This window comes from Marmota marmota, unplaced genomic scaffold, assembly GCF_001458135.2.
Source record: "Marmota marmota marmota unplaced genomic scaffold, marMar, whole genome shotgun sequence".
Lineage (NCBI taxonomy): Eukaryota > Metazoa > Chordata > Mammalia > Rodentia > Sciuridae > Marmota > Marmota marmota.
This window is the reverse complement of record NW_026000026.1, coordinates 56,291,515-56,363,603: the sequence shown is the minus strand read 5'-3', so window position 1 is coordinate 56,363,603 and position 72,089 is coordinate 56,291,515.

Sequence of the window (72,089 nt, the reverse complement as noted above, 5' to 3'; positions counted from 1 at the left end):
GAATAACAGTACCTCTGCTTGTCACTAACAATGATACCAAACATCTGCTTGTCACTAACAATGATACCAAACATAAAGTCCATACTTTCAAGCTTGACTATGGGGAAGTTCTGAATAACCAAAGCTATGGAGTCATGTGACAGGCTAGACATTCCAAAGGACTGTACACCCTCAGTATTCAGGTAAAAAAATAAAATAAAATTGAGGTGGTTCCCTAAGCCAGTGTGTCAGAATCATGAAGCACAGAAGGTAGGTGTCAATTGCATTTGCATCCCTAGATTCCAGCTCAAAGCTTGATCCTGAATGATTGTTCCATGCATGAAAATAGTACACTTATTGGGGACTATAGACCACAGATATTTTGTGATGTTTACACAACTAGGAGGAGAAAAAAAGAAAGTCAAAAGAATAGAAGCATGTTCGATCTAGATATTTATTATGCATTGCATGAGGTTTAAACTAAAGTTTAAATGATCAAAGACATGGAGGTTGGGAAGCTGTACCTTGTTGTATTTAACCTACCAGTGAGCAGATACACTTTCCTTGTCTTTTCTCAGATTGTCATATTTCTGTTTCAGAGCTAAGAAGTCATATTATATAAATATATGAATGGCTTATTGAGGATTTTGCCCTAAAATTAATGAGAGATTAATGTAGATATTTTCAAAGGACTTATTGATGAGGATGCAGAAGAAAATGGAACACAGCAGTTAGTAGGACCCCGTACCATATCATTGTGTTGGTGAAGAGTGGAAAGGCAGATCTCTATTGCACTAGAGTATTTTTAAAACATAAATAAAGATGATTTATATGTATATAGCACTACACTTTCATGGTGTAGTTCTAAGAATTTAAGGGTATGATAAGAGAGGTATGAGAAGGACACCACCTAAAACAACATGAGTCTTTATTAATCATAACTTGGCATTTACTGGCAACTCATTTCCTCTCACAGGCCAGATTACAAAGGTTTTACTTTGTGTATACACATGTCTGTAGGCTAATTAGTTGGGGGTTTTTATGCCAGTTACGTAAAGCAGTTCTCATTATTATACACCTACTTCTCACCCTTTTCCCTATTCTTAGCAATAAATTTGTTTTCTATTCATGTTATTTATCCCCACCTTCATTTCTAATCTCTCTTAAATAAACAGTATTTTCATGTCTAATAAAGCCAAATTAAAGTTTCTCAGTTTTTCATCTTTGATTCATCTAAACTTACTACTCATTAAGAGTGATAAAAACAAACAAACAAACAAAAGCATTTCTAAAGAGATTTCTATTTCTCTTTTTAAATTTCTACTGCATAGTCAGAACAAGTAAATTACTAATAAACTAAGGTGATCTCTCAAACTAAAACTAAATAGTTTTAGACCTTTAAGAAAAGCAGAAAAAGGAAACCTACCTATGATTAAAATATTTTAAGAAATAAAGATTTTTTGCTATATTTTCACCAACAAATTCTTCAATTGAGTAGCTATGGTGAGAAGGAGAAATTGTAGTGTTCTCAGACCAAATAAAACAGAATAATCTACAAACACTAGGGTTAGGAATAAGATTTGTTTGTGGGAAAAAGTGCAAGTATGTTATCAATTAGAACCATAACATAGTTTCCCCCCCACTGTTGGAAAGGAAGATTATTTTTGGTCTGTAACATTTAGTTTTATGGTGTTTCTCCCCTTAGCTTTAGAGTTTGAATAATATCAAAAGAAAATCTTTCTGACTTCCCACAATTCACAGGAGGCTTGCTTGCATTTCTGCAGTTCTGCTCATGTCCCCACTTCAATTTTTTTTTTTTTTTATTAGTCTGCATCTCTCTCTGGGGAGCAGAGGATGCCTCTTTATCCCTTGCAGATCTGGCCTTCACATGGTAATGAAACCCATGGAGGAATTCAGGAAAAATCATGAAAACAGAAAAAGCCAGGTTAACTGATACTCCAACTGCTAAATATCAATGATGTCATCTCCTCAAGAAACATGTGCATATGTGCTTTCTCCAAGAAATCCTACTGAAAGTTCCTATTCTCCTCCTCCCTGATATATTTTCACATTCTCTCAAACAAAAGAACACTATCAAGACATACTGTATGTACCTAAATCATTCTCTAAGCACCATAGGACATTTAAAGAAAGGGTTTAAAATTCACTCAAACATCTGTTTGGACAGAGAGGTAACAACAAATTGTGAAATTTCTCAGCAAAATCAGTTTTCTGGGAGTGACTTGGAAAGTCAAGAGAGATTCTTTTTTTTTTCTTTTCTTTCTTTCTTTTTTTTTCTGTTGCAGCTGCTCAAACACTGGATAGAAATTATGACATTGGAACAATTTCTTTGCTTTATGGCCATGATGCAACGCAGTGGTTTCAAACTTTTTACCAAGGACAAACCAATCCTGAAAATAGGTCTGTTTTCCACTAGTTCTTTAGAAAAGAAAATGTTTAGCTTTCCCCAGTCTGTCAATCTGTGTAAGAAAATGCCACCAGGATACCTTTTATAAGAATCTGGACTCAGAAACAGCTGTACAAATCATAAAATGAGGTTTTCCCCCTTTTAATCTGACTAGCATTCAAGTCAACAGGAATTTTCTGAGACAAATTACAAAGCAGACTCACATTGAAACCTGACCTGGAAGAGAGAGGTACACAAGTATGACAACCTGTTTAGAGCTGGGTATTCTGATCATTGACACTGGAAAACTGCGGAGAAATTATTTGTGATCCTACAAACAAAGCTCTCCTAGAGCTATTTGCCTGCAGATAGAAAAGCAAATCAATGCAGAAGCCCAGAGCATCTAGAAAAGAGAGATGATATGGAGGATATTATTCTTTCATGAACTAATATTCTTTCCTTGTCAGTTTTAAATGAAAAAAAGGACTTAAATCCCCAAATGGGAAGCTAAATAAAGGCTTCATAGTGCAGAGTAATAACAAGTGAATTGCTGAAACCAATTTCAACCCCACAGTGACAGAGAACAGTAAATCATTTCCTTCCCCCTTGTACCTTCTCCTCTCTGCCAAAAAAATAAAAAATAAATTGTTCTTAGGCCTCACCCATTAAAATGTAATTTTATCTTTTTCCACATCTGCCTCTGTTGCTGTTAAGAGTCTAGCTTCTTCTTTTCCCCCAGTCAGAATGAGGACATTGTTATTATTTACTTATTTTTAATAAATAACTATTTTATTTATTTTTTAAATTTTACTTTATTGTCGTGGGGAATATAAAAGATGAAATCTACTCTCTTAGCGTTATTTATTTTTTAAGTAAACTTTCATTTTTAATTCACACGTAATTGTACATATTTATTGAGAAAGATGTGAGATTCAGTACATGTACACAATGTATAATGATCATAACAGGGAAACTGGCATGTATCAAATCAGGTATTTATCATTTCTTTCTGTTGATAACATTCCATCTTTTCTACTAGCTATTTTGAAATATTCAAATTAACTGTTACCAATAGTTATTCTACTGGGCTATGGAAGTTATTCCTCCTATCTAACTGTGGCCCTGCACCTGTTAACAATTCTCTTTCCATCCTTCCTCCCTCTCTACCTTTTTAGATTCTGGCATTCACTCTTATATTCTTTACTTCTTTGTGTTTTACATTTCAGCTTCCACGAATAAGTGAGAAAACATGTTATTTGTCTTTCTGTGTCTGATATATTTCACTTAACAATATTCTCAAAGGTCAATCTATGTTGCTGCAAATGATAGAACTTCAATTTTATGGCTCAATACTATTCTGTTGTGTTATGTATTTATATCATATTTTCTTTATCTATTCACCTGTTGATGTAAGTTGATTCCATGTCTTGGCCATTGTGAATGGTGCTGCCATTAACATGTAAATGCATGTCTCTTTGATATCCTGATTTCAATTCTTTGTGTGTATAATTAGGAGTAGGATAATATGGTAATTCTTTTTTTCAATGTGTCTTGTTAATATTTATTAACTTTGATTACTAAGAGTATTCATCATTCCCTACATTGAACTACACAAACAAAGTCACAAAGGGGTACTTATCATTATCAATTCTCAAATAAGTCAGGAATAAAATTTAACAACCAAAATAAATGACAATAGCCAATGGCATGAATTCTTAAGGTATTATATTTTCTAAAAAATTATTTATTTATTCTAATTTGTTAGATATGACAACAGAATGCGTTTCAATTTGTAGTATACATATGAAGCACCATTTTTCATGTCTCTGGTTGTACACAAAGTCACAATATTTGTGTCTTCATACATGTACCTAGGGTAATGATGTCCATCTCATTCCAACATTTTTTCTATTCCCATGCCCCCTTCCTCCTCTTTCTTCCCCTTTACCCTCCTTTCCTCCCATTCTCTCCCTCATCCCCATTATGGATAAGCATCCACATATCAGAGAAAACATTCTGCCTTTGGTTTTGGGGGATTGGCTCGCTTCACTTAGCATTATATTCTCCAACTCCATCCATTTACCTGTAAATGCCTTATTTTATTCTCTTTTAATGCTGAGTAATGTTTCATTGTGCATATATACCACATTTTCTTTGTCCATTCATCTACTAAAGGGCATCTAGGTTGGTTCCACAGTTTAGCTATTGTGAATTGAGCTGCTGTAAACATTGATGTGGCTGTGTCCCTGTAGTATGATGTTTTTAGTGCTTTGGGTAGAAACTGAGGAGTGGGATAGCTGGGTCAAATGGTGGTTCCATTCCAAGTTTTCCAAGGAATCTCCATACTGCTTTCCTTACTGGTTGCACCAATTTGCAGTACCACAAGCAATGTACGAGTGTGCCTTTTCCCCCACATTTTTGCCAACACTTACTGTTGTTTGTATTCTTAATAGCTGCCATTCTGACTGGAGTGAGACGAAATGATAGAGTAGTTTTGATTCGCATTTTTCTAATTGCTAGAGATGTTGAACATTTTTTCATGTATTTGTTGATTGATTGTATATCCTCTTCTGAGAAGTGTCTGTTGAGTTCCTTGGCCTATTTATTGATTGGGTTATTTGGTTTTTTGGTGTTAAGTTTTTTGAGTTCTTTATATATCCTAAAGATTAGTGCTCTATCTGGTGTGTGTGTGGTAAAATATTGCTCCCATCCTGTAGGCTCTTTCTTTACTTCATTGTTTTTTTTTTTTCTTTCGCTGAGAAGAAGGTTTTCAGTTTGAATCCATCCCATTATTGATTCTTATTTTTATTTCTTGTGCCTATAGGAGTCTTGTTAAGGAAGTCAGGGACTAATCCAACATGATGAAGATTTGAGCCTACTTTTTCTTCTATTAGGTGCAGGGTCTCTGGTCTAATTCCTAGGTCCTTGATCCACTTTGGGTTTTCTGCATGGTAAGAGATAAGGGCTTAATTTCATTTTGGTGCATAGGGATTTCCAGTTCTCCCAGCATCATTTGTTGAAGAGGCTATCTTTTCTCCAATATATGTTTTTGGTAACTTTGTCTAGTATGAGATAACTGTATTTATGCAGGTTTGTCTCTGTGTCCTCTATTCTGTACTATTAGTCTACAAGTCTATTTTGGTGCCAATACCATGTGGGTTTTTTTTTCTATTGCTCTGTAGTATATTTTAAGGTCTGGTATACTGATGCTACCTGCTTCACTCTTCTTGCTAAGGATTGCTTTGGCTCTTCGACGTCTCTAATTTTTCCAGATGAATTTCATGATTGCCTTTTCTATTTTTATAAGGAATGTCATTGGGATTTTGGAATTGCATTAAATCTCTATAGTGCTTTTGGTTGTATGGTCATTTTGACAATATTAATTCCACCTATTCAAGAACAAGAGAGATCTTTCCATTTTCTAAGGTCTTCTTTAATTTTCTTTCTTTCTTTCTTTCTTTCTTTCTTTCTTTCTTTCTTTCTTCTTTCTTTTTGTGTTCTATAGTTTTCATTGTAGAGATCATAATGGAATGGAATTAGAAATAATATAGTAATTCTACTTTCAGTTTTTTGAGAAAACTCCATACTGTTTTCCATAATGACTGAAGAAATTTACATTCCCATAGTGAATGAGAGTTCCTCCTTCTCTGCACCCCCACCAATATTTTTTGTCTTTTTGATAATAGCCATTTTATATATTTATTTTCACACATTTTTGTTGGTGCATTTTAGTTGTACATACTGATGTGATTTGTTATTATGTATATGTACATATGAACGGTACACAATATAACAATATAATTTGGCCAATATCACTCTTCAGCACTTCCCATTCCCTTCTCATCTCCCACCCTTTGGTCCCTTTCCTCTACTGATTTTCTTTTGGTTTTCATGAGATCTGCCCCCAATTTTCTTTCCCTCTGGCTTCCATATATGAAAGAAAATACATAAGCCTTAAACTAATGTCGCTTGACATATTGGTCTCTAGTTCAATTATTTTTTGGGGGGGCGGGTACCAGAGATTGAACTCAGGGACACTCAACCACTGATCCACACCTCCAACCCTATTTAGAGACAAGGTCTCACTGAGTTTCTTAGCACCTCACTTTTGCTGAGGCTGGCTTTGAACTTGTGATCCTCCTGTCTCAGGCTCCTGAGCCACTGGGATTATAGGTGTGTGCCACCACAGCCAGCTTCAATCCATTTTCTTGCAAATCTATTTTTCTTTATGGCTGAAGAAAACTTCATTGTGTGTATATACTACATTTTCTTTATCCATTTATTCATTCATGGCCACCTAGGCTGGTTCCATAGTCTGGCTATTGTGAATTGTGCTTCTATAAACATGGGTATGCATGGGTATATATCATTGTAGTAAGATAACTTTAATTCTTCAGAATAAATACTGAAGAGTAGTATAGCTGGGTCATATGGTGGTTCTAATTCTAGTTTTTTGAGGAGTATTTATATTGATTTCCATTTTGGTTGTACTAATTTACACATATAAAGACTCACTTCCATCATTTTGTTATATTTTCCTGGTTGTTTTATATATCCTGGTTCTTTCTTATTCTCTTTTTGTTCATTTTTGTGGTTTTCTGTATTGACAGAGCTTAATCCTCTTTCTCTTTTGTACAACTGCTTTACTATTGTTTTTCATATCCTTCCATGTTTCATGCTGGTACTCACAGACATTTTGTTCCTAGGGTAGGACTCCCTTAAGCATTTTTTATAGAGCCTGTCTGGTGGTGACGAATTCCTCAGTTTTTGCTTATCTTGGAAAACATTTATTTTTCTCTCATTTCTAAAGAATAGATTTTCTATGTATAGTATTCTTGGTAGATTTTGCTTTTATAACCTTGAAAACATTTTCCATTCTCTCCTCTCCTATAAAGTTTCTGATGAGAAGTCTACTATTATAGAAATTACATTATAAATAATGTGACTTCTTTCTCGTTTTTAGAATTCTCTCTGTCTTGTATTTTTAATAGTTTGACCACAACATATACCTTGGAGAGGATCTGCTTTGCTCAAATATTTGAGTGAACCTTTTTTTATGGATCCTTCAAGCTTCCTAGATACGAATGTTTGTGTCTTCTTTCTCAGGGTTAGAAAGTTTTCAGCAATTACTTCATTGAATATGTTCCATATGTCTTTTTCTTTTCTCTTCCTCATCTGAAACACACATAATGTGAATGTTTGCTTACTTAGTAGCATCCCATAAGTCTCAAAGGCTTTCTTCAGTCTTTTGTCAGTCTGGGTTTTTTCCAAAGACCTGTCTTCAAGCTCAGAAATTCTTTCTTTTTTCTGCCTGATCCATTCTTCTTTTAAGGCTCTTCAGTATTTTTTTTAATTTCATTTATTGAGTTCTTCAGCTTCAAGGTTCATTTTCATTCTTTTTTATGATCAGTATCTCTGCTAAATTTATCTTTTATATTGTGAATTGTTTTTCTAATTTAACTTAATTGTTCATTAATATTCTTTTATATTCCATTAGGCTTTCTTAAAATCATCATCTCGAATGTTTTTTTTTTTTCCTGGGAAAAGTGCTGATCTCCTTTACTTTGAGTTTCATTGTTAGAGTTATTGTGCTCCTCTCAAGACCTCATGTTACATTGTTTTTTTCATACTTCTTATGTCCCTACATTGGTATTTGTACATAGAGTATATAAAGTGATTTCAATTTCATAGGGTGGTTTTAAAAGTAAAAGATTTTTTGTGTGTGCGTCTGTGAGTGTGATATTGTGTAGGGTGGTGATTACACAAGCTGTGTTAGCTTTGGTTCTAGGTAGGCACTTTAGAATCCATGTAACTTTTTCAGTTGTAATTTTTTATATATTTTTAAAATTTTTTTAGGTGTAGTTGGACACAATACCTTTATTTTATTTATTCATTTTTATTTGTGTTGAGGATTGAACCCAGTGCCTCACGTGTGCTAGGCGAGTGCTCTACTGGTGAGCTACAACCCCAGCACTCACTTGTAATTTATTATGGCAATTTCTGTAGGTACTTCAATGTCCTAGGCTGCAGGGGATATGGGGTTGCACCATCAGCTGGTATGCAAATCTCTTAGAAGAATCTAGTTTGCTAGAAGCAATGTATGCATGCATCCTGTTGGAAGTCACCCTGGCTCCAAAGACTAACTTCCCAATCCCCCAAGAAGGGCCATCCAATGGTGAGCCCTGCTGACTCACATGATCCTTACCCACCAATCAGACTAGCCCTGCTGGCTCACATGATCCTTACCTACCAATCAGACTAGCCCTGCTGGCTCACATGATCCTTACCCAACAATCAGAAAGCACCCCAGCCAACTGTCAAACCATTCAACCATTAAACTGTCATAACTGTCAAACCACCCCCGGCTCTATAAATATGCAGAGCTCTTCCTCAATAAATGGGCATTTTCTCCGATGACGAGCCTTGTTCATTCTTTCACATCCTACCATGAATGTGGGTGCTGATCAATTTCAGCATGTTAGGAAGACCTATGCCTACCCTGCTGGGCCCACATATGTGCAGTTCAATGTTCCTGATTACAGGATGGGTGTTTGTTCATGTCTGAGGGCCAAACAGGGGTCAGATCATATAAGTTTCTTAGACAAGAAATCTATCAGTGATACATGGTTGACATTGTTGAGCCTTTGGGTGCAATCTACTCAGAACATGTTTCTGTGTTACTTTTCAGGGCCTCATAAACTATACTTCTGAGATTGAGTTGCTTAGCTGCTTCATATGGGAAGGGTTACCTGACTGTTTTATGGGGCCTCTATAAGCCAAGGTACTTAGAGCAGATTGTCTGACTACTTCCCAATGCCAATGGTGGGTGGGAAGGGACACTTGACTGCTTTTCAGGGAGGTGACCTCAGCTGGATATGTTGCTTGGGGCTGGTTAATCTGTGGCTTATTGTGTTGGTATTGGGCAGGTGGGACTAAAAACTGATTATGATACTCTAGGAAGGTTGGAGGGACCACCAAGTTTTTTCTAGAGGTCTTCTCAGGTTGAGCCACCCAATGTCTTACTGCTCAGGAGCTTCCCATAGTTGCGGGCAGATGGGCAGGGCCACCTGGATTATTTCAAGGCTAGATCCCCTGAGCTGCAGGAGGCAATTGCCTGATAGTTTTAACTCCTGGTGGGTAGGTCTCAAAATGATACCCTGAAGCAGGAGCCTGAATGGGAGAGGATAAAACTTGAACTGGAGTTTTTATCTTGGGAAATGCAGTGGCATAAAACCTGAAACTTCCCCAAACTTGGTTCAGAGCCTTTAAGGGTCATAGATTTCTTCACCAGAAAATGTTTCAGGTGTCTGTGGCATGAATAAGGACTACCAGAAGCCTCTAACTTACACTTTTCCCACCAAACACAGTCCTTATTTCAGAGTTGCTATAAAAAATGGGATGGTTGATGCTGTCTGCTTGCTTCCTTTCTATGTAAAGTCATTGCATAACTCCATGTTCAATATCTCTGACATACCCTACCACATTGTGCCACTCTGCCTCAGATGATCTAGTAAAATAGTTATTTTTTTTTTTACTTATTTAGGTCTTCTGCTATGAATGAAGTGTGCCAGGAACCTCTAGTCAGCCCTCTTACTTACTCATGTTAGCACTTATTTAAGGGTATAATACACTATGTAGAATATACATGCAGTATTCTGTAGCAGATCTCTACAGTATATTCATCTTGTTAAGCTGAAACTATGCTTATTATATCTGCAGAGGGGAGAACAAATGCTGTTCTAGTAACAATAATTCTGCTGTGTTTCATAGGCTGTCCTTGAACTACTGGGATCAAGCAATCCTTTTGTCTCTACCTCTCATGTGGCTAGGATGACAGGTATGGACTACCATGCCTAACTCCACATGAGTTCTGGGAGCTCTGTTTCAAAGTTATTGGATATTGTAGAGTGTGCTTAGGGCAGCTCCTTTCCCAGTGAGAAAGAATATAGGTCAGAGAATAAGATCGACATATCATTCTGGGGGACAGGCTTTTCTTTTTTTCTTTTTGACCATTTTGACATGTGCACCATTTTTATTGAATTGTCAAAATTGTTACTGTATTTCAAATTCATAATGCATTATTTCTATAGCCAATATATTTTTAAAGACTAACTCAAAGATTTTACTCTTTTCTATTGGTCTTCTTTTCAATTTGAAGCAAAGACTAGGGTATTTAGTAACAAAGAGTGAAATGCTTTTAGTTGAAAACATCCCCACACTGGACGAAATATGTAAAGACAATGGTTTTCAAGCTGATGAACACTCAACAAAGGACAGTAATATCTAAAAGTGGAAATGCATGAGTTGAAACTGATAAATTCTGCATCATATTATCTAAAGAATTTCCAGGACATTGGGGCAAAAGAGAAGAACTCAAGTACCAAATTCTAAGAGAACACTACAAGGAAAGAGTTGAGTGCACATCCCTCGAATCTGTAGAGGCCCTTTTTAGGAAAACCAGTACAGAACTGAAAACAGTACATATGCGAGAAAATTTCTTACAATTGGAAAGAATCACTGAAAGGCTTAGAGAAAGATACATGAAGTTTACGAAGTATCAGGAATAAACCCTGGGGGACAGGCTTTTTTACTTAAATTGCTACACTATGTTCTGAGCACCTTACCTACTGCCCAACACAGGGATTTTGCAAAACTGAAGCTAGTTTGCTTTGTGGGTAGATCTCTGAGAAGAATAACAATAGAATCCTGTCACAAAAATGATCATAATTCTATTTTCCATACTGTTTATGTATCTAAAGGGCTCCATATGACTTTGCAGAGCAGTAAGTTCTGGAGGAAAGAGGTTTTGTGGCAATCACTCAAGACATAACTAAGGGATTGCAGAGGTAACCCAGCATTTGGCCAGTAGAAGACAAGGCAGGACAGTTCAGATAACTAAACTCAGAGCTGTTAGAAAACTAAGAAAGTGTTGATGGGAGAAGACTAAAGTCGTTAGGATGAGAAGAATCGACAGTCTCTGTTAGGAAGGTGAGTAAAGGAAGATCACCAACTTTCCCCTCTCCCCATCTTCACTTTAGATAACTAAGTAGCATTCTATAGTAATCAGCATTTAATGAGCACCAACTGCAGGGGCACAGGTCCAGGTTCTAATGAAACAAAGGCAATCAAGATATGGTTCCTAAAGACACCACACATAAAATCTTCCTCATTGTAGTACTGCGTATTTGGCTTTGAATCTATCATCAGTTGAATAGTGGGTAGAGTGAGATTTCAAAATCTAAATTTTGGAGGTACTCAGTATGTGTCAACAGCTCTACTAAGAATTTTAAATTTGTTTCCCAGTTGTTATCTACCACTAGAACTGTGTTAAGTATCATCTACCAACATTCCACCCACATGAACCAGAATCTGAGTAAAGAAGATATTCTCCCAAAGTCCCTATTAAATGGCAAACCTGAGACTTAGATGCTTTCAAGATTCAAAGCCAATGGCCTGTTAACATGTAAGTTCTGGGGTTCTTCATTTAGGCAGTTTATGTGACTAATACATTTGAACCACCTATGGTTAATAACTTCCTCCTACCCCTGTTGCTCCAGAACCACATTATGCAGAAATGGAAACACAAGGGAAATGGTCATGAAGTGTGGGTCTTTCTCATTAACAAAAATGTTCAGATTGGATGCACACTCATTTGAAATGTATAATTGTATTTTTTCTCTTGCATCCCACAGGATATGTGGCTCTGAATATCTGGCAGCCAGGGAGATTGCAGCTGCTGAGAACATTACACAGCGCTGTGGGAGCCTGCAGTGCACCACAGGTATTATACTTTCTGATTATGGCAAAGATTAGGCTCACAGCTTCTTCATATGTTAGATAGTATTAACAAAGTTAGCATGAATAAAGAGTATACATAAAAGTAATAATTTAACCTGCTGCCAGTTTCCTGTAATTATTGAAGAAAAAAGCCATAATTGTATCACAGATTTCAATTCTATTATGTTTCCATTTCTCTTTATTTTACCCATTTGCCATAGAAATTAATTTATATATTAGAAATCAATAAACATAGAAGTTAAAAACTTTCAAAATTCCAAGAACAAAGTAAATTGATCACAGATGATTAACATTATTAATCAATGCTTTTTTTTTTACTTTCTATAATCTGTAACTGAAAATAGGTACAAAATGAAATGAGTATAGTTACCCCTCTATATCCAGAGAAGATTGGTTCCAGGAGCTACCCACGGATACTAAAATCCATGGATGCTCAACTCCCTTTTGTAAAATGATGTAGTATTCATATATAATATAGCACATTTCTTCATATACTTTAAGTCATTTTCAAGTCATTTATAATGCCTAATACAATGTAAATGCTATTATGTAGTTATTACACTATTTTACTTATTTTGATGACTATCATTCCTCTGTGAGATGTATTGTTTAAGGAACAATGACACAGAAAAATATCAGCACATGTTCAGTAGAGATACAAATTTTTTCAAATACTTTTTGAAACATGTTTGGTTGAAGCACATATGAGAAACCTTGAGGATGAGAAAGATTGATGATATTTTATGTTCTCAAGGCCTATTTCAAACTATTGTAAAATATGTTATTACATACTACCCTCCTATTAGGGTTATACAAATATTCACTTGATGCATAGTTAAATATTTATTCTTAGAGAAAGGTTTAATGGATAGCCACCAAGAAGCAACTGGTAATAGACATAGCATTTCATTCAGATGGAATTGTAAGTCACCCAGCAGAGGACTGGACTTCAGCATTAGCTCTTGAAAACATTAACAGAGGTAATAAGAGAGTCCTGAAAATACAGGAAAGTATATTGGTTTACTGAACAATTATTTACTAATCATTTACTACGGAAGTAATGTATCCTGAGAAGAAAGAAAACCAACTCAGCAAGATTTATTTTTAGATTATTCAAAGATTATCAACAAAATCAGTGTGGCTAGAGTAAAATGTGCTGGATACAGTGGACATAGATGAAGTCATATTGCATAGACATGGCAAATCATGCTTAGATGCCATGGTAAGGGCACTGAGCTTTATTCTAACTGAAATGGGAAGCCAGTAGAGGGAATTTATTGGAGATACTGCTTGAGTTCAGAATCCAATATGAGATTTTCTGCTTCTTTACTAAAGAATATAATTTATTTAAGTCTATTAATGGCATATTTAAAAGAAATATTTTTGAGCAAGGAAAGGGTGGAGGGCTGGCTGGAAGGATGCTGGACCAAAAATCAGAAAAGTCTTTTATGATGACCAAGGTTGAAGGAACAGAGGTGAAAACCATGTAATCAAAGAGAAGTGGGGAGATATGGTACTATAGCATAACTCATGGATGGGGGAAGGCATGAACTTGAGATTGTAGATGAGTCTGACACCAATAACACCAGATATTAGCAGCAACTTCATAGGATCCAGATGAATTTCTCTACGTAACTGGGTATGAGGTGCCATTACTAGTCATGTCTTACATATTGCTTACATAGTAGGGAGTCAAAGTTTTGTTGAAGTTCTGGCAAATCATTAAATAGTATCATTTATTTGATGGTATTATCAACTATAATTTTATTTTCTTTTAAAAAATTTTGCATTTCTAAATTGAGGAAATTAAATTTAGACGGTTTAAGTCAAAATATGTAAGAGTCAAATCAGTTGCTAAACTCAATATTCTGTCTCTCAAACCAGTGACATTTTCACTAATTTAAACTCTTCAAAATATACCACTTGCATAATTTCAGATCACTTGAATAGAATTTAACATATATTTCATATATTTTAGGAATCACAGAGATAAAATGTTAATTTGAACCTTAAATATGCAATTTTCTTGTTCAAATGTAGTACTAATTGGATAGAAGGTATCTGTTGACAGTAGGATTCTTTTGCTAATGAACCTGCTATTTAGTTGAGTGATAAGAGCTTGGGGCTCTCAGTGAGGCTTCATTTCTAATATGCACAAAGGCAGCTGAAAGCAAAATCTGTGAAAGGACTGATATTTAAAATTGAGTTATGGTTAAAAATACAGGATTTTTTTCTATTTCTTTCTATAGAATGAAGAACTTAAAGATAAATGCTAAAATTTTGGTTTAACCTCAGGCCTTGCTTATGTGCACTTTTTAAAATAACATTTTTATATATAAAAACATACAAGCAACTTGTCACTATTAAATGTCTTGGCAAAAATTCTAAGATTGTCTTCTGTGAAATAAAAATAATCAGGCAGATAAGAGGAGTGAAATGCTTGTTTTTTTTAAAAAAATGAGGAGCTGGGGGTTGTGACTCAGTGGTAGAACACTCGCCCTGCATGTGCGAGGCCCTGGGTTCGATCCTCAAGCACCACATAAAAATAAATAAATAAAATAAAGGTATTGTGTTCAACTACAACTAAAAGCTAAATTTAAAAAATGAGTAACTGTATAGAAATTAGAAGCAACAAGTTCGATTATAAAGAAAAAAAATTTCAGGTAACTAGTACTTGGAACAATAAAAATAACTGGGTTTCTGTGCTAAATTTGGCACTTAAATAATGATTTAGACAACTGATATCAGTTGTTTGTATCAGTGGTCAATTTGCTACCCCAGGAGACTTTTGGCAATGTCTGGAGACATTTTAAAATTATTATTATTACAACTCTGGGAGTTACTGGAATTTAGTGTGTTGGGCCAGATATGCTGCTAAATAAATTAAAAGATGCAGGGCAGCACCCAAACAAAGATTCATCCTGTCCAAAGTGTTTACATCACCAATGTTGACAAATATTCACTAAATGAAGATTTTATTGTGAAGCTATTTGGAGAAAAACAAAATTCTTTTTAAAATCAATTTCAGTCAAGGAATCAGTGGTGGGCAGTGCCATGAACCAAGGCTATATAGTATTGGAGATTTGGAGGTACTTTGAGCCAAAAATCCTAAGAAACAGGACAGGAGGAAAGTGAGAGATGTCTATAATGAGTTCTGTATAGAAATTAGAAGCAACAGGTTCGATTATAAAGAAAAATATAACTATACTAAAAACACAAGAACTGATTAAAAATAATGAGCAGAGTAAACTATCAAGATACTATTTACAAATATAGTGATTATAATAAACAATGACATAAACATAAAAAATGCTGAAAATTCTTTTGGAAACAAAAATAAACCAAAGTTAAGTGTTGAGCTTCTTAAGTTAATTTCACAAATTAGAATTAGAAGATAGAGAATTATGATAGGAAGAGAAATGTTGGGCATGGTGGCGTATGCCTATAATCCCAGAAGGTCTGGGGGCGGAGGCAGGAGGATCACAGGTTAGGAGCTAGCCTCAGCAACTTAACAAGGATATAAGCAGTGTTGTGAAAGGCTGTCTCAAAATAAAATAAAAAGGGAAAAGGGCTTGGGGTTGTGGCTCAGTGGTTAGGCACCCTTGGGTTTAATCCCCATGTGCCAAAAAAAAAAAACTCAAAAAAGATACAAGATCAATTAATTAGTCAATCAAGAGAGACCAAAGAGGATAACGTGTCATGAACTGAGTTTTATGATTAATCCAGTCCTCTTCATCTCATGTAAAAATACGTATATTGCTAAAAATGTCAACTCTAAGTGTGAATAATCCAAATCAGTACAGATGGTAATCAAATAGAACTTTTAATTATTCACATCTGGATTTATAGATTTCCTCATTGAAGAAAGATACCAGGGAAATATTTTGGGGGAATAAATAACTGCTTCTTAGATCAAGTAATTTTAGAATCCATATGGAAAGGAAATACACTGAGTTACACATGAAAGACAGGAAGGGAATCGGGAATTATACAAACGGTTGTATGTTAGTGATCAGTATGTGATTAAGTTTCACTTTCTGCTGAGAATAGAATAGGAAAGCCAAGAAATATAGAACACATGCTAACTCACTTTTAAAACAGAGACCTACATCAAAATGTGCATATTAGCAAAAAAATGCATGAAAGTGGGGAATAAAAAGGCAAATAATATATGAGAATCCTACAGGCTGTTTAAAACACCTTATTGGAAGCCAAGGCAAAATGTGCCAAGGATCAAGAAACCCAAGTGCTCAAAAAAAAAAAAAAAAAAAAAAAAAAAAAAANTGTTTTCTATTTTGTTTCTTTGATTTGTTTGCTAATTATTATACCTGGTAACTATAGAATATAAAGAATACTACTTAGAAGAAATTTACAGATTTAAATACCTTCATTATTAGATACAAAATGGAAAAGAAACTAAACCTCATGTTAAAAACCAGGAACAGAACAATCAAATATTTTTTATTTTCTAGTTTGGTTTTTTTTTTTCAAAACGCTAGAAAGCAAGGTGTGGTTAACATAGGCCCATAATCCCAGTGACTCAGGAGGCTGAGGCAGAGGAAAATCAAGGGCAATTTAAGGACAGCCTGGATAAATTTGTGAAATCCTGTCTCAAAAAATAAAAAAGGGCTGGGCATGTAGTTCAATAGTAGAGTGCCCATGGGTTTAATCCCCAGTACCACCACCAAAAAAAAAAAAAAAAAAAAAAAAAAAGAAAGAAAGAAAGGGCCTTGTATGGCTGACTAGCAAAGTAAAAAGGTCATTGTGGGTGAGAGGAGGTGGATGGCAGTTGTTAATGACACAATTAGTTAAGGGAACCAAACAAGAAAATCCACAAAGTAAGCCAATCAGATACAAACATAAGACTAGCTGAAAAAGACTTTATTTGCATTTTTATTCCAAAGAAAACCATAAAATCTTTTTGAAAAATAAATCATCAGTAGGCTACGCATTAGAATTGCTAGGACTATGTGATGATGGTAGTGGAAAAGCTGACTTCTGAATGAAGAGGCTCTGGCAAATGGGACCAGTGGATATTTTATTTAGATTTTTGTTATGAAAAAGTTGGCTAAATGTCTAGCTTAAAATAATCAGGAAGGGGAAAACACCAGAAAACACACTTTTTTACATTAGAGACTTAGAATTAGGGGAGTTGTATTTTTAAAATTATGAATTTGGGAGCCTCAACATTGCAAGCTGTGACGATTTTTATCAAGAGCCCACAAGATTTTGATGACTCACTTGTTCAGGACTCAGTTCTATATTCAATCAATAACTTGGGATTTAAATAAATAATTATCATGACAGTTTTATTTAGATTACATCAAGAATCATTGCCTAGATCCATATTCTCCTGGAGGACTGACACAAGCTGAGAGCTAATATGATTCTTACCTAAAAATGACCCTGGGAAATACAAATTGCTAAACTTCACCTTTGTATCTTTCTATAGGAAACTGTAGTCAAAGGTAAGATCATTCCATACTTAAATATACATAGTAATTTAGTGGAAAGGCAATATGATATTCTTTAAGGGAAATTTGTTCCTATTAATTATTAGGGATATTGGACACTATTCAAGAATCAGTTGAGATACTTTATTCATAATTTAAACCAAGCAAAGTTATGTGATTAAAAGTGTTGAAAATGGTTGACTAGTATGGAAAGGTAATAACAAATGTTTTAGAAAAAGAGACTCGCAAGCAAAAAACAAAGGCTGAGGAAGGATAGGCTCCTTTCATCAAGAAGAAACAGACTCTAATGTTTGATGGTTACTTCTAAGTGTTGAGTTGGCTTGGACAAGTGATTACACATCATTCTGGATGTTTTCATGAAGGTGCTATAGGATGCGATTAATGCCCTCCATAAGGGAGTGGGCCTCAACCAATCAGTTGAAGGCATAAATAAGAAAGGCCAACAATTCCAAGAGTAAGAAAACCCTCAACTTGGCATATTGGGACTTCCTGGTTTTATAACACCTTCCAAACTCATCAGCTGTCCAGATTTTTTTACTTGCCAACCTCCATACTTACTTGAGTCTACTCCTGATAGTAAGTCAATTTCTGTCTCCAGAATTCTGCTAGAAAAGTTCTGACATGAGGCCTTTTATTTTTTAACCTATTATCCTAGGCATTATTCCTATTTACAGAACCCTAAGTATTTGTTTATGCATAAATTATCAGGCCTGGGAGCTCACACAAACATGCGTACACACATTCCATTGCTTCTGTTTTTCTGGAAAATTCTGACTAGTATGCGGGCAGATATAACCTAACTGATGAGCTGCCCAAACATCTTTAATATGTTTGAAAAAAGGTCACTTGGCGAAATGTCAAGGTTTTCAAGTCGTACTAAATATTTAAAGAAAAAGAAATGTCTAGTGGAGAAACATAAGCTAAAACTGAGTTTTATTTTGAATTGTCAGAAGAATAAAAGCTAAGTATTTCAGTGAAGTAGTATAATAATGCATTTGGCAAATAAGAATTATTTACACACACAATACACACATATACACACTACGTTGTGATCATCATGCATTTCTCTAACAGAATCATTCCTAAATATATTGTCTAAAGAATATCACGCCAACTTAATATAAGAGTTACTGGGAAAAAAGCCAGGGGAAAATTAGCCAGTGAATTTGATTTTCTCTTTCAAAATATATAATTAATTGAAATTAGAATACTGATTCCAATCTGTATGCCATACCTAAAGGAAAAATAATGGAATGCAAAAACATTCAGAGAAGAGCAACAACTAGATAAATGGGTGTAGGTCTCTTAAAAAAATATATGAAATTTAAGGAGACAAAAACATGTAGAGAATACTGGAGGTAGAGCTGAAGGAATCAAAGATCATAAAATTGAAAATATAGATATAATTAATACTTGTGTATCCAGATCTAGAATATTGAAATAGAGATCATCTCTTGAAATATGAAAGAGGTAATCCTAGAATAAGTAAATAAAAGAAGTTTGTAGAATTTAAGGAATAGCAAATTTTAACAGTATGGTCTCAATTATCTGGCCACAATATTTATCATTTATAGCTTTTATCATGTGAGAAAATGTCCTTTATTTTTTACAATGAAAGAAAATGCTATTTATCTCCTATAGATTGATGATATATTATAGACTTGGATACTTTTTCTTTAAATACTACCTTAAGAAATGATAATCCAGCTAGACATGGAGGCATATGCCTGTAATTCAAGAGACTCTGAAGGCTGAGGCAGGAGGAATTCAAAGCCAGCTTCAGGAACTTATGGAGGCCCTCAGCAACTAAACAAGACCCTGACTCTAAATAAAATACAAAAATGGTCTGGTAATATGTCTTAGTGGTTAAGTGCTCCTGGTACCAAGAAACACACAAAAAGAAATGATAATCCTTAGTCAGGCACAGTAGCACATACCTGATATGCCATTGGCTTGGAAAGTGACAGGAGAAACCAAAGTTCAAGGCCAGCCTCAGCAATTTATTGAGGCTCTTAGCGAGACCATGTCTCAAAATAAAAAATAAAATGGGCTAGGGATGTAGTTCAGTGATAAGATGCCGCTCTTGGGTTACATTCCCAGTTTTTTTTTTTGTTTGTTTGTTTGTTTTTAAAGAAAGACAGAAAGAAAAAAAATGATAATCTTTGAAAATGAGACCAAGAAAAAATAAATTTTCCATATGTCAGTATCTCTTGCTTCTAAGTTTTTATACAACATGAAGAATTATTTTTTAAAAAAATGCTGATTGTTTTAATATACTATTAAATACCATATTTTAGTTCAAAGAAGTGAACTCCTATGCATGACAATTTGCATAAATTAAGTCCGTAAGCAGGGTAAATGTGAAGGATAATAGATAAATAAAAGACTTCAGATAAGAGCTTTCTTTTTTGTTGTTTTTTTTTATTAAATTATTGATTTATTCTAATTTGTTTTAGATGATGGCAGAATGCAATTCATTTCATATTACACATATGGAGTACAATTTTTCAAGTCACTGGTTGTACACAAAGTATTTTCACACCATTCATGTCTTCATACATGTACTTAGGGTAATGATGTCTAACTCATTCCACTATCATTCCTACCCCCGTTCCCTCTCCATTCCCCTCCCTCCTCTTTTCCCTATCTAAAGTTTCTCCATTCCTCCCATGCTCCCCCACCTCATCATCATTATGAGTCAGCATCCTCATATCAAAGAGAGCATTCAGCCTTTGGTTTTTGGGGATTGGCTCACTTCACTTACCATTTTATTCTCCAACTCCATCCATTTACCTGCAAATGCCATGATTTTATTCTCTTTTAATGCTGAGTAATGTTCCATTGTGTATGTATACCACATTTTCTTTATCCATTCATCTACTAAAAGACATCTAGGTTGGTTCCACAGTTTAGCTATTGTGAATTGAGCTGCTATAAACATTAATGTGGCTGTGTCCCTGTAGTATGCTATTTTTAAATGCTTTGGGGATAGACCAATGAGTGGGATAGCTGGGTCAAATGGTGGTTCCATTCCAAGTTTTTCAAGAAATCTCCATACTGCTTTCCTTACTGGTTGCACTAATTTGCAGTACCACCAGCAATGTATAAGTGTGCCTTTCCCCCCACATTTTTGCCAACACTTATTGTTGTTTGTATTCTTAATAGCTGCCATTCTAACTGGAGTGAGACAAAATGATAGAGAAGTTTTGATTTGCATTTTTCTAATTGCTAGAGATGTTGTACATTTTTTCATGTATTTGTTGATTGATTGTATATCCTCTTCTGAGAAGTGTCTGTTGAGTTCCTTAGCCCATTTATTGATTGGGTTATTTGTTTTTTTGGTGTTGTTTTTTGAGTTCTTTATATAGTCTAGAGATTAGTACTCTATCTGATGTGTGAGGAGTAAAAATTTGCTCCCAAGATGTAGGCTCTCAATTCACCTCACTGATTGTTTCTTTTGCTGAGAAGAAGCTTTTAAGTTTGAATCCATCCCATTTATTGATTCTCGATTTTAATTCTTGCACTATAGGAGTCTTATAAAAGAAGTTGAGGCCTAATCTGACATGATGGAGATTTGGGTGTACTTTTTCTTCCATTAGGTGCAAAGTCTCTGGTTTAATTCCTAGGTCCTTGATCCACTTCCAGTTATGTTTGTGCATGGTGAGAGATATGGATTTCCAGTTCTCCCAGCACCATTTGTTCAAGAGGCTATCTTTTCTCCAGTGTACACTTTTGTCTAATATAAAATAACTGTAGTTATGTGGGTTAGACTCTGTGTTCTCTATTCTGTGCCATTGGTCTACAAGTCTATTTTGGTGCCAATACAATGCTGCTTTTTTTTTTTTTTTTAACTATTGCTCTGTAGTATAGTTTAAGGCTTGGAATTTCATGAAATAGAAAAAGATGGAACACTTCCTAACACATTCTATGAGGCCAATATCACCCTGATTCCAAAACCAGAAAAAGACATATTAAAGAAGGAAAACTTCAGACCAATATCTCTAATGAATATAGATAAAAAAATTTTCAATAAAATTTTGGCAAATAGAATACAAAAACATATCAAAAAGATAGTATACCAAGATCAAGTAGTGTTCATCCCAGAGATTCAAGATTGGTTCAACATATGGAAATCAATAAATGATCATCTCAATAGATGCAGAGAAAGCATTTGATAAAATACAGCATCTCTTCATGTTCAAATCGCTAGAAAAATAATAGGAACATACCTCAACATTGTAAAGGCTATATATGCTGAGCCCCAGGCCAACATCATTCTAAATGGGGAAAAATTGAAAGTATTCCCTCTAAAAACTAGAACAAGACAAGCACGCTCTCTTTCACCACTTCTATTTAACATAGTTCTTGAAACTAGCCAGAACAATCAGATAAAAGAAATTAAAGGGATACGAACAGAAAAGAACTCAAAGTATCACTATTTGCAGATTTTCTGATTCTACACCTAGAAGACCCAAAACATTCCATGAGAAATCTCCTAGAACTAATAATAAATTCAGCAACGTAGCTGAATATAAAAATCAACACCCAAAAAATAAAGGAATTTTTGTACATCAGTGACAAATCCTCTGAAAAAGAAACTAGGAAAACCACCCCATTTACAATAGCCTCAAAAAAAAAAATACTCGGGAATAAACTTAATAAAAGAGGTGAAAATCCTCTACAGTGAAAACTACAACATGCTAAAGAAAGAAATTAAAAAAGACCTTAGAAGATGGAAAGATCTACCTTGTTCTTGGATAGGCAGAATTAATATTGTCAAAATGACCATCCTACCAAAAACACTATTCAGATTCAATGCAATCCCATCCCAATCACATTTTTCACAGAAATAGAAAATGCAATCATGAAATTCACCTAGAAAAATAAGAGCCCCAGAATAGCCAAAGCAGTCCTTAGCAAGAAGAGTGAAGCTGGTGGCATTACTATTTCAGATCAGCGCTTTCTTAGTAAGCCATTTAGTTTTATCTCACTTTCTTCAAGGCATTTGTGTATTTTTGGAGATACTATGCCACATGTTTAATTTTGAAATTCAAACCATTATTACTTATGGTGATTTAAATATACCTTTTTATGAATAGTGCAATGCCATTTTATTTCCTTTATTCCAACTTAAAATTAAGGAGCTTTAGTACTTGAAGTTCAAGGAGGTGAATAAGTCATTCCATTGCAATCCCAGAGAATACATAAGTACTCGGGAATTATTCCATGCATTTGAATAAGTTTCACTGCAAAGATAAACAGGTACACATTTATTCCACTTACCATGTGCTACTCACTTAATTCTGTTTAAAAAAAATGCACTACAGGTCTAAAGTAGCTTTCATCCTGAACTTGATGACTCTGTGACTGGGCATTCAGTCATTGTAGATTTCATTTACAATTAATGATTCAACTTTATAGCTGCAACATCATGCTATCTACAATTTGAATAGTATTACCCACCTCATTTAGCAGTTTGGAATCTGTCTACAATGCAACTTAAACTTTAATATTGGAACAATCACAGGTTCTTATGCCTCTCTTCCCTTACCCATACTTAATATTGTCAAATGAAAGGACTCAACTATGAAGTTATAAATGTGTACTGTAATTTAAATTTTAAGATGAATATACAGAAAGAATAAAATGGCATAACATTTTTTATTAAAAAATATGATTGTCTTAGATTGTCTCAGGAACAAATTGGTAGAGAATGGACTTCTTCATCCATCTAGATATATCTAAAAATTCATTCAAATGTATCATTTAGGAATTAGAAGAGGAAGAATGCTTTACACTGCAAAAATCAAAGTCAATTCTCTGTCTCTTAGTATAGTAAAGTGACAGTTTTACATTAAGTGCTTCCATTACATTTCATTTGACTTTGATACAGAAGGAAAATTCATTCTGGTGCTGTTAAAGATTCTCAGAAAAAAGCTTTAAATTTGACTAATCTTTTATTAATTGTCTAAAACAGGATATTTGTCTTGTCTGAGATAAAAATGCTAATAAAATGTCATTTTCTTCTCCCAGTCCTGGCCCAAGAGTTGTATCAATGGGTTTTCACACCAAGAGTAAGATTTTTTTCAAATTATTAAAAAAACCCTGATCATTGCTGTTCTTAATTTTATGTGACTTTATCAACATTTCATCTTTAACTTCTGCTTTTTTTTTATCTTCTTCCTTATTAGGCTCTTTGAATCTAGCTCATCTGTTCCTATCCTTGACATTGACGCATAAATAAAAATTAGAGAGCTCAACAAGTAAGGTGATCTTAGACTAATAGGTACACAAAGTAAAGCATTTTAGTATAGTTCCTTCCTAGCAGTTTACAAAGGGCTACTCACCTATCCCTCACCCAAGCACATAAGTAATAAGCTTTTACTAGTTTACTACTTTTACTACTATAATGCATGACATGACACTGACCTACAGTGATGCTATCTAGAAATGTCAGTGTAATATAGACTATTATCATTTATAACCATTCACATCGGTTTTTCCCAGAATGACAGTACTATTGCTTCCTTTCCTTTATAGTACAGCTAAAACTATTAAGCATTGGGATTGTCTTCAATAAGACATATTGATTACACCAACATACCCTGTGAGACACACATCCACATACACAAATCACTCCACACCTTAAAACAATTTGCACTACGGTAAACATCAATGAGGGCATATTTGTTTCTCTTATCTGGTGCTACACACTCGATTCTGTTCAACAAATATTGATCAGCCTTCTCAGATTTGATTAAGAACATGATTAATCAACCTATCAGTTGGAAATGCTAAAAGTCCAAACAGAAATTTGTTTTAACACCCTCATACCATATCCCTAAAAGGGTAAGAGTGTGGGAGATATAGAAAAACAAGCAGATAAACCCAAACTGATTTTTTGCCAGTACATTTATGATGGAATGAATCAACATCACTACTCATGGTTATTATTCATAAGATTAATATAATAAAGAGTCCTGAAAACAGCTTTCCAATTGTTAAACAATGGTTGTTTCAAATAAAACCAACAATCTGATTTCAAGCATATTACCTGAGGTCATATATAAAAGATAAACCTTACTTTTCTTAATAACATGTTTATCTACTCTAGTGTAGCTTCTTCACATGTTAATGTATATCTATGTGCATATATATATATATATATATATATATATATGTATATGTGTGTATATATATACACACAAATATCAATCTAGAATATATTATGATCATTGAAAAGTCTGGCTCAAAATGTCAATGTATATCTATGTGCATATATATATATATATATATATATATATATGTGTGTGTGTGTGTGTGTGTGTGTGTGAGTATATACACACACATATCAATCTAGAATATATTATATATTCTTTTGCATATACCAATCTAGAATATATTATGATCATTGAAAAGTCTGGCTCAAAATGTTTTACATTTAGTTATTTATACTCTTTATTTATGTTGTGGCTTTTACATTTTCTAGTTATTTTTTCAGTGTTTTTTTACTGTATATACTTTTACTAGTATAATGTATGACATGACACAATTTTATCTGGTTTCTTCTATTTATAGCTATGTAGCTTCTGTAGATAGTTTTTCAGGGCTTAGTAATCATTAATGTGAACAGATTTTTGATGAACATACCAAAGGGTTTCCTACTTGGCTAACTACATTTTTATAGATTATCCACCCTATGTTATAGATAACCATGTGTTCAATTACCTGATTTGAACAGCAAGTAAGATACATTTACTTTTGAAAACATTAGAGATTTTGAAATGATAAGCAACATATCTGTTAACAAAACATCTGCTATCAGTAAACTTGGTTATGATTTAGATATAATGTGTCATGTCCCCCAATACTTCATGTGAGACAATGCAAGAATTTTTAGAGTGAAATGATTAGATTATGATAGTTGTAACCACTAATATGGATTAACTGGGTGATAACTATGGGCAGTTATGGTATGACTAAAGGAAGTAGGTCACAGGGGGCATGCCTTTGTGGTTGATATTCTATGTTGAGCAGATTGTTCTCTCTCTCTCTCTCTCTCTCTCTCTCTCTCTCTCTCTCTCTCTCTCTTTTTCCTTGTTGCAATGTCCTGAATTGTTTACCTCTGCCTCATTCTTCTTCCATGATGTTCTGTCTCACCATGGGCTCAGAGTTATGGAGTAGACTGTCTATGGACAGAGACCTGTGAAACCAGGCGCTGATAAAAATTTTCTTCTCTGAATTGTTCTTTTGGATCTTTTGGTTAAAGCAACAAAAAACTGACTAAAATAATTTTCCACCTTCTGAATATAAATTCTTTTTCTTTCTTAGTTATAGATGGACTCACAATATCTTTGTTTATTAATTTATTATTTTTTATGTGGTGCTGAGGCTTGAACCCAGTGCTTCACATGTGCGAGGCAAGCATTTTAGCACTGAGCTACAGCCCCAGCCTGAATGTAAATTTTTAACTTCCATGACCAAGAAATTTGTTGTAAAACTGTGAGGAGTACTCTTTGATCCAAGGGAAAAATAAGGTCATGTCAAAATTACCCAGAGAGAGAAACAGAGATCAAGTCATGTTTCAAAATTATTAAGAAGCAGTCAAGGGGCTCTCTTGCCTAAAATAATCTCCCTCAAAACCCCAAGTCTGATATTTCTATGTATCTACTTATCTGGAGAAAGAAACATTGAATTCCCCCCAAGCACATGCTCTTCTTCCTTAGTTCTGAATCTCCCCATGGGCAACTCTGATTGGAACTTGCTTTGCATTTCATGTTCCTGGCACATGCCTTCCACCATTTAAGATCTATCGTCTCTAAAAAATTCTAGCCCAATGAATGTCCCCTTCCCCACATGCATGTTCCCTTGGCCCTTTGCCCCTGTGATTTTTAACATGCATCATGACGTTGTAATTATTTTTAGTGTCAGTCTCTCTCACTACATTATGTATCTCTGAAGAGGAGAATTAAACAACTATGAATACTCATCTCCTTAGCTGAAAATTATGCTGGCATGCTAGTACCAACATAGTCTAAATTCCATCTAAAAATATGTTTTGATTTACACCTACAAGGTTTCATAAGTATTCAGAATATCATAAGGAAACCCACATTTCTGGATTATCTTGAGAAATCTAAAGCTACCGCCACTCTAAGCCTTCATTTACACATGAAAACAGCAGGCTATGTTGAACCACTGCTTTCCACTTTGGACAGAGTCTGTCTCCAGTTTATCTCAGTTCTTATTCAAGGTTATATTCTACCTTGCTCACTTTTCTCAGTACAATTATTTACCTGCCCAGCATGTTTATTTGTGTTGGTGGTTCCTGGCCTATTCAAAATAATCATTAAGACTGTTAGGACGATAAATGAAATAATAGAATACTCTGATAATAGGATGGGAGTAACATTTTGTGGCATATGGAATGTCCCCAAAGTCCAAGACTGATTGATTCAAGTGCAAACCCTGAACACTTAGGCAGTAATGGGCACAAGCAAAGTGGTAGAGGCTGTTTTATCCTTAAAGGTAGGTGAAGATCATAGATACAAAGATTCATTCTGCCTTCTTCACAGCTTTGCTTAAGGGCAGCATTAACCATGACAATTGAAACAGAATTAGTAAAGCACACATTAAAACATTCAGTGTTATAAGGAAAAGATATAGAATAGTACCATGTGTTCTTCCTGGTAGGTCCTTTCTAAAGTGTATTTCCTTTCTTACAGTATTTTGACTATTCTTTATCTCAGTTCATATTTTTCTGTACTTGATAATTTTACATTATTATTCAATTATCTCTTTTACTGAATTTTATTATGCTCTGTTTTTTCACAATTCCCAGAAATGATAATAAAGAAATAAATAAATATTTTAAATATTTAAAATATTTAAATAAATAAATAAATAAAGTAATAAATAAATAAATAAATAAAGTAATAAAGAAGACTATGATACAAAAACTGGAGGAAAGAGAAAATTGCACTCTTCAAGGGAGAAGTAGTCTATGCCTCTACAAAATTTTCACCAGAACAATTGCTTCTTTTAACTGAGATTAAGTGTAGTATCTGCTCTTATCAGTTTAATGCATAATATGTTCTCTATTACATGGAGTGGACACTGTCACCAAGGAGTTTGCTAACTTTATTCAAATAAAGTTGTACATTGTAACATTGTTAGTAATATAATGTATGCTTGAAAAATGTTAGAAAAGTGGATTTTAAGTGTACTCAGCACAAATTGATAATGATGTGAGGTAATGAATATGTAATTTAACTAGATTTAGTCATTACAAAATGTGTACTTCAAAATAATATGATATACACAGTAAATACATATAATTTTATTGGTCAAAAACTTATTTTTTTTTTAAAAAAAGAGATATCCCACGTGCTTGCTAAATTTTTGCTACCCCCAAAAAATTTCAAAATATTGATAAAAATTCAAAAAGAGGTAATCTAATTACAAGTCAGTAATTTAATTTCTACATATTTTCTAACTGTTTATACATGGATTAATATATTCTCAAAAATTTCCTACATGTGAAATACATAAATATAGAGACATAGATAATCACACACACTCCCTCTCTTTATTTATCAAAACATAATATTTTATTGCTAGATGCTCACTCTAGCAAATAAGCAAATATTTTTTTCTAATGTAAATATTGAAAATGAAAGTTATAAGAGTTATTGTAAAAAAGCAATTACATTTGTGTTTGGATAATAAGCAAAATCACTGCATTTCATCATTAATCTTCTCTTCTCAATTTCTAGGCATAGCAATGTACTGCTACTCACTCCATGGTAGCTATTTAATCTATTTAGCATTTATGTAGCACTTCATTCCTTCGTATTGTGAAAAACTGAATAAATATTAAAGCAAAGCAACATGGTTATAATGCAAATGGTTTCTATTAACAAACTGCAAAGATGTTTGAACAATCCAATATACCACAGAGAGCTAGAATGATTTCATAACAAAATGTTAAACAAATAACTCTAGTTTTAAGTGCTCAAAGGATAAAATATTGGAAGAAGAAAACAAAACTGAAATGTAGAAAGGTTCTGCTCAATCCCAGAACCTGGTTAATATTAATCTGGTTTCCGAAACTAGCCTCCCTCATCTGCCTTACCTAAGTATTCATTCCTACCAAGAATTAACTGATCAAAAATAAGGGTTCAACTTTACCCCCACTTCATAGGCATCAATACTAGTTTGTGCCAAATGTAGTTAAGAATGTCCAGCATTGTATGTGGTAGCTCATCTGTGGTGTTATTCATTCAACAACCAGGCATTGAGACAATAAAAAATGACTGAAAAAGAACTAGGAGGGCTACTAATCACAAATATTCACAAGGTAGAGTTATTTATTTTGTAACATCTGTTCTTACAAAGTGATGTCATCAAGAGAGCGTTGGAGACTCACCCTGCTCATGACAAAGATTCTGATGAGACCTTCTTGAATGGTCATAAGTGTTCTCTAGCAGAAGAAATTGTTCTAGTTGAAGGAAGATCGTGTTAAATGTGCATAAGTGAAAGAATATACAATACTCATTTGTTTGGGGAAAAAAGGGAATTCTGGAACTGGTTTGGAAAGTAAATTAAAGCATGATGATATTAGGGACAGAAACAAGTTCTAGGCAAAAGTTGTTGATAATTACAATTTAGTCAAGGATTGGACATGGAGAAGGATAAGACAATTTGTCCAGAAGGCAGAAAAGTAAGTACTTGAAGGTCAGGCATACAGGAGAAGTAGGAGTCAGAGGTGATTTGAGATGGCTAACATGTTAGGCTGGATGAGTTATGGTGTTCTCCTTAATGAGAGAGAACATAGGGCTGGGGGAGTGAAAAACGAGTGAACGCATACACACGCACACGCACGCACACACACACACACACACATTATAAATATCCTTAACAGAGAAGAACTGTTTTGAATATGTTAGGTTAAGGTGCCTGAATATACTGACACTCACAGATATTCAGTGGGAAATGTGAGTCTTAATAAAATGTTGAGAATCCTAGTGGAACCATTCACATCAAAGTATGAGACTTCATTGGTCACAAACAGTAAATAAGTATACTTTCTTTCTCAATGTCTCTTAAAACTCTCAGAGGGAGCTAAACTCTCAGAGGGAGCTATTGTCCAATCCTTTAGATAAAATCTCTAGCAGATTCCTTTCTTTATCACTCTTGGATAGGAAAAAAAAAAGAGCCTTTTGGTCATTTTTTATTTCCATGAACTGTTTCTACATAATTGTCAAGTCCTGGCTTTCCTGTAAATTCAGAGCTTTCCCAGATTGGGATGGATTTCTCAGATTCACTCACCTTGATGTTACAATGTGCATTCTTGTTCTCCTCTAGAATTTAGAATTCAAGGAAGAGAAAAAAAAGAAGTGATATTGATAGTGGTATTGATAGTGGTTAATACAAATCAGAGCCAGAGTTAGATTTAGATTTTGACTTATTCTAATTAGTTATATATGACAGTAGAATGCACTTTGGTACATCATACATAAGTGGAGTATAATTTTTTATTCTTCTGGTGAAACATGATGTAGAATAACACTAGTCGTGAAGTCATATATGTAGATAGGGTAATAATGTCTGATTCACTCTACTATCCTTCCTGCCTCTATATGCCCTCCCCTCCTTTCACTCCCCTCTACTTAATCCAAATTAACTCTATTCTTCCCTAACCCCAAACCCTTTATTGTGAATTAGTATCTGCATATCAGAGAAAACATTCAGCCTTTGGTTTTGGGGATTGGCTTAGCATGATATTCTTCAGCTTCATCCATTTACCTGCAAATGCCATAATTTCATTCTTCTTTAAGATTGAGTAATAATCCACTGTGTAACATATCACATTTTCTTTATTCATTCATCCATTGAAGGGCACCTAGGTTGGTTCCATAGTTTAGCTATTATGAGTTGAGCTGCTATAAACATTGATGTGACTGCATCATTGTAGTAAGTTGATTGTAAATGCTTTGGGTATAAACAGAGGAGTGGGATAACTGGGTCAAATGGTGGTTCCATACCAAGTTTTATAAGGAATCCCCATATTTCTTTCCATAGTGGTTGCGCCAATAAGAAATTAACTTTTATGCACAGATTTCACCATCTCCTCAAACATTTGGAAAACTAGAAGAGTCAGAATAAAATATCTAAGTTTGAAGGAGTTCAGTGACACCTACATTAGAAGATATCATGCCAAACTACTCCTAATTGGCAAGGGCATGGAAGAGTGGCCTGAATTTATTATTGCCCAATCTGTAAATAAATCAAAATATCACATGCTACCTCAAAAATATGTATACATACTGTGTTGTCAATAATTAAAAGAATGCAGAGCTATATCTCGGTTAGGCTCACCAGGCACATGTGGATGATACAAGAATGAAAGAATACTGCACTCTAATTCTATGTCCTACCCAATTTCATATTGCCAGGTCTTTACCTTCAAACTTTTGGTTAAAAATATATATGAGCAAAACAATTCAGAAAGTCATGGGTAGCCCTAGAGAGTAAACATATATGTGAAAAAAATTGTAAATCCAAGATGAACTCTGAGTATAAAAAGGAGTGATTGACTGTTTAAACAAAAAGACTAAAATTTGAAGAAATCAAAGATAAGTCCTTCAAAGTTGGTGTATTGTGAAGATTCGTTCCAAAAGTATTTCTGCTATTAAAAATATTTCTGAAATTTTGTATAACAAAGAGGGTCTCCTTCCATCTTCCATGCAATTCCCCTTCTCCCTCTCATTCCCTCCCACCTCTCGTCCCTGTTTAGTGGTAATCTTCTTCTCATGCTCTTCTTACTCTGTTTTGAGTCACCCCCTTATATCAAAGAAGACATTTGGCATTTGTTTTTTAGGGATTGACTAACTTCACTTAGCATAATCTGCTCTAATGCCATCCATTTCCCTGCAAATGCCATGATTTTGTTATTTTTAGTGCTGAGTAATATTCCACTGTGTATACATGCCACATTTTTTTTATCCATTCATCTACTGACGGGCATCTAGGTTGGTTCCACATCCTAGCTATTATAAATTGTGCTGCTATGAACATTGATGTAGCTGTGTCCCTGTAGTATGCTCTTTTTAGGTCTTTTGAGTATAGTCCGAGAAGGGAAATAGCTGGGTCAAATGGTGGTTCCATGGTGTGAGGGAGAAGAAAAAAAGAGAGAGAGAAATGTGTCACCGTAGATTGGGTATAGAGAGGTGATGGGAGAGGAGGGAAGAGGGGGATAAGAAGGGGATAGGGAGGGCAGCAGAATACAATAGACACTAGTATTGCTGTATGTATAAACGTGGCTGTATAACCAATGTGATCCTGCAATCTGTACACGTGGAAAAATAAGAATTCATACCCCATTTGAATCAAATGTATGATATGTCAAGATCATTATATTGTCTTGAGCAACTAACAAAAAATATTTCTGAAATTTATCTTTAAAAATATTTTTAAAAACATTATGTATGTTTTATTGGTTCATTTTAGTTACACATAACATTGGGATTCATTTTGACACAATTATAAAAGCATGGAATATAATTTGCTCTAATTCAACTTTTAAATTGCCTCAGGATTGGTACCTATTTACCTTTCCAAGCCTGTGCTTAAGATTGATGATCAAGCTCATGGAATATGTCTGACTGTCTTTTGGATTATTAAATGAATAAAAGTAGATACAAACTGGAATTCTTGTGTGCTCTGACACTAAAGAGAAATCTAATAAATAAAACAACAATTTTCTCAAATATAGTAGGATGTGTATATTAGCAAACTTTAAAAGTATTTTTGAATAAGTAGAAACTTTCCTGAATTAATATGCTGTGCTATTCTATAAGGATAAGATCTTTCATAAAGGTTGCTTATTTTCATTGTTCATATTTAAAATATGATGGCAAAAATAGTTTAAATTTTTGAACTACTCAGCAAATTACTTCTAAGCTGTTGAGGAGCAAATCAATTACCTAACTGCTGAGTAAACTGATTTTTGCCTTATGAATTATCTCTAATATTTAAGAAAGGCTAGAAGTTTACTTTACTTTCTTAGTAATTTTTAATGGTCTTTTAACTTGAGTAAAAATGGAGTTAAAAAGACTTTTTAAAAATTTTATTTTTTAATTTGTTCTAATTATTTATACATGACAGCATTTTGACACATTATACACAAATGGAGCACAACTTCTCCTTCCTCTGTTTGAACATGGTGCAGAGTCACACTGGTAGTGTAATCATACATGTATACTGGGTAATAATGTCCATCTCAGTCTACCGCCCTTCCCATCCTCACACCCCCTCCCTTCCCCTCACTCCCCTTAGCACCATCCAAAGTTCCTTCATTCTTTCTGATCTCCCCCACCTTATGAATTAGCAACCATTTATCAGAGAATACATTTGAACTTTGGTTTTGTGGGTTTGGCTTAGTTGGCTTAGCATAATATTCTCCAGCTCCTTTCATTTACCTGAAAATTCCATAATTTCATTCTTCTTTAAGGCTGAATAATATCCCATTGTGTACATGTATCATATTTTCTTGATCCATTCATCTGTTGAAGGGCACCTAGGTTGGTTCCATAAACCAACCTTGATGTAGCTACATCACTGTAGTATTCTTATTTTAAGTCCTTTGGGTATAAACTAAGGAGTGGGATAACTGGGTCAAATGGTGGTTCCATACCACGTTTCTAAGGAATTATCATACTGCTTTCCATGGTTGGTTAGACAGATTTGCATTCCCACCTGCAATGTATGAGTGTACCTTTTTCTGCCACACCTTGCCAACATTCATTGTTGCTTGTATTCTTGATAATTGCCATTATTACTGGAGTGAAATGATATCTTAGAGTAGTTTTGATTTGCATTTCTTTAATTGCTAGAGCTCTTGAATATATTTTCATATACTTGTTGACCAATTGTATTTCTTCTTCTGTAAAGTATATATTCAGTGCTTTAACCCATTTATTAATTGAGTTATTTGTTTTATTGGTTTTAAATTTTTGAGTTCTTTTATATCCTTTTATCTTTTGTATCACCTTTAAGGGGGAGACCAATATTAACAGCACCCAATGCAAACAATATATAACCTTAAACCAAACAGCTCCTACTAAGGTATCTACAGTTTTGTTACAATAAACCGAAATTCTGTGTTCAATTATGTTCTACAATATAAATAATAATATTGCTAAAAGGGTTTATCATTTCAAATGATGGACAAAAAAGGAACAGATGTAGTGTAGGATATGATGTTTATGAGGGAGAAGGAGAGAAGATAGAGGTAAAAATTTAAAATAAGAGCAAAGAAGAAATTAATAGAGGTTGGCTGTTAACATGAGAGTGGTAAGAAAGAGAATTGAGGGAGACAGATAAATGAGAGAAAAATATATATACAGATTTTTTTAAAAAGTAAAAATATAAAAATACACCACCAAACTGTGATATACTATTCTGACATCCCACTTTTTAATAAATTGATGGATAAAAAATATTTGGATTTGAAGGTGGTAGAAATGTGAGAGGGGAGAGGGGGAAGAAAGTCTCTATAGAAAATTGACCAATTGCTTCCATTGGCTTTCAAAAATTTTCTCAGCTTCCCTTCACCACTGATAGGTGGGGTTATCTAAAGTTTAATGATAGCTCCAGTCTGGTGGGTGCTGGAACAGTTAGCTGAGTAAGCTGATATGCCCTCACACCCTCTTCTAGTCTTCCTACCCGTTGTAGCCAGCCCCTTCCATCCCCACGCACTTCAGGACTCACTGAGCTGGAGAGAACACAGTTTTCTCCAGTTTCTCTAACTTGTGCTCCCCTGGGGAACTGCCTACAGTCTCCAGCTTTCCACAGGCTTGCCAGACCCAGACTGGCCCACATGGACCTAGCTGCAATCTGACAGACATGGGCTTCAGATTCCCCAGGCTCTGCCTTGCTGCAGTCCCAAGATCTGAATGTTGTTCCAACTTGCAGACAGACCACCAGGAATGCACTCAAAGGACAGATGCTGCAAAGAGGCAGCCAGATGGAGGTCACTAGCCCATCCAGCAGGAAGACCTTAGGTGCAATCAGACCTGTAAGTACCCAACAATGTATATCTAGGCCTGGCCACTGTCCACAGACTGAGGCAGCTGTGCCTCAAGATGGCGGTGGTGGCGGCAGCAAACTTGCAGGCCCCTTATCCTTCGATTCCCAGCCTCTGGCCAGTGTCCCAAGATGGCGGTGGCCACATATAACCAAACTTACAGGTACCCTAACAATGGACTTCCAGGTGCTAGGTGGATGGACCATGGCTCTGGGCAAAAGGGCAGGCAAAAGGTGGGCAAATGGGCAACTGGCAGGCACTCAGCAGCAGTCAGTGATTGATCCACAGAAAACTTCCTTGAATAGTCTGTAGTTCAAAATATCACATAAAGCTCCATATTTATGACAATAAATGTTTTATCTTTAATATCTGAATATCAAGAATTCCTCTCTACACAGTTTTTCCTGAGAGTATGGAATTTTTCTTCCCTAACTTTGGTTAGTTTCCCACCAAATCTGCTACACACAATTCTCCATCTCTTTCTTTCTTCCAAGTGTTTGAAACAATGAAGGGAATAAAATCTTTCTAGTTATTAATATCAATAGCTATAGAACATCAAACACGTATTAAGTTCCATGTTTCAGATGTTGCAGCCATTAATTCTTTTAACCAATCCAGTTAAAATATAGTCTCTATTTTTCAGATAAGGAGGTCAGCAATAGTAAGAGTTATTAGAGATAAAACCCATTTTTTTTTGTACCAGGGATTGAACCCAGGGTTGCCTTACTTCTGAACCATATCTCAAGTCCTTTAAAAAATTATTTATTTACCATTTTGAGTTGGGTTTTGCTGAGTTACTTAGAGACTCACTAAGTTACTTAGGGCTTCGCTAAGTTGTTGAGACTGGGCTTGAATTTGAGATCCTCTGCATGAGCCACCTGAGCCACTGGGATTATAGGGCTGAGTCACCACACCCAGCATAATACAGAACTCAGTTTTGACTTCATATCTGACAGTGTCTGAAGTTGGATGATATACAAGTAAGTCTTAGGATTTTACTTTGATAGTGACAATATGAATAACTTGTCCTCAATCTCATGGCAAAATAATGTTCAGATGTTATTATTCTAGGTCTTATATGGATGTGAAATTAAAAATACAAAAGAAAATGATAATGTTAAACTGATAACTTGTAATATAAGAAAACAACAACAACCATAAAACAACTTCCACCATGTCTGCCTTTATGTACTGGTCCTGCATGCTAGTGAAAAGTTTCCCTACCCCCCTTTCTAGTCTTCTGATTGCAAACAAATTTTCACATTAGTGACTCCTCTTTAATTGGAGTTGCAGAGTAAAACAAAGTGGAAGTATACCCCACCTAGTCCATTTGTGAACATGTAGGGTGAGTGAGAATTAAGAGGGTTATTTGTTATTGCATTATAAACAAGCTGATCCTGACTGATAAAGAGCAACAGGCTCAGTCATCATGATCCTCTATTTCTAAAATTACTCTTTGGGTGTTATAATCTAATCCTGTTTCATGGCTTTAAATACCCTCTATATGTTGATGATGCATAAATGTATGTGTTTATCTGTGACTTCTCCCCATATACCTTATTGACTATTCACTAGCTGGCTAAACATATCTGCTCCAACTTAATATGCCCACTAGAATGCTAATTCCCAACTGAGACTACCTGACATTGCTCATCACCTATATTCTTTATCTTCAGACCAGGTACCACTATCCAGCAGGGTTTTCTGGCCACAGTGCTGGGGGTCATCCTTGAAGAACCTCTCCCTGTCACATTCACCATTGAATTGCCAAGTTCTGTTGTCTTGGAGTCTAGTAGAACTGACCCTGACCAATTCTCACCACCGCCACAGCTACCTTCTTCTGTAAACCTTCAGAGGTAGATTATTATAATAGATTTCAACCCTATCTTTCTGCTTTCTTTATGGATTCCCTACACTTATTTCAGCCATGGTGTTATTTTTAATATTTAAACCATGGAATTCCCTTGCTCTCACATCATATTTAATTGGCATCTGAAATCCTTGGCCCTGCCCACATCTTTAATCCCATTCCCTATATTCTGCAGTTTGGCTTCCTTCAAGCCATCTGGCTTATTTTTATTTTCCTCAAACATCAAACATCATCTTGCCTTGGTATCTTTACAATTGAAGTTCCCTCTATCTATAATAAACATTTTGGTAAACATTTCTGCAAAGTTCCAATTTGTATTTCATCTTGGTTTCTGTTCTGAGAAAGCCTTCCCTGGTCATCTCGTTGTGTCAGGTGTAAAACTGTGCCACCCAAATCCCATTACAAAGAGGAACATGCTACTGAGTTATTGGAAGTACAATCTATCTGTCAGCTCTTTCAGGGTTGCCTCCTTTGCAGAATGGCCCTGTGGGGCTCATGCTTTTCCTGTGGCAGTCCAGATTCATTGACTAAATAAGGCAGGGATAGAAAGGCCTGGTGGTTTTCAACTCTCGGGACATTCTGATGAGCAGTACCTGTTGGCTTGTCTAGTCTGGCCTACATCACAGTTTAACTTCTGCCATTATCCATTCTTCTTCTTTTTCTTTCACTTCACAGACATTAAAAACTAATTAAATGCTTAATCACCAAACTCTGTCTCAGTATCTGTTCAGCAGCTCACAGAACCTAGACTCTGATGACTATTCTGATCTGTATCTCCTGTCACTTTATGCTCTCTTGTATTGTTTTATTTTTCTTTTCTCTTTTTGAAAGCAATTAAAGGAATGTTATCCATTTTTTTTGGTTCATTTGTTATTCTGTGTGTACAAGAGGTTACCCCTGCTGTTCACGCTACATTCCAAGGACATGAAATATTGCCTGGTACACAAAGGGTGTTCCATAATACAGGATGGAGGCTTATCTGCAGTGGCCTGCAAACCTAACCATCACTTCTAACCTTCTCCTGTAGGAAAACATGTTCTGAATTGCTATGTATGGCTGAAATTCAATACACTTATAAAATTAGACATGGCAAGTATATACTGAATAAAACCCAACCATTTTAAGAATTAAAGGCATTTTTATCTATTAAAGACTTATTGTATATTGTCAAAAACCAGAGACCTTTTTCTTTCATTCTGTAAGTAATAAGTGCATCAGACCTTTGGCTGTCCAGTTCATCTTTGCATCATTAGTCATGATGAATAGTCTACTTACAAAGGCAATTATATTATGTGTGATTTGGATCTTGATGGAAAAAAGATAAATTAACTATAGACTTATGCAACATAACAGCTTAAATTACATTTAGAGAAGAGTTCTACCTTGAACAGCATCCAGATCAGTAAAATAACCATCCGTCTGGTTTCTTTATAACACACTCTCGGTAGTTAATGCTGCTTTTATGTTTCTGAACTGCCTGCCTAGGTAGGTTTGATATCCTAAGTCACCCAGTCTCTAGCCTTTAAGTCAGAATGGATTCATTTACATCTCATTTGCATAACAAATCCACTTGCATACATTCAGATGATACTGAGGCTTGGCAACTGCAGCACTGTCATCTATTACTAATGCACCAATGGTGCAGAATCAGGATGCTCCAGTTGTGTTATTAAAATCTTTCTTAACATTAAAATCTGATATACATAATAGCTACATAAGCACCTATTTAAAAAATATAAGACTGTATTTTTTTAGTTTTTACGATTTTATTTTATTATGGCAAAAACCACTATTCCTCTTTACACACCATCTGCTCTCATTATTTCTTGTTTATTATTTTATTTTCTACTATGTTAGTTTTCTTTTCCTTTACCCTTGCCTTCTCTTCTGTCTCTTAACTATTTTTCTTATAACCAACTTAATTTTTGCCCTGCAGGTCCCTCCTCCCTATTATTTTTAATTTCTTATTCTTAAATATGAATCATGAAGAGTAAAGAACAAAGAGATGAACAAGAAGAAATTGGCAGTGGTGCAGCAATACATCTTTACTCCATAATTCATATTTTATTTTATTTTTCTTTGATGTGCTTTTTAAAATATTTTTAATACATAAAATACTATGCTACCCATTTTTCCATGTTTTTATAGCAAAAATATTATCACGAGCAATAACTAGCTATCATATTTTTTTCTGCTATAAAAAGTTTTTTCATGAAGTAATAGGATATAATCTTGCAAGAAAGGTTAAAAAAATGCCTTTTTTTTGGGGAGTGGGGGAGGCAGGCAGTTACCAGGGATTAAACTCAAGGCACTCAACCACTGAGCCACATCCCCTGCCCTATTTTGTACTTTATTTAGAGACAGGGTCTCACTGAGTTGCCTAGTGCCTCGCTTTTGCTGAGGCTGGCTTTGGACTCTCAATCCTCCTGTCTCAGCCTCCTGAGCCCCTGAGATTACATGTGTATACCAATGTGTCCAGCAAAAATGTCTTGAGACAAAAGTAACAATAAAAGGAAATGCATATATCCAGAAATTATAAACATGAGTAAATCTATTTTTTCTATATAATACCTGTAACAGAAATTGAATGTTTAGAACAAAGATAATAGGAATATATCAAGTTTTAAACCATGTTTAAATCAGATGTTTCAAGTTTAGTAAAATGAGTGTTTACTGATGTCAGGTTCTTATAAACTAAATGGTCTAATATTTGAAGCAAGACCGTGATAGTTAAATATATCCATTGTAAAGCTTAAAGTTACTACTAAAAATAAAAATAATGATACATAGCTAATAAATTAATAGTAAAAATAAGACACAATCTTAGTATTTCCTAACTAATACCAACCAACTCTAAAAGAAAGAACATTAGAGTGGACAAGTAGAAAGATAATAAAAAACAGTGGAATTAACATCATTCATATCAATAATTATGGAAATATGGTCTAATTACTTTACTTCCAAAGAAGAAATTATCAGTGTGTAGTAAATAATTTGCTTTTCCCAAAGACTGGTGTAGATTTTACCCTCGGCTTCTAGCAAGTAATTTATATCAGATATAATTTCTGTTTTGGGTGAGGATTTCCACACTGATGGTCTTGGATTGAGGGTTATCCATGCCAGAAAGTCTTAACATATGATTAAGGATGATAGTTGACCACTCCAGAGAGGCCACCTAAGATCTTGTGATATAAACCAACAAAAGGATTGAGTTCAAACACATGGGCAATCAGTCAATCATGCCTATGTAATGAAGAGCCAATAAAAACTCTGGACACTTAAATTCCAGTTTTTATGTTTGATTGTTTTGATTAATACATTTTTTAAGTAATAGAACTAAGCATCCTTTAATAGTCTATGTTGCTTCACATAATATTGGAATATTATATCTAACTCTTTGTGTCACATAATCACATAAAAATTCAAACCTTTGTACAATGTTGTGAACTGAAGGAAATTGGTATTTCTCCTGATGGTATCAGAATCACAAGTAGAGATGCACAGTTCAAAGTGTGTATTTAATGAAATTTTTTTTTAAATTTGAAGATCAAATACAATATTTTTAGTACTTTTATAACACAAGCTTCTGAAAATAAAGGAGGAAGAAAGTTTTAAACTGGTGGTCAATAGACAAAAAGTATCATTACTCTTAATCAAATTCATACTATGAGAATTATATGCTAATAAAATAGATGATTGTATATAGAAAAGTAGAGAAATATGCTGTAATATGTCCAAAGATCATAATAGTGAATGGATCCAAGTTCATGTTACATAGGAAGAATTAACAGAAGGAAGGTGAGGATTTTATTCTATAGGACCAAATAATGGGGATTAAAGTGATTTTCAAATATCTGAACAAATGTCATGTGGAAGTGGAAATATATTATTTGGCATCTTCACAGCTGTGGGTCCTGATGAATAGAATTTATAGCAACAGCTGTTTTCTTGACTTTCAAAACTATGAAGACTTTCACCTTTTCAAAACTCCACATTACGAGGGTCAATTCAAGAATCCACTGGTGTGTGTTGGAATGGGGGTGGGCAGTGGCACTACCATTATTTAAAAATTCTAAGCTGTGAATCAACAAATGTGAAAGATTCCAGCATGTGAGAAACTTGTTTTCAAGTCTCTTAAAGGATCTTCACAGAGCTTAGCCACCAACTGTCTTCCATCTGTGCCATAAAGAGAACATAAGAATTTGGGCTTGAAGTGAAACTAAAGTGATTTATGTTAAGATATGAGATTTTTCTGACAGTGATGTTTATTAAGGTATGGAATGTGTAACCAATGAAACTGTTCATGTGTTTGAACTCAATCACTTTCTCTTTCTGGGAAGGTTTAAATTTTCTTACAAGCATGAGATGGACATATGACTTATTCCAAACCTATGGCTCTTTAAAAAAGCAACAGTTCATTTATCCAGCTTCATCAGAAATGAATTTCTATATAAATTAAATGTTCCAAATAAATAGTTCATGTCATATTATCAATGTCATATTAAGCACTTCAACTATAAATCTTTCCCAAGTTTAGTGAATATCTAAACTATTTATAATATGTGGAATTATTTATCAGTTACATTTTGAACTTTCATTATCTGAATAAGTCATAATCAAGATTTAAATTACTTTAATGTGTTAAATATAATTCTTTCAAAAATTTAAAATTTTGCTTTACTATACATTAAGTTATCTTATTTTAAACTTAGCCTCAGAATCTTTTCATTGGTCTCACCATAGTTACATGTAACTGCTGATGATGCAGATATATATTAAAGAATCCACTTTTATTTTTAAAAAATTTGCATCATTTGTTTCTTGGCAAACATGATAATTTGCCTTCTTAGAACTATCTCTGAAATAAGAGTGATTAAGAATTGAATAAGGACCTGAGACTAATTTTAAAAAATAAAGCATAAGATCAAAACATGCTCAAAGAACTTTTTGTTGTAGTTTACTTCTGGTGTTTTACTAAGTATTGAATAGTCCTGCATAATTGCCATTTTGATGGATGTTAATATAGTAGTTATATATTGCTGTGTAACCAAATTATCTTCCACTCTAAAATTTATCAACTAAAAAGTAATAAACATTATCTTGCAGTTTCTGTGGGTCAGGAATCTCAGAATAGTTTAATTAAACCCTACATCACTCTCCCCTACAAGTCTGGGATCAACATTTGTGGTCTCATCTGAAGGTTCTCCTGAATAAGAATCCACTTTGAAGATCATGCTGATTGCCAAGACATTTCAGTTCCTCATGACTGTTGGAAGGAGGCTGCAGTTCCTCACTGACTATGATCAGAGAACCGAGTTCTATGCCATGTGATTCTTTCAATACAGCATGTGCTTCATAAAAGTCAATAAAAGAGAGTCTGTTAGCAAGATTTAAGTCATAGTTTTCCATAATCTTGTCACAAAGTTCTCAAAGTTGGTATCCAACTGCTTTTGCTATATTCTATTCATTAGGTGAAAATCAATAGATCTATACCACACTCAGTAGGAAGTGATTCCTTAAGGCCATGGATACTGAGGCAGCCTCAGAAGCTGCCTAACATAATTACTACACCTACTTAATAGCTCAGTGAGGCTGATACAAAAATAAACTCTATGCAGTAAAAGTGATTATTTTACATTGGATTGGTGCATTATTAACTGTATTTATACAATGTAACAGAATGTGTGAGATCTAACTTAACATAAATGATAAAATCAAATAAAACTTTAAACTGATAAAGAGTTTATTATCTATTTAAATTTTATTGTTCAATAAAATAGTAACACTTTGGAACTACAAGATATCACAGTATGTGTGGTATGGACTAGAGCATAATATTAAAGATTAAATCCAGGCAAACACCTGAAATCCTAGCAGCTCGGGATGCTAAGGCAGGAGGATTGCAAGTTCAAAGCCAGACTCAGCAAAAGCAAGGCGCTAAGCAACTCAGTGGGACCCTGTCTCTAAATAAAATACAAAATTGGGCTGGGGATGTGGCTCAGTGGTTGAGTGCCCCTGAGTTCAATCCCCAGTACCCCCCCCTCCAAATGTTGAAGATTACATCTTCTACAAGACCAAGGATTCAAGTAGGCTTTTCCTGGGAACTGAACTGCTGATGGAATTTGAATAGAAGAAATTTTGAAAAGAGAACAGTGAGATGGTAGGTCGTGGTGGGATGTACTACAGATTAACAGGTAGCAAAGTTCTTTTAAAAAAAAAAAAAAACATTGTGTTTTTTTAATTGTTGATGGACCTTTAGTTATTTATATTCAGTGCTGAGAAACAAACCCAGTGCCTCCCTCACACATGCTAGGCAAGCACTCTACCACTGAGCTATAACCCCAGCCCACAAAGTTATTCTTAACATCCATCTCCATTGCTTAGTTAAAATATAATCCTGCATATGTAACTTTGCAGTACCCAGTATCTAAAATAACAGAAAGTAAAAATGAATTATTTCCCAGAAGTTTTGGTTAGATGATAAGTAAGATCCACTTCAGTTCTCAGAGCCATAATTAAACTATCAGTACAGGCTATACAAAGTCTTTACCTTGAAAAAATTTAAGATTTCTCCTTATATCAGGCCCATGCAGACTCACATTGCAAACTTGTTGAAGAAATAGGCTAAACCAGGCCAACACTTTGAATATGACCAGTTCTCCACATTCATAAGCACATAGATAGCCTGTGTCTTAGTCAACTTTCTGACTAAGTTGACAAAATACCTAAGATAAAAAAACTTATACAGAAGCAAGGTGTGTTTTGGTTCATGGAATCAGAAGTTTAATCCCAGCAGAACATCATGGTAGGAAACGCATGGAGAAGGAAGTTCCTCAACTCATGGCGGAGAGGAAGAGAAATAATCCCCAAATCCTCTTCCAGAGCATAACCCGAGTAACCTAACTTCCTTCCACTTGGTCCCAACACTTTTATATTTCATGACCTCCCAATAGTGCCAGTGTTTTAGTCAGCCTTTTCACTGCTGTGACTAAAAGACCCAACCAGAACAACTGTAGAGGAGGAAAAGTTTATTTGCGGGCTCACAGTTTCAGAGGTCTCCATCCATAGAAAGCAGTCTCCATTTCCCGGGGAGGGGGGGTTGAGGCAGGACATCATGGCAGAAGAGTGTGTCAGAGGAAAGCAGCTCAGATGGTGATCAGAAAGCAGAGAGAGAGAGAGAGAGAGAGAGAGAGAGAGAGAGAGAGAGAGATTCCACTCTCCAGATAATATATATATATACCCCATCGCCCCTCCCCCAATGAACTACTTTCCCCAGCCACACTCCACCTGCCTCCAGTCACCACTTAGTCAACCTCACCAGGGATTAATTCACTGATTATGTTAAGGCTAGGGCCCAACCATTTCTCCTCCAAATCTTCTTGTATTGTCTCACATGTGAGCTTTTGGGGGACACTAAACCTAAACCATAACAGACACAGGCTGGCAACCTGTGGATCTTTTCGGGAAGCAATTATCCAAACCATAGCACCACAGAACCCAAGTTGAATTCATATTCAAGAGTATTTAAAAGATGTAAGTTCCAGAGGAAAAAAAAAATGTACTTTAAAGGTGATAAATATATCCAGAATACAACGACTTAATGCAAAGCTTTGATCTTATATATGAACCATTTCTTTTACATTTCAGTGTTAATTTTAGTTTCCAGGGGAAATATAACTGATTCACAAGGGAGTTTGGAGGCAATTCTAGATAGTCCACAAACCCAATTTTTTATGTACCCTTGGTAATAAAATGGTGTAGACAGCTAGTGGAGGAAAAGTAATCTCTGAAGAATAAAACCCTGTGTATTTGATGTTATGATGGTAATGATGATGACAATGATCATGGGTAAGTATTGGTGATAGCTACTGCCTATTACCACTGTCTCAAACTCAATTAAATGTTGTCAGGCCTGGTGCATATTCAGAGAGCATAATGCTGAAATATTAAAGAGCAGCTTACTTAGAAATATATGATGTTTTTATTTCCATTTATCTGATGGATAATCTAAAGAAAAGGCAGACACAACTCATAAAATTAGAACAATTATAATAGTTGTGAAAGTGATTTTTGGCTAAAAGTTTGGCATTCAGTATTTATTATTAGATATCTCTCCTTTAGTCATAATAATGTGTAGGGAATTTCTGTGATTCTATCCACCCACCCTGATCTTTGGTCTGTATCTATGCTTCCAGTCTTCTCAGATCAGTGATCAACAGTCTGACCCACTATATTCTGGCTTTGATCTTAACCACCTGAACAGAAAAATATCACCAAAGTCAAGGCAGGCCTTCCTTCATATATATTCAGGGTCCTTTTTTCTATTTAATTACATTTTCTTGATAACATCTAGCCTTGCAGATTTCTCTCCACAATTAGTTTTGGTAAACAATGGAAGTGTCCTGGTTCCAGTTGTCCTCCCAGAGACTCCTAAGACTCTGTTTGTTCATCAGTTAGGTGGTTGGGTGGTTGGACATACTCCATCAATTTGGTTTGCACTCTAGGTCTCCCCTTCTCATTTTATGCCATCTCTCTAGAAAATGTCATCCACTCCTCTGAGACTAAGCCTTCATCTTTATAGCTCTCATTCCAGTTTCTGTATCTCTGGCTCTAACTTTCTTCTTCAGCTCTGAATCTGTATTTCTCTGGTCTACTGAGCACCTCTACCTGGAGGACTCAGAGGTGTGGGAAAATAGATCATGTAGAAAATTAAACTCCCTATCTCTATAACTGTACTTTTATTTTGTTTTTTCCTGTGTGGCATGAAATCTTTATCCCTCCTTCAGTTGCCCTAATTATCCTTGACTTTCTTACTACTTTCTCCCTGTGCAGCCCAGACTGCTCACCTCCTGTGTTCACTCTGCTTAATGTGTCTCTGCTCAGTGGCCTCTGGCATGTCTTCATCCAAGTGCTTATCTTTTCCCCTGTGCTGTATATATGTATATGTATATACATATATATGTGTGTATGTATATATATTTATGTGTATGTGTGCTGTATATATGTATATAATTTGGACATGCATATTCAGCATCAGGGCATGTTTGCATGTATTCCATTAATCAATAATTGATGCTCCAAGTGTTGCCCCTCCATGACCTTCCATAGAGGTAAGATTAAATTTGTTACCCTAGCTGTTAGATAAATATATGCTTTCTTGGTTATTTCCTAGGTTCTCAGCTATTGTTCTCAATGTGCCCCAAACACATTTTTATGAGAAAAAAGAACTAAAATAATCAAAAAATGCAGTTATATATTCATAAGGTGGTGAACAATACCTGTTTTAGTTCTGCATTTAAGAAATGAATTTTTCTCTACCCAGAGGAATGGCTTTTTAAGAATTGTGGTTTTATTTTTTCTGGAAATGCGGGCCTGCATATGGTCTAGAATATCTGCATTATGATTGACAATAATAAGGAGAGACTTTTTTGTATTGTTTTAACTGCTGAAAGCTTTTAATTAATGGGGGAGAAAAAAAGAGAGGGAGGGAAAAGGAGGAAAAGACTAAACTGGGATTTTTCAGTCAGTATAAAGCAAATACTGATGAGGAGAAGGCACACTGTATTGAATGAAAGCAGAATAAGGCTTCCTATCTATAGCTTTCACATCTAGTCACTTGGGGTCTGCTTCAATGGCTTTTCCACTTTTCAGAGAATTTCCAGCATTTCACATGATCTGAGCTATTTGGAAAGAAATACTTCTACCATGTTGCAAAAATTTCATTGCATAAATTTCATTTATGCAATATGGTAGAAGTATTTCTTTCCAAATATGATGCTAAAAATGAAATTCTTTAGATTCCCAAAGGTTAAAGTTCCACAAAGTTCTAAATCAAGAGAGTCTTGTCAATGTTGGTGGACCACATTCCAGCAACTGAGTTGAAAATTGATCTCTAATTTAGAAAAATAATAATTTCCAAATTGTTTACTATTAAAATATAGCTAGTTGAAGCTTTTTATATGTGCATATACGTGCATATATAGGGATTTTTAGGATTAGAAAGATGAATACATACAAATGATGTCATGTTTGTTGTCAGCTGCTTACCCTGTTCATTTATTAACCAATTCATCCATTCAGCATGTATTTCACAAATTCAAAATAACTATTGATTGCTGGTTACATACCTGTGACATTTGATTAATCACCCCTTTCCAAGAATATTCAGGAATATTCCAATTAACAGAATTTCTTCCTTGCCCTTGAAGATCTTTCAGTTCAGTAGAAGATAAAGATAAGTAAATAATGAAAACAAGAGTCTGGAAAGAAGTAAGATAAAGAATAACATGCTAGAGAAACACAAAACAGGACATCTAGCAGGAGATGTGGTGGGTCATGGGAGGCTTCCTAAAATAAAAAATAAAAAAAGCCTGATTTATGATCTGGAGAAGGGTAAAAAGCTGTTGCATGCAGAGCATGGGACAACTGCAAGAAGCCAAGTATGGCTACCTCAAAGCAGAGCAGTAGGGGCTTGATGAGAATGTGGAGGCTTTAGTGAATTGGTTCCCAGATATTTTCGTTTTCTTTTTAACTATCAGGAAAATACAATTATTCCATAGAAAGATAAAAGAGCAGATAACTATAATTTCTAGCAAATCTATCAAGCAGAATGTAATTAAGAAAAATCTTTTCCAAACAACTTTTGGCAGAGTGGGGTAGAATAAGCATGTTACGCATGAGACAATGGCAGAAACCCAAATGCAGACACTGTCTCATTGTGACCAGTTAGTACAAATTTCAGTCTAAAGAGCAAGGAGGTTAGATATCCCTCAAGCATTCAGCTCCCTTTTACTCCTCCTGTACAAATACCATTATCTGTCATCCATCCTCACCAGCCTACAAGTCCCAGTGGAAGCCATTTCACATCTTGGTATAGGAAAGGGCCCAAGAAGCCTACTGGTTATATTGTCGTTCTGTGAGTGATTGGTTCAAGAATGGGCTTGTGATCTAGTTTCAGTCAATGTAATGTGAAAAGAGGATATTTGTTCTTCTGGCTGAACCCTTGTAATTCAACCATAATTTGATCTGAGTGATTTCATGTCTGATTGGCTGTAGCCAATACTTTATGAACCTGTGGGTGATGCTCTCATGAGTATGCAGCATAATGCAATATAGAGTTTTCAGGGCTAGTCCAAAGCCACTAGTCCTATGTGGTTATTTACATTTAAATTTTACTAACTTAAATTTAAGTAAAATAAAAAATCTTGTTCCTAAATGATAGCAGCACTTTTCTCCTGCTCAATAGCCACACGTGGCTAGCAGCTGCTGTTGAACAGTGCTGATAAAGAACATTCCTATTATTGCAGAAAGTTCCATTGGGCAATGTTGGTTTAGAGAATTACAATGAAATAGCCCTGGAAACATTAGATTAAATCAACCTTAAAGCTTGCCCTACCTCTGGACTTTCAGACATGTGAACCAATAAATGCCATTGTTGTTAAGCCAGTTTGAGGTCAGCTTTCATTTTTTTTTTTCCTAGCTGGAAGCACCCTAGCTAATTAGATAGTTAAGCTATTTAAATATTAAAAAAACTAAAGCATTTTGTGCACCAAATAAAATATATGATTCACTTCAATATTAGCTCCTATCACTGTACCTGGTCCTTGAATATAAATTAAAATTTTTGGTCAATTAATAAAGAAACAAATAAATTGCAAAGCTCCTTCCATTTATTTATGATGTTCTCACAAAAGCAGCTTTTAGGCTTACTGTTTTTCTGAGATCAAAGTAATTCATTTGGGTCTTTTGAAATAAAGTACAACAACCTTCAAGTTTTGTGTTAATCAAAGCCCTACTGAAGCAACCAAGAAAGAATTCTTTAACAAGATAAAGGGCAGCTTCTCTTCAAAGCCTTGTAGCCTCATATGGTTTAGCATCAGATGTAACTGGCAACCCTCTTGTGCACCATCCCTTCCTATTTGTCATATTTAGGTGCAAGATGGAATTCATTAAAGGGCAATGTAACAATAGGGGGCAATTATATTTTTATCATGAAGCAATCACTTTTCTCAGGAAAGCTCAGGCACCCATCTGGGGCTCCTGCCCTAGGGGGGCAGTTTTCTTTTGATAATCTCACCTATTGAACTGTCATGTTCCATTGCTCAATTAATTTAGCCCAGTAGATGGTTCAATAAAAATGTTCCCTCCATTCAGGCAATTTGATGACTCTTTCTGCTCTTTCAGACCAAACACAATGAAGTCATGGGCATGAGTTCCTGCAGCTGCACACAAAAGCTTCCAGACCTCTGGCTGCCCTGGGGTGTCCTTCCTGTGGCTATGTGCTTTAAGGCTGATGAAGAGGGAGTGCCACTGATCTTATTTTATTCCTCCGAGAAACAACCAGGCAGCTTTTTCTATGTTCAGAACATTCAGGTTAAACAAATAACTGCAATGCCCAGTTGAGATCTGAACCTCATATCTGACACCAGCAAATCAAAAATAAACCCTAGCTTTTGTAACAAAGGGATCTTATCTATTTCATGCAATATCCAGAACTTTGCTTAGTCCTCCACTAAAGATGATTTGAATGCCAATAATAGTAAACAGTTACTTCATTTAACTAACACTTTTTAAACCTGTCTTTTAAAAATTAAATGTAATGTTTGAAGCTTTTAAAAAGTTCAAAAGGACATATGGAATAGAAAGCAAATGTTCTTCCTCTCCATCACATCACCACTACTCTCACCTTGCTCTGCCCACTTAGATAACTATTATCTTACAGTGTATGTTTACTTCTAGAGATAGCCTCTATATGTCCAAGTCACGTGCACACACTGGTTTGTTCATGCTGTGTCCATTTTGCATAAATGGAATGGAATCTTATTGTACATATGAAGTTAGCTTTGTTATACTCTTCAAAATGTTGTGACATTTGAATGTCTTGTAACACTACACAAGTAATACTATTTTATTTAAGGAAGAGAAACTTTATAGTAGTCCATTCCATAGAATTCTTTATCAGTTAGTGGTGGCAATATAGATTACTTCTACTTCCTCCTACTGATACAAATCTTGTCATAAAGAACACCCATGTGCCTGTGTATGCATAAGAACACCCATATGCCTGTGTATGCATGTACAGATTTGTGATTATATCTACCTCTAAATGTAATTTCTATAGTCAGAAGGGATGACAATGATATATTTCATAAAGATAATTTGCATTCCATTTGCTATAGATTCTCATTTTCCCACATCTTAGCAACTATACATTTTATTAACTTCTAATTTTTTTATGGAAAATCTGAAGGTCAACAATGACATTTATACTTACTTGTTTACCATTAAGTGTACATTGTATTTATATATATTTTGTAATTTTCAAATCATTCTTCCAGAAATTACCTATTCATTTATTTATTTGTTCACTTTTGGAGATTTTTATTATTGATTTATGAGATCTATGATGGATTATTTATTTACAATAGATAACTAGTTCTTGTTTCACCTGTGAAATTTATTCCTGTTTTTTCTTTCTCTTTTATATATGTCATTTTCCCCCTAATAAACATCTAATGTTTATTTGTAGACATCTATTTCCAACTGTTTTGTATACACACACACACACACACACACACACATATATATGTATATGTATTGTCATATTATATATGACATGTTTTGAAGTTTGTGTATACATTGTGGAATGACTATCTATTTAACATATGTATTACCATACTTGTAATTCTCTGTGATGACAACATGTAAAATGTACTGTTATTTTCAAGAAAAAAAATACAATATTATTTTTGTGTTATACAACAGATATTTTGAAATGATTTATACCATTTAACTAAAATTTTGTATGTTTCCATTTATATGTCTCCAGTCCCTGATAACTATCACTCTACTCTTACTTCTATCCAATTAACTTTTAAAAATTCCATATATGAGTGAGATCATATGGTATTTTTTTCTGTACTTGACTTATTTTACTTAACATAATTTCCTCCATGTTCATCCATGTTTTCACAAGTGACAGGATTTCAATCTTACTATTGAAAAGTATTCCCTTGTCTATGTACATTTTCTTTATTCATTCATCTATTAATGGACAGTTATGTTAATTCCATATCTTGGTTATTGTGAAGAATGCTACAATAAATATGGGAGAATTGATGTCTATTTGACATAGGAATTTTATTTCCTTTAGATGTATGCTCTGTAGTGGGATTGCAGGATCATATAAGAGCTCTATTTTTATTTTTCTGAGGAACCTCTATACTGTTTCCATTATGGTCTTACTAATTTACACTCCTGTCAACATTGTGCAAGAGTTTCCTTTTCTCCACATCTTTGTTAATTGTTATCTTTTTTTTTTTTTCCTGATCAGGTATGAGGCATTGTCTCTGTAGTTTTAATTTGCATCTCCAGAATCATTAATGATAGTGAACACTTTTGCCTATTTTGGCTCTGGATTCTTTATTTTAATCAGTAAAACTTTTAACATCCAAAATTATCTAAATCTGTAAGCTCTTATATTAAATTAATGCTTTAAATATGTATCTAAAATCTACTTGAAATATATTTGCATATAATGATAGCTGAAAAGCAAATAAAATATTAGGGATTTTTCTTCTAAATGCATGTTGTCTTCCTAGATTTCTTCTTGCTTTGTTATTTGAATTACCATCTACATCTAAATATATCATACTGAATTCCCAAATCTATATATTACCATATATGAGTGTATAGATTTGTGTGTGTGTGTTTCTAAAATTTCACTTTAAGTACATACACTTTTTTGTGTATTTGCTCACCAATATGTTTTCATATTGATTACTCTGTTACATTTATATTACATTATATTTATATTTTATTTTATATTATGTTTATACTCTATTTATATTATACTGCAGTTGTCTTATTTTATATTTTATTTTTAGAATTGAAAATGTATTCTTAATTTTTATTCTGAATCATAAAAACATAACAATTAAACATATTAATGTTTTCTCATGTGTTGCTTGGACATATGTGTATTGTATAATGTTTAGATAATGTTAAATACATCCATCTCCTAAAATGTTTATCATTTGTTATAGTAAAATAATTTGAAACCCTTTCTTTGAGCTTTTTGAAATATGGAGATGTTATATTTTATTTCTGAGAGCATAGATTATCTCTCATTTTGTTATTTTTTTCATGAGTTCTTGACTTCTCTTCGTTATTTTCCCTTCAAGGTGAACTTCATATTAATTTTGCAAATTCCATCCATAAAATACTTTTTGATATTTTGTATTTGTTTCTCCATAGATAAAGAAGAATTTGGTGGCAATTGATATCATCAAAACATTGACTCTTATCATCCAGAACCATGTTATGACTCTCAATTTATTCCAGTCATCTTTTATGTCCTTCAGTAAATTTTTATAGGTTGGCACATATTGGTCTTGCAAGATTTTTCTTAAAATTTATTCCTGAATATTTATTGCAAATGACTTGGGAATTCTTTATGTGGGTTCTGACACAAATAAAAACCATAATACATTTTCTTCTTCTCATAACAAACAAATGGAATTATTATGCTGCTAGTGTTTTATGTTGTTTTAAACATGAATTCTAGAATGTTGGGTTGTTCTTTGCTGAGATAAACTTTATTTAAAAAAAATGTTTATCTTTATTTGTAAATATTCATTTCAATGTTTTATGTGTCCCTGAGAATTTCTCAAACAGGTCTATAGACAACCAAGAATAAGAATATTTCTTATAGCTTATGTATGTGTGTGTGCATGAAGGTATATAGCTAAGCAGAATGTAGGTGTGTGTTGGAAAAGCAAATGATGAAGCACACATTCAGCCACATGGAGAGATCTTATGAACAGCAGTGAGTGGAGAAATCAAGAATAGAATAAGCAATTTAGCACAGTGTTACTTATGCAAATTTAAGATATTTCCATACAAATGATCACAAGCAGACACACAGGAAAATGCATGCATAAGCATATTAAGAATCTGCCTGTGGATGGCATAGAGGAGAATAATGGGAGTATAGGATTGGAAAATAGTTGGATAAAGAGAGCTGCTTTTATTAGACCAAAGATGATACTGAGCCAAGAAAAGAAGTGAATTATATTAATTCAGCACTCTCTTTCCCCTTGAAATCAGGGAAGGAATGTAAAGGAAAAGCAGATGTATAAATTTGATGAAGAGATTTAAAAAAAAAATTAGCTTAGTGACACTATATATTTTGGATACTTTGTATTTTGTATACTACTATAGGAAATATTTAATCTTAACATGAGTTTAATTATGCTCAAAATTAAGAAACCTTTTGTACTTTTCATGTATTTTGTGATTGAAGAGGTTTATATCACTCAATATGAGGTAAATTCCCAATATTCATGTGGATTAACTCAAGTACCAGGAAAAAATATTATTTTTTCTTCTTAATCATTTCTTGCAATGCATAATTGAGTCAAATTGCTTTTTAAATCAACAATTCTTTTATTTATTATTATGTACACAAGACACTCAGGAATCTAAGGAGATAGAATGCTGTGTAACTTAATCCTTAATTTTCATATATATTGCATTCAATACTTCTTCTTTGTAAAAAATATCAACTCAGGAACAATATTGTGAGATCAAATTTATTTAATAAGTCATAGGGAAGTAAAATCAGTATGTAATGTAATTGGGTACAAATTGTACATTTTAAAATGAAAAAATCATGGTTATATTTGCAGAAAAGATTATTTAAATTTCAATAGGTAATACTTACAATTTTTTAGAAGTTTGAATTCTAGATGATAAATTAGACATGACTTTCAGTAAGTTGGGAGAAAAGAAATGAGAGTTATAAATCAGAAATAAAAAAGGTAAGTGTAAAAATGAATAGCCTAGGGCAAAAGATGTAGGCAGAGATGGTAAGAAATTACCTGTGTACTTTTTAAGAGACAGTGCATTTTGCAGTATTATATATGGGTTATAGTCAAGTGGCTCTGTTTCCTGTGGCATGAATAAGGATTTTTCAAAGCTACAATTATATTCATACTAACAGTAATAATCAACCTCTATGGTTCAGAGAAATTTGAAAACCTGTTTTTTGGTAAAAATGCAACATGACCTCTATGTTAAAATCTATTACTTTCTCAAACCGATCTAGGTTCTAGGTTCCTGATGGGTGCATTACAGCATTATAGAACGTTAGAGCTGAAAGAATCTTGGAGATCATTTTGTTAGAGTTCTTATTTTTGCAAAAAGAAAAAAAAACTGAAACTGGGAAGTTGAGTTTTAAGGCCAGATATGAACAGCTAAAAGGGAAACATTGCTGTCACATAAGTGTGAAACTTAAGAAAGAGGAAAATTTGTCAAAAACTATGAATACTAAAACTACACATACATCTTAACTTTGTAATTCTGCTTCTAAAATATATGTGCAAACATTTACACAAGATCCATGGAAGAGTAGTTTATGATATCAAAAGACTAAAACCAAATAACTGTGTGATGACAAGATGTTGGTTGGATAAATTATGTTACAATTGCACAATGAAATATTATAAGTCACTAAAATGAATGATTTGAAACACTGGAACAATCCTCACAAAATAGTGTATATAGCGTTCTACTATTTTAAGTGTTTTACATTCTTCATTTTGTATGTTTGTAAAAGAAATAGTCACGAATTACTTATGAACAGGATACCTGAAATGATCAAGAAACTAATAAGGTATATTTATTCCTAAAATACAAATGGTCAAAGCGTGGAGACATCATTTCATAACTTTTGCATTAATTGAATTTTATTTTATGGTACACATTTTTCTTATTACTTAATTAATTTTTACTCATGGTATTTAGACTTGCCTTAATTCACATTGACAATAGTTACAGGAAAATAGTGTCCACCCAAATTCCTTCATATTTTATGGAAATGTCTTCTAATTACAAGATATCTAGGCTGTGGCTTTGGCCAATATTTAACAAAATAATATAAGTAAACTTCTTGGAATATTGCCTTCTACATAATAAGCACTCAATAAATAATAGCGGTTACTATTATTATTTTATTAATAGCAAAATAGATTCTACAACTTCTAAAATTTGTTCAATTACTACATTTCCATACAGATAAATTAAAAATATCTAATGTCTCAAAATAAAAATTTAATTACAGTGGTGGGAAAGTAACAGCTTCCTTGAAAAAAAAATTAAATATTTTTGAATCTTTATGTTTCTTTTTTTCCCCCCACATTCCATCAAAATTTCTTACCATTTAGGAAAGCTGATGGTATTATGACTCTTTATGACCAGTACGAGTGATGCAAACTTCTGTTTACAATATCCGCCTGTGAATTTCTACAGCTGTAATTTTAAAATTACACCAATGTTTATTTCTCTGAAATGTAAGGAACAGTCCATCCACAAGACTGCTTTTATAAACAGTGCTGCTTATAGGTAGTGGGATAAATTATGGCCAAGAATTCCAAGAAACAGTCCCCACATTTCTGAATATGGACTGTTCATGCACGAAGACAAGATTTGGCCTTATTCCCAACACAATTGATGACAGAATTTCACATATGCTACTCCTTTCCTATTTTTAAACATATTTGTATACTAGTGTTTAACTTCATGAATCTTTATATGTATGTTATTTTGATAATGAGTCTTTATATGTTTGTTATTTTGATAATAAATCCATTTTGTCATATTCAGTTGTGGGGGTTACTATTTTAGCCACCGTTTTGATAATTACTAACAAAAGAAAGCACTGAAAACACATAAAATAATTTTGGTAGCTTTTTCTGTTCAATTACAAATGTATACTAAAGCTTTCTATGAGTTGTAGGTTTTACTGAAATAAATAAAACTTATATAATTAACTGCAAAGCAGTCATATATTACATGCAGTGAAATACATATGTAAAATATTTTGTTCGTAATTGAAAAACAGCTCCCACTAAATCATTTTTAATGGGGAAAGAACATTGATAGCAACAGTGTTTGCAGGGTTTTATATTTAACTTTAAAAATATAAGATCTTTAGATTCTAAAAAAGAGAGCCTGGCAGCTTCTAAAGAATATCTAATGTTACAACTAAGAGTGATTGTGAGAGAAAGTAATTATTCCTCCGAAGGTTTTGCTACTCTGACAGAATCTTCTATAGGAGGTTGACAATATCCTGAAAAACCTCAGTATTAAAGCATACATGAATAGAATAAAAGAGTAACTATGTGGGGATTTGTTTACAAGATGCCAAAGTAAATAGCTATAGATAATGTGTGGAAATAAACCCAAGACTGCAATAAAAAATAAAAAAAAAAAAAGAAAGAAAAGAAGGGCCTTCAGAGACCAAAGTCACAAGTTAACAAAGGCTTTTTGAACCATTCTTTGAACATTAAGCTTAGAGCAAAAGACCTTGGTGTGGGGTATCAGTGCTAAATCTTCTTCAGCACATTTTCTGTTCTTCAGTATACTCTTAGGAGAAAAACCACAAGTATGTCACTTGGCCCCAAGATATCCTTACTAGATTTTCTAAGTCTACTTCATAAATACATCTGGATTGCTCTGGATTGTCTGATTAGTGTAAGAGGGTAAATTCCTCAGATTACCACTTCATTAAAAAAGTGCAATTACGTGCATGTTTATGGGTCAACTTTTCTGATTCATGAGGATATCACAAATGCCAAGGAAAGTGATTACAACTTCATTTTTCTTTGACAGCACCCAAATTTTCAAGTTTTATAAGTGTAGGATTACACTAGGTAATTTTTCTTGTAAATGTTTATTGTGGAGGTATTGTTTTATTTTACTCTTTTTTTTGAGGGGGTTCATGTGTGTTTTGTGAAGCAGTATCTCTCTGTTAGCCTCAAACTCTTTGGCTCAACTCAGCCTCCTAAGTAGATGGACTACAGTTGTGCACCAAGACTCTCTTTATCTCTCCTTCCTTTTTTCCTTCATTCCTTTCTCTTTAAGTACTAAAGATTGAACTCAGGGGTACTTTGCCACTGAGGTACATCCCCAGCCCTTCCTGAACTTTTATTTTGAGTCAGGCTGTGATTAAATTACTGAGGCTGACCTCAAACTTACCTCCTTCCTCCACCTCCCAAGTTGTTTGGATGGGATTACAGGCATGCATCATCACACTGGGCCAGAGGTATTGTTTTTTAAAGATTAAATAAATCATCCAAAAATTTCTTGCCATATCAAATCAACTATTTTAATTTTTCTGCATACTCTTCTGGCTGTTGTAAAGAAATGATGTTTAAATTTTGCACTTGTAACCCATTAAGCTTCTTCTAGAAACTTCAAGGAAATATAATCCCCATTTTGACATTTAAAAGTACTTCCTCAGACTATCTTTATTACTTTATATTCCTATCTAGTAACTGCTTATGAAGGCAGTTTTCTATAAGTTGGATAAAGAAAAGTTGTTTTTTTTTCTTTGAATAAATTGAATAATTAATGCAAGTAACTTGACTGTACTCTTCTCAGAATCAAAGTAGAAATGAGGGAGGGAGCTTGGGATGTAGGTCAGTGGTAGAATGCTTGTCTAGCATGTGCAAAGTCCTGGGTTCAGTTCCCAGTACCAGAAAAAAAAGGGGGGACATTGTTTAATGAAAGGGTAAAGATAGTGCACAAGGTTTTTGGTTTGTTTGTTTTGATTTCTTTATAGGCAGCAAATTTAGCAATGAATAGTAAGGAGCTGCTGGTGAAGCGGAACAACTACCTTTGATAAGTTTAATTGTTAATTGTTATTATGTGTACAATGATTCATATTTTAGGGTGCCTCTATAGTTTTAAATAACTGTCTTGGGTAGTCTAAAATAATAACACATTTTCCACTTCATTGTATGCTTTGGATCAAGGCATGAGAGTGAAAGAAGAAGTAACAGGGGTTGAGGGAGTGACTCCATGGTAGAACACTTGCCTAGAGTGCATGGCATACTGGGTTTTATCTCCAGCACTGTTAAAGAAAAGAAAAAAGAAAGAAAGAGACAACCTAAGTTAAAGAGTAGAACTTACAGTGTGATACAAGTAACACACATTTCAACTGTACACAAGAAAGTTCTCCCAGGGAGGTCCACATACTCTGAGTAGTACATTGCTTTCTTCATCCTTCAATCATTACTATAATAAAGATCAAAGATAGATAATCAGTATCTTCCTTCTGTATATCTCAACCCCTGCTAGTTAATGTCAGTCGAGATCTGTGAGTGAGAGGATGTGGGACAGAGTACTTCTCAGCTAAGCAAAGTTCTCTGCATGCAGTTCAGATCTGACCTAGGGCTGAAGTTCACCATGGCATGCAGGATCATGCTACCTTTCCAGTTTTTCTATTCTGAAGTAAGAGAAAAACCTGGAAGGAAGAACCTAAGTCTAGACAACTTAGTTATGCATGAACAGAAAGTAAGTCCTATGAAATATGACAACAATGCTGTCCCATAAAACAGTCAAGTGAGCTAGATTCTGAGAACAATTGTGGTTTACTCTGAAATGCTAAGGGTAAAACATCAGTATCATTTTCTTTTGTGGAGTTGAACATTATTGCTCCCATTCCTAAAAGTGTGATCAATAAATGGTCACTAAGGAGCAGAATTTACAAGGAGTTTCGTTCACACCACCTGCCCCGACACAAGTACTTTTGCTAATGGCCCATTAAGTTACCCAACAGAAAGAAGGCACTTTGTACATGCAAACTCTCCCTCCTGTCATTTGTGGTAGAAGTATGGAATGCAAAAATCCCATGAGTAGAAAACCAGTGGACAGAGCATCTCTTTCATTAGTTTAAAATTAATAAAAGACAAGACTCTTCAGTGCACCCACTGGAGACAAGTCTGTCCTTAATGACTACCACATATATGAATTTAATTAAAAATAATAAAGGGAGGAAGTTTTATCCACATTTTGTCCTTATGTTTCCAATCACATTCAAAATAAAATGTAGATTATGACCTATTTTAAGCAATCACCATTAAATATTTAATATGCCTGACATTGAGTGATGAGGCAATAAAAATAGGCAAGGCATGCTCTTCACCCTCAATTTGTCCACAGTGTAGAAGGGGAAAGAGACATGCATTCAGCTAACTGCAGTGAAATACAGTAGCATTTAGAAATCTCTGCATGAGTACAGGGGAGTGCTATGTACTGGCCTTAGGCTGGGATTGCAGGGTGGTATCAGTGGAGACTCATGAAGGGCTCAGAGGATGATTAAAATTACTACAAATGAACGAGAATGAAAGGAGGGCTTAAGAAAAGGTTGGGGAAAAATCAAAACCATACCACTATCTTGTAGGGTGACTGTGTGGGTCATGTAAATGGAATCCATTCCACAGAGGTAGGTGTGCTGTGGGTCAAGGGTGGAAAGGTAGGCTGGACTCTGATCATTTAATTAACTTTGTGTGGTAAGTTTTAGAAAGAGAAATGTGTTAGTTATATGGAGAAATAAAGACAGAAGCAAATAAGACTTAAAACTCCTTTCCCATCCAGCATGAAGAACTCAATTGGAGGAGAGCAGCAGGAGAAAAAGGAGACGACACTGTTGGATAAGTTTGGGAAACACAGGACATTGTAACTGATATGGGAGAAGGGGGAAGAGATAGGCAAAATCAACTTGTGTTTGTATGATGAATAACTGGGTAGATGATTTAAGCCATTAATAAGGAATACAGGAGAAGGAGATGTGGCAGACTAGGGGTCAGGGTGCAAAGTGGAGAAAATGGTATGAGGGTTTCTGATGGATGCAGTTTGAGGTTTCCACGAATGATGTAGTTGATGCACTCAGACCATAGCCTGGAATTCAGGAAGGTGGCTTTGACTTAGAGATAGATCTGAGAACTGCTGATGGGTGAATGAGAATGGAAGCTAGGGCAGGCCTGCAGCCGGGTAGAAGGTGAGAGCTTGCTCAATCTCCCTGGCCATAGGCACCAGGGACCAGAGGCTAAATCAATATGCACTGATGTCCAAGATGCTTTTTTTTTTTATATGACATTGTCAACAATAAATTTATTTATATTTATCCACATTTATGATCCAAAATACTCAGTTCTTAGTTTTAGCTTCTTCAGTCTCAATTTTTTATTCCTTTACAATTACTGTTGGCTGTACCTTTTAAACATTTTCTAGGTCTCTCCCCTTTCTGTAACCAATACTCGTATCCAAGCCATATTCACTTATCTGAATAAGTGCAATAGTGTTAACAAATATTATGGACATTTGAAAATATACACAAATATAATAAGAATAGTATGGAATCTTCATATACCAATTGATCTTATCAAAATTTATTGTATCTGCCTTATCTGTGCTACTTGTTGTTAGCTTGTTTCCCCTTTCTTGGTTGAAGAATAGTAAAGGTCAGTCATCCTAGACAATGTATGACCTGTGTATTGCTGATGGATATCTTTAAAACATAGATATTTTCTTATATAACCATTATTATCACATCTATAAATTAACGCAGAGTATCTGTGATCATTTGAATGTCCGTTTCATAATTAATTACATTTGTTTAGTATGTTGTACTATTTACATGTCTTTTTTTTTGGTATTTTTATTTAAACAATGTTCTAAGCATGGTCCATACATTTTATTTTATACAGGTTTATTTACTTTATTGTCCCTGGCACAGTTTTGTTTTCTTCTGTCTACCATGCCTTCAGTGTACCACAGAAGTCCAATTAGTAACCTGAAGACTTATCCTGAATTTGGATTAATCTGGTTACTTCCTCATGGTGTTAATGTGTTTTTCTCTTCTCCTTATTTCCAGTGATTGGGAATTAGCTCCAGAAACTTGAGAGGCAATTCATAAACCTTTAGAAGAGAACATCACTCCTCTTTTTATCATATCAGTTTAGGATAATAGTATCTGGCTGCCCATTTTTTTTCAAGGTGGTCATCCTGCTTACCATGTGGCAGGTAGGGAGAGAAGTCTCTGCCTATTTCTTGGATCCATTTTTAGAGATGCTAAAATCAGAGAGTAGCCAGGAGCAGTGATGCACACCTGTAATCACAGAGACTTGGGAGCCTGATGCAGGAGAATCACAAGTTCAAAGTCAGCTCAGTAAATTATCAAAGCCCTAAGCAACTCAGGGAGACCCTGCCTCAAAATAAAACATAAAAAGGGCTGGGGATGTTTAAGTACCCCTGGATTCAATCACCAATACAAAAAAAAAAAAAACAAAAAAAAACAGAAGGTCTCTGTTGACAACTAGCCGGTTGTTCCATTCTAAAGACCCAATTCACTTTACTATCAATATTTTCATGAATTGGTAGTTAATGATTCAAGTTATTTATTAGAGGTTACAAAATGGTCATGTTCTGATTTTATAGCTTTTATGTATTTATATTTTAAATGCCACTAGGGGAAAATTGCTTTTCATCAACTAAAGAAACTAAAGCTATTTGGCTACAATAAATTAGAGCCAGAAAAGTAAAAGTAGAATAAATTCATAATTTATTTTTAAGTATCCATTTGTAAAAATGATTAGTTATTTGGTGCTGTATGTAGGCACTCTGTGGGTATTTATGATGGTGGAATCACTCCATTCACTTGATGGCACATACCTAACTGCTACTCTAACTGGCCATTTCCATCATTTAGTCAAAGAATAGGCTTGACTGATTTTATGTTACTAAATTGTCCAAAATAAGTCAATGTCCTGAAACTAAGGCATTCTTAGAATAGACCACAGGGCGTTCATAAAGCTTACCCCCACCTCCTGAGCATCTCCTTACCTTCCCTATTACCATCCCCATCTGCATTATCCATTGTTGAGTCAAAACTCCTTACATGGTGTACTTCTAAGAACTCTGTACTACTATCCAGTCTCCTTTCCCATCACTATCTTCCTAATAATCCAAACTTTGATAATATACTAAAAATGTCTTCCCAATATGCCCTATTTCTTGTTCTGTTTGTTTTCAACAATATCACCATAAAATTAATTGGGTAATGACTATGCTCCTTCTTCACTCAACTTAGACGTTGCCTTCGTAGAAAGTATCCCTGGACCACCCACTGAGTGCTAGAGAAGTACTGTATTATCATACTACTGTATTATCATAATTCATTTTAATTCACTATTTCTACTTACCTGTGACTCCTGTTGCCTCATTTAAGATGAAGTTTATTTTAGTCTATTTTTTATTTCCTAACAAAATACTTGAGACTTGGCAATTTTTAAAGAGCACACATTTATTTTCTCAGTTCTGGATATTGGCAAGCCGCAGACCAAGGTGTGGGCAGTTTCTGTCTTGCAAGAGTTGTTCTCTGCCTCCAAGATGGTGCTGTGCATGCTGTGTTCCCCAGAGGAACCAATGCTGTGTCCTCATGTGCAGAACAGATGGAAGGACAAATGGGCTAGATGATATGGGAAGCCTCTTTCATAAAGGTCCATAATTCATCCATTCTCATAATTCATTCACCTCAAAAAGGCCCTACTATTTAATACTACCACATTATTAATTTAGTGTTAGTTGTGAATATGAATTTTGGGAGACATTCAGGCCATAGCAAAATTATATCCCTTTTAATCAAAATGATACTGAAATCAATCTTAGTGTGTGGCACGTAATATGTGTGTAATAAATTGTTTATGATGAGCAAATGATGTTCCATATCTGATATAGAATCTAGACCTAATGCTATGGACTTGCACCACCAAGGAAAAGGGAATTAAACACTGTGGCTGCCGTCTCAAATCCTCTTAAGAACAAGGTAGGGTATCAATATGCAAATATAATTTTGTGATAGATTATTACTAAATAATTTTAAAATAACACAATACAAATGTACAAAAGAAAATGAATGAAATTGTAAACAGCAACAACAATATCAGAAAACCAATATCTTAACGTTTATGTTTGCTCAACTCCAAAGATAAAGGCTAATTTATTCTTATAAATTGCCAAGACCTACCCACACTGGCCTGTGCCAGACCCAGGCTCACAGTAGACCCAGTCCACCCCTGCCCAGGTGGGGCAGACACCAACCAGAGCCTAGCCTCTGGCACCAGACTGTCCCTTCCAAGCAGTAGACTACAGAGGGAGGTCAAGCCCAATGGCCCAGATCCACCCAAACCAACTTGTGCAGGACCCAGATCCAGGATGCAGTAGCATACATCAAGGGACGCTAGCAGGGTCTAGAAACCCAACATCAAGGTGAGGTACAAACAATCTGCACAGTTACTACAAGAATATAGGGAAGAAACTGTAATCGCTCAGATCCACACTGCAAGAAAGAAAGACACTTAGACAACATGAAAAAAACAAGGGAGGAAAGTGCCCCAAACAAACTAGGACACTATAATAACAGAACCCATGGACAGCAAAGTTAATAAAATGTCAGAGAAGGAGTTCAGAAGGTTCACAATTAAAATGATCTGTGAATTAAAGAATGACCTAAATGAGCAAACCCTGGGAAAAGTTGATCACTCCAACAATGAGATAAGAGAGCAAATACAGATAGCAAAATATTACTTCAAGAGAGAGGTAGAGACTCTGAAGAAAAAAAACAAACAGAAATCCTTGAAAGGAAGGATAAAATAAATCAAATAAAAAGCTCAATAGAAAGCATAACCAACAGACTAGATCACTTGGAAAAAAGAACATCAGATAATGAAGACAAAGTTTACAATCTGGAAAATAAAGTTGATCACACAGTGAAGATAGTAAGAAACATGAACAGAACATCCAAGAATTATGGGACAGCATCAAAAGACAAATCTAAGAGTTATTGGGATAGAGGAAGGCACAGAGTTTCAAATCAAAGGAATGCACAATCTCTTCAATGAGATAATATCAGAAAATTTCTCAAACATGAAGAACAAAGTGGAAAACCAAATACAAGAGGCTTACAGGACACCAAATGTATAAAATTACAACAGATCTACACCAAGGCACATTATAATAAAAATGCCTAGCATACAGAATAAGGATAGAATCTTAGAAGCTGCAAGAGAGAGGGACCAGATCACATATAGGGGAAGATCAATTCGTGTATGAGCAGATTTTTCATCCCAGACCCTCAAAGCCAGGAAATCGTGGAACAACTTATACCAAGCTCTGATAGAAAATGGATGCCAACCAAGAATCTTATATCCAGCAAAACTAAGCTTTAGATTTGATGATGAAATAAAAACTTTCCATGATAAAAGTTAACAGAATTTACAACTAGAAAGCCTGCACTACAGAATATCCTCAACAAAATATTCCAAGAAGAGAAAATGAAAAGCAATGATGAAAATTAGCAGAGGAAGGGATTACCCTGAAGAAAAATCTAATCAGAGGAGAAACCAAGTCATGTTAAATACCAAAATTAAACAAAAATGACTGGGAATATAAATCATGTCTCAATAATAACCCTGAATATTAATGGCCTAAACTCACCAAACAACAGACATAGACTACTACCAGATTTGATTTAAAAAAGACCCAACAATATGCTGCCTCCAAGAGACTCATCTCATAGAAAAAGACATTCACAGACTGAAGGTGAATGGTTGGGAAAAATCATACCACTCACATGGACTGTAGAAGCAAGCAGGGGTTTCCATCCTCATATCAAATAAAGTAGACTTCAAACTAAAGTCAATCAAAAACGATAAAGAAGAACACTACATATTGCTCAAGGGAATCATACACCAACAAGACTTATCAGTTATATATGCCCCAAACAATGGACCATCTATATTCATCATACAAACTCTTCTCAAGTCCAAGAATTAAATAGGCCATAACACAATAATTTTGGATGACTTTAACACACCTCTTTCATCACTAGATAGATCTTCCAAACAAAAACTGAACAAACAAACTATAGAACTCAATAATACAATCAATAACTTAGACTTAACTGACATATAATATAGAATATTTCATCCTTCAATGAAAGAATATACTTTCTTCTCAGCAGTACATAGATTCTTCTCTAAAATAGACAGTATACTATGCCACAAAGCAACTCTTAGAAAATATTAAAAAAAAGTAGAGATTTTTTTTATCAGAAAAGTATCTCTACTTTTTTATATGATCTGCATTCTATCAGATCATAATGAATGAAATTGGAAATCATTGATAAAAGAAGACTAAATAATATGCTATTGAATGAACAATGGGTTGCAGAAGACATCAAGGAGGAGATTAAAAAATTTTAGAGGTGAATGAGAACACAGATACAACATATTGAAATCTCTGGGACATTATGAAGGCAGTTCTAAGAGGATAGTTCATTGCATGGAGTTCATTTCTTAAAAGAAAAAAAAGTCAACAAATAAATGACTTAACATTACATCTCAAAGCCCTAGAAAAATAATAACAAATCAACACCAAAAGCAGCAGAAGACGGAAATTATTAAAATCAGTGCTGGAATCAATGAAATTGAAACAAAAGAAAAAATTGAAAAAATTGATAGTACAAAAAGTTGGTTCTTTAAAAAAAATAAATAAAATTGACAGACCCTTAGCCATGCTAATGAAGAGAAGGAGAAAACTCAAATCACTAACATACGTGATGAAAAAGGAAATATCACAACAGACACTGCAGAAATACAGAAGATAATTAGAAATTATTTTGAAAACTTGTACTCCAATAAAATAGAAAATATCGAAGGCATTCTTATAAATCAATTTGAATGATTTTTATATTCATGAAAGTAAAAAGAAAAATTTCATTAGCTCCTTAGGATTTGTATCCAATCCATTATTGCTTTGGAAGTAGGCCTGCTCTTGTTGGTTTTTGAGGAAAAAAAAAATTTTAGGATAAGATAAAAATTAAAGTCAAATCTTGTTATTTTATTTTGCTTTTCTGTTACTGGAGATTGAACCTAGTCAAGGGCACTTTGACACTGAGCTTTACCCTCGATTCTTTTTATTTTGAGACAGGTTCTCACTAAGTTGCTTAGGACCTTGCTAAGTTGGTAAAGCTGGTCTCACACTTGTGATCTGCTTGTCTGAGCCTTTCAGGTTGCTGGGATTACAGGCATGCATCACCTCATTTACACATTTTAGTTGTTTTACTAAAATTTACCAAGGTAAGATTACATTATTGATTGACTTAGAGACAAATGAAGAAGGTAAGGCGATAAGTAGGAAAATATTATGGTGAATTACACAAAAGAGATTTAGATACTGCTTTAAATTTGTAATTTTTAAAAGTCTGAAGTATATAATGAATTTTAATTAAACTAAATGCAGCCATTAATACTTTATAAATATGTAAAGAATAATGACAATGAAATTTAAACAATCGAAATAACCCCAGAAAGGCAAGCTAATAAAAAATAAATACTTTTTTCATAGTAATACTTGAATAAATGTAATTTAAGTGAAAACATAAAAAATTTGATTATTTCAGTAAATATAATTAAATGCAGCATATATAGGCAATTAGTAAAATAAGAACTATAAAAATATGAATATTCCATTTGCAATTAATATAAAAGCATCAAATCCATAAATCACACGCTTATACTTTAACCTAATCATCTGTGGCAGAAAATGATAAAACTCTACAGAGGGAATTTTGATGCTTCACAGTGTCTTTCAAAATCAAAATGTCACTCTCGTAAACTTCAAACAGAAAAAATATATGCCAGCAGGTTTAGAACTGCAAGGGACTTAGGGTGTTTACCTTCCTCCATCATTTTGTTTTATTTTATTGTTGAGAGAAGTAACATAGAAATGAGCTCCATTACCCAAAGTCTCATAGCCATAGAAGGTGGCCTTGGCATATGAGTCAATTTCTCTTGACAGAGCTTAAGGCCTTTTCCTTATTCCCATCCCTACAATTGCTTCTGGCTAACAGTGAAGACATTATTTTATGTGCCTCTAGTCATCTTTGCTAATGTGCTAGTCTAGAGACATAATGAAATAATTATTACAGCTATCTAATCAAGAGTATCAGTTTTCTAGAAATGTTTTTCATACCTTAAGCTTTATCAGACATTATGAAATTTTTATGTGTAAGGTCTTAGGGACTAAATCTCAAGATTATTATTAATGATAATTTAAGTATTAGTTAATATTAAATGTATCAAAGTAGAGAAGGAATGTCTAATAACATTAGATTGGGAACTGCCTGTTAAACATCTGTAAATAGCTACTCACATTTTTTTTTTCTCAAACATTACAGGAAGTATACAACATTTCTGTTTAGCCTATATACATGAATATCACAATTCATGTTTGAAATGTTTGGAAGAATGATTTTCAAAAGCAAAATGCAATATGTAAGCTGGGTGTGTTGGCTCACACCTATAATCCCAGCATCTCAGAAAGCTGAAATAGAGGATCACAAGTTCGAAGCCAGCCTCAACCATTTAGTGAGGTCCTAAGCAACTAAGTGAAAATCTGTCTCAAAAGAAAGGAAGGAAGGGAGGGAGGAAGGAAGGAAGGAAGGAAGGAAGGAGGAAGGAAAGGAGGAAGGAAGGAAAGGGCTGGGGATGGAGCTCTGTCATCTCTTCTTGGAATCACTTAATTTTACTTGAAAGTCTTTTACTGTATAAAATGATTAATATTTCACAAACACTTTTATGTAAACATCTAGTTATAATAAGGTAATTTTCAAATGCAAATATATAACTTAACATATATTTGCATTTGAAAAGTTACCTATTTTAAATATATATATATATGTGTATATATATATATATATATATATGCATATGTATACATATATTCAAATGCAAATATATAGCTTAATTCTTTTGTATGGGATATACAAAGAATTCCTTCCCTTCCTATCTTCCATTCTTCTTTAAACATATACTGACAACTTTCCATGTTAGCAGAGTTGTGACAAGTATTGAGGGTTTGGGAATAAACATGACAGACATGATTCTTGCCTGCATGTACATTACAAGACAACTCAGAAAAGCACAAGTCACATAATTAGATCATTTCAGTTAGATAATTATGTTGTAGACATATATAGATTATATAAAATACAGAGAAATTAATAAGATGGCATTGGAGCAATGGAAGGATTGGTAGTTTACTTTTTGAAGTAAACTGACATTTGCAGAATGAGTGTGTGTGCACTGAAGCTTGAGCAATACTTCCTTACAAGCAAAGTGTACAAAATAAGGGAAGATCTCAGATTAGGCCAGGACAGGCCTTTTAATAACTCAACAAACCACAGGAGTTAGTTGAGGAATCTGAATAAGGAAGTACTTCCAGAACAAGCTGAGAAGGGAAGGGCTGTATGATTTGCATTGTAAAAGGTATTTTAACTCATTTCCAGTCTGCTGATTCTCCTGCAGAATCTGAGTTCTGTTGTATATTGTCTGTAGGTCTTATGGCCTATTGTTTCTATACACCCAAGAAATGTTACATTAGCCACAGTAGTTCAACAAATCTTGTTCTTACATTCAGATCCATTCCTTTGTTGATCTTTAATAATTTTTATCCTGCCTAGAACAGCTTAATTTTCCTATCAACTTTGGACAGATTTGCAAATCTCTTCTACCATCAAAGTTTAAGATGGAGAGTTTGAAAAAGTTGGAAGGAGAGAAAAAGAGAGAAAGACAAGAAAGAAAAAAGAACAGGGGTTGGGATTGTGGCTCAGTGACAGAGAGCTTGCCTTGCACATCTGAGGCACTGGGTTTAGTCCTCAGCACCATGAACTCTAGACAGGGCAAAGGGGAAAAGGGGAGGGAGGAAATGGGAGGAGGCATAGGGGTAGGAAAGACAGTGAAATGCAATGGTCATCATTACCGTAAGTATATGTATGAAAACACGAAAGATGTGACTCTACTTTGTGTACAACCAGAGATATGAAAAATTATGCTCTATATGTATAATATGAGTTGTAACGCATTCTGTTGTCATATATAACAAATTAAAATTAAAAAAAAAATAAATTTCAGCCTGCAGCAGATCACCTGGTTAAGACAGATTGTTGGGCCCCCCTGCCACTGTCTCTGACTAGTGCACCTAGCCAAAGAATGGGTATTTCTAATAAGTTTTTAGGTGATTTTGTACTGCTAGTGTCCATACATCACTTTGACAACCACTTTGGTTTTACTATTGATATTTTGGTGGACAGTCACATGTGGCTTAACACCAGGACACATTCTGAGAAATGCATCATTGGTGAAATTCATCATTGTGCAAACTTCCAAGAGTGCACTTATTCAAAACTGGAGGGTCTAGCTCAGTGGCTCCATATGGCCTCTCCATGCAATCAAGAAACAGTAAACAGGAGATACAGGAGGCTACAGTTCATGACATGTGGCATACAGTTCATAGTAACCATTTTTATATAAATAAGTGTACACTCTAAAGTAATGATTAAAAAGTATAGTAAATACATAAACCAGTAAGGTAGCCATTTATTGTTATCAAGCACTGTGTTCTAAACATAATTATATATGCAATGTTTTTATACAAAACAATAAATAAATAAACAAAATATATTGTTTCCATGCATAATTACAAAAAACAGGAGAATATTGTCATTAGCAATTAGTGACAATCTGTGAGGTTTCTCTTATGCTCATTACCTAGAACTGAGAGACCTTCATTGCTCACTGTCCGGAAAGAATCCAAGCACTGATTGATTCAGGTGAATTTGTATGTTCTTTCACTGAACAGATATTGAACCTCTGCTGTGTAAAAAGAACTACATTTTATGAATAGAAAACAGGAGCTTGTAGATAGTTAGAAAGCTAGTAACTAGAACTTCTTTCTCCATTTCTTAAATACTCCTGCAGATGAGCAAGATATCTCAGGAGACTGAAATTATTGAACACAAGATATATCAACTTTGATATTTCACTGACAATCTACCATCTCCCAGGAGTCTAGGTACTCTCTTAGATGATTCCATATCTTCTATGCATAGTGTTAACTAATATTTTTTTTCTTTACCATGTAAGGGGCTAAGGACATTTACAGCATGACCCATTGGAATTCTACCAGTTCTTTTTGCTTTGGGTACTTGGCCTTTGCATTTCACCATATGCATAAGAACCTCCTATTCTTTAAAGGTATTTAGTTTTCAGGACACCCTAATAAGTGCTTATTTTCTTGTTAAAGGTTAGGACATTGAACCTGAGAATATTTGTATGTAGGCAGATGAAGTCTCACGACAAGCTGACAGAAGAATAAATAGTCTCTTGACTCCAATTGCAATGTTCCTTTAATGAGAGAATATAACATGCCAAATTGGATAATCTTCAGGAAAGATAGTAATGACTAAGAAGATACTGTTTGTGGCCTGACATTCACCTCATTAACACAACCATTCATCACCTTTACATTCCAATTAGCTCCTATCTTCCATCAATTAAGTTCTGCCATTAAGGAATGAAATGTATAATTACATCCCTACAATAACAGAAAAATGATAATTTGTCGTTAAATATAAATAAGATAAAGATTTGCAAGCTGCTTTCCCACTCCCCTTTTATTGGAATCATTCTACATAAAAGTGAAATATGACTAATACATGCTCTTTAGAAAAATTTTGAATAATGAAATAACTAAAGGAAAAAATTAATTCACTGGACTAAGAATAATATAAACTAACAATTGAGTAAAAAATGGGTCTAATCTATGAGAGTTTCCATTAAAGCTTTGTTAGCTTACCCTGAAAGAAGAGTAATTCTCTTCATTCTTTTCAAAGAGAAGATAAAATTTAGGTTCTGAATATCTAAGAAATGCCAATAAGGTAAGCAAAAAGCTTATTCTTTAATCTCAATGCCTTTACATTTAAAGTAACAAAATGACATAAAATAGCTCACAGGGACATATATGAAAATGATCAGATTGTCCATTCTTTAAAATTGCAAAAGTTATTATAGCCACTTAAAATATATAATCAATAACCTTCATGTCAGAATATTTCTTAACTTGCATCCATCCTACACTTTCAAACTGCAATGACAAAGTGTTTGGGAAATGGGATACTGTCTTTGCCTGCAATTACTAATAAAATAGTCCTATTTTTGGAGCACTTATTATATGCTACCTGAAATAAAAATTGCATAAGTTGAAATATTATTTTTAGAACATTATCAAGAAGGTAATGCTATTATCACTATTTGATGGACTTGGAAACTGGGCCTCAGGAATGTTAAGTAATTTGACTAAAGTCACACTGTTCATAATAATAGAACTGTTATAAATTTACTTACTCATTTTAAAATTCATTGAGTATGTAGTCTAAGCCAGGCAATGTGGTAAATACAAGAATTCAGTGGTTAAATATATTACAAAGTTCATGCTATCATGACACATACTACAATGGTAGAGACTGATAATAAATATGTTAAAAAGCAATGCAGTCAAATAAAGAAAGAACAAATATTAATTTCAGTCCATTCAAAGCTATCCCCCAAAATACATAATGTTAAAAACTGAAGAAAATACTGAAAGGTTTACTGAGACTAAAATGATTTTCATATGATTGGGAGACAGGAAGAAGGCACATTCTGAGCTCAGTGGACAAGGAAGGGATATGAGGAAAGAACTAAAAAGTAACTAAATTACAAAGTCTAGGATTATTGCTGAAACCAACACAATGCTGCCACCTTATGTAAACCTGCTGGGGTGGAGCAGGACAGGCACTCCTGACTTCTTTCTCACTAGAGGAAGAAGCCAGCTGCCATGACACATGTGTTCTGAAAAACTGTGTTTTCCCTGATAAAAATTATGAATTTTATTGCAGAATCTTGTTCAAGGGAGATGGTGATGAAAGGGAATGCAGGAGTGTGCTGGTGCTGAAACATCTGGCCACTCTTTAGGCCTCGCCATGATCTCTGACATGAATTTTGATGGGTGCCTCTTCAGTTACTTCCATCTTCCTTTCTGGTTCTCCCTAATCCATTCCCTCAAACTGTGTAGCCTAGTGCTGCTTCTTAAACAAAAATTTACTTCTGTACTCTTTGGTTTGAATGGCTTCACGATTCTTTTGTTGTCTGTAATATCAAGTCCAGACCAACTTCATGGATTCCTGGAAGACTTCATCCTTGCCAATTTTCCATCTTCCAGCTGAATACTTCCCCTCCCTCCATCTAGTAGCACGTTAATCCCTACACTCTATCCTTGCAGAGAAGACCAACAGCATTGGCACAGCCTGAAATCTTGTTAGATATGCAGAATCTGGGGCCCAATCCCAATATCATGTGGGGAATATGACTTTTAGGTAATTGACACTTTTATGATTTTACATTTTTTTATTGTTCAGGTTTACAGACTAGCTCTCTGTTTACAATGATCGTTTTTGGACCTCTCAGACATCTTATATAATTTCATATCTAAAACTCTTTGACATACATTGTTAGGTTTACTTCTAGGCATTGTGATATATTTGTTGCTTTTGAAAACAGAACTTCTTTAATCACACTTTATCATTAGCTGTTGTTACTATGCAGGATTATGAGTGATATTTTCAATATTGTTGAATCAGAATCTGCGTTTTATATAGGTCCTTGGTAAAAGTTTAGCTACTTTCTTTGAGGTTTAAGAAAGCCCAGTAGGGTTTTTAAAGCTGCCCAGGCAATTCTAATGGTCAACCAA